Source organism: Pinus tabuliformis, chromosome J (assembly GCF_031772625.1).
Source record: "Pinus tabuliformis cultivar Carrire ecotype Pingquan chromosome J, CPIR1, whole genome shotgun sequence".
NCBI lineage: Eukaryota > Viridiplantae > Streptophyta > Pinopsida > Pinales > Pinaceae > Pinus > Pinus tabuliformis.
The window spans coordinates 291,544,361-291,616,449 of NC_142295.1; the positions used below are offsets into that span (position 1 = coordinate 291,544,361).

At 39.6% G+C, this 72,089-nt stretch overlaps 2 pseudogenes; both read right to left on the reverse strand.

Moving 5' to 3' along the window:
• Nucleotides 1-10,560: 10,560 nt before the first annotated feature.
• LOC149226919 (spermidine synthase 1 pseudogene) lies at nt 10,561-11,311 on the reverse strand (annotated as a pseudogene).
• Nucleotides 11,312-34,108: 22,797 nt separating this feature from the next.
• On the reverse strand, nt 34,109-34,841 carry LOC149226920 (spermidine synthase pseudogene; annotated as a pseudogene).
• Between the last annotated feature and the right edge of the window lie 37,248 nt (nt 34,842-72,089).

The following is a 72,089-nucleotide window of genomic DNA, read 5'->3' on the forward strand; positions in this document are numbered from 1 at the left end:
CTTTCGTGGACCATGTTTCATACTTTTCATACTGGATCCACCTGAATCAAAACATCACACCCCATAGGCCACCTTTCATCAAATTTTCAGACTAGACCCACTACCATCATTAAAGCACAATATAAATAACAAAATAAAAGTAATCATTGTATCAAATCACTAAACTGACTTAATCACCAAGTCATTGAATAAACCAATTACCAAATCTCAAACAACCAAAGAAGCTAGATCATCTCAATTCACTATATACTCTTCATCAGAATGTCAGACCACTTATTTTTCATCACAGAAACCAGATCCTATCAATAAAAACCCTATTAAATATTATGTTAGAATACACTATTATGAGACATACTTGCATATATACGTGTTTTCTCTTCAGATAACCCACGTACAGATCTCAAAATATTGAACCCTGAAACTGAATCACTGCACTATTGAAAATAATCACTAAAACACAAAATGACCTTGTCACAGACCTCTGAACCAAATACTAATCATATCATAGCATCATCATTTCTATTCAACATTTCATAACATAATCAGTTCAACCTCAATCAAAACTATCAAACACATGTCATCATGAAAGAGTTCATCGATGTACAACAACAAACACAAGAAGACTAATTATACATCATATACAACAAATCCCTAACATATGTATGCGAACCTTATAAGAGACTTCTGTGTATGTGCACACCTTTCAAGAAGCATACTTGTGTACATATTTGTCCATACTGTAGAATCGATACACGACTACCCAGAAGAAGATCCTTGTATGTACGCAATATTTCTAAATAAAACCTGCGTACATATCTATAACTACTGAATCATACCTCCGCTGCACAACATAACATCAATCAAACCCAAATATCAGAATACACTGTAAAAGACACACATCATAACATCATCATCACAAATATATCAACCCATAAGTAGATTATTCAATGTGTTGTCATTTCATATATATAAGAGTTGATCCATCATCACACTCCCGGGTGCACACCTATTTTAGATAAAACAATTCATTAATAACCCATTTGATGCACACAGAATACTTTGATCTCCATCTGCTTATATAGTTAGGCCTTAACCAATAACATGGTTCAAACCCTTAGTTATGTTTATAGTATTGTTTGACGGGATCAAATATCTGTTGTCGTGCTCATTACTATGGGACAATACCATGGTAAAGACCCTTGGTATTTAGAATACCATGGTGTGTAAATTGTACGCAACTTTTCTTCACCATATTTGCATATGTACGTGCCTTTTCTTAATAGAACCTACGTATACACGACTTTTCTTCACTATACTTGCATATGTACCCAATGTTTCTTTACAGAACTTGAGTATACTTTATTAAACTTCACCTTTATCATTACTCTGTCTTTGAACTGATATTCCTTTGTCCAATATTTCTGTCACATTTGTACTGGCCTGAATACTCATCCTGATACCCTCATGTTGCTATCTTTATTAAGTAGATTTCCATCAAGAACAACACATTTGTCATAATGCCAACAATCTCCCCATTTGGACTTTATGGGAACCACTTTGGTGTTTGGTCACCACCACCTATAGATACCTATAAACACATCTATAGATATACCAAGTTTTTCTCCCAAATCAAAAACATTCTCCAAACACCAAGCTTCTCTCACCCTTTGACATCAAGGGAAAAGAAATGGCCAATGTTGAATGTAGGATTATCTCCCTTTGCTGACATGAAAATTGTAGATCTAATCTACTGAGTATAAACATTTAATATTGATCACGTTCCCCCTGAGCACATGTTGAATCTTTTGAAGATATAAAAATAAGCACATGACTCTATGAGTCAACTAGACATGGACTTTCATATCACCAATGGCTCTTTCTTACATTGATCACCCAACATAGTGGGGTTACATATTTGGCTCAACATTACATCACATGCCCAAAATGATGGGATTACATGACTTGACCACAATAGTCCATACGATTGAATTTTACAATGATTTATAACATAGGTTTTTTCATGACCTTTACATTAAGAGACATATATGGGATTTATAACCAAGTCCAAAGACCTCAATAGTCATCAAAAATCATCATACACCATATAGGATTTGCATCATAAGAATCTGTCATAAGCAACATGAACAACAACATGCTCATTTTCATAATCAATTTGCAAGATAAGGAAATGTAGATTAAATAACATCAACCTGTGACCAAGTATGCAACATCCACAACATAAGGTATTTCATAGATTTCTACTATCAACTAATCCTCTTGACCTCATCAAGCTCAACTTTCTCTTTCCCTTAGTAGGAAGAGCCCCAATCCATGTTCATCAAAGGCATATGGATGTTTTTTAGCATAACAACATATCCTTTCATGCATCAATCAAAATATGTGAGAACCAAGCATATCAATATAGGGAAAATTAGCATCATTCCTCAACATCATCACTATGTGACTAAATATGTCATGTCTCCAAGTATCATTTAGTAGATGTAGCAGTAGTATATTAATAACCATGTCTTCATGAAAACTTGCAATAACATCATTCTCTTGGCCTATTTTCTTCATGCAACAATAACTATCACACCAATACCACTTCATCAACATGCAACATAAGTAATAATCCATAAGATCCTTATTTGTAATTCACCCATCAATGATATCCCATGACATAGATATAGTAGTAGGTATCTAGCTTCTCATCAATGAGAAAAGTCATTAACAGCAAACCATGAGCTCACCATCATATATCAAACTTTTTTACTAACCTATCTCTTTGATACCATCAAGAGAAAGAATCCTCAAACAATATACCATGTGTGGCATATCATGTACATGTGAGAACCAAGGACTATATAAATCAGAATCCATAACTATACCATATGCAACTTATGTATCTTTGAAGGCATAATGACATCAACATAAAAGTAACGAGTGACACTTATCATCATCAAATAATGAGGTTGTATAATCAAGCTATTTTTATCTCCTTGAACTTATGAAGATCAAAATGTAAGAAATATAACATATGTACCATATTCATCATCAAAAGAATCTTCTATTGTCATAATTCTGATCAGTGGCACCATAACAACTATGTGGCTCAAGTCATGATTTCATCATAGGAAACCCATGACAGTAGCATAGCATGATGCAACATATAGTCATCATTCAAAAACTTTAGCAACATGAGTATCTTCAACAACATTATTAATATAAGCATCATTATGTAACAAGAAATACTCAAGCAATCATAATGTCAACAATGCACTATTAGAAGCATAGGAAATTCTCCCCTTGAACTTGTGCCAATTGTTCACTATCATGTTTGATCACATTAACTAATCCATTAGTAAGGTCATTAAAGCAACTTCATCAATCATTAAATTCATGTCATATTGTAGCAACTCATAAACCATTAGAAGCCAATACCATTTCGAAGTAGCATCCACTGACTATAATCAACCAATTTTAGAACCAGAAAGCCAATTAATAACTGACTGAAGTATATCAGAACTTCTCCCTAGGATAGTCCTACATTTTCTTCATCATAGGTAAACATATGTGACTGTCTTCATCTAAACTCATGTATATACAAGACTGTCCTTCATAGGATCCATGTACATAAAGTAAAATGTTGAATTTTCATAACCACATCTCCTAATAGCTTATATTGTACATGTTCATTTTTACTACATCATATGTACTGTTACTAATCATGAATATTAAAATAACCATGGGAATCATCATCAACATATGTATTTCTCCCCTTGAGATCATACATAATTGATTGTGAGGACCCGATAATAATCTTATACTCCTCATGAGGTCATGTACCTCACATGACTTATGCAGTCACTATGAGAAATTTTCTTTTAAGAATAATGTATTGCAATAGAGATCATTTTCTTTTACTCTGATTTTGAATCCTCCTCATTTCCATGAGAATTTAGTTCTTTAAACACATATAATTTGTTGGGATTTTTGTATCCTTTTTCTATGACCTTTCCAGTTTCTTCATCTATAACCTTGCACTTGGTTGATGTAAACACAATTATATTTCCTTTATCTTGCATTTTACCTGCACTAAGAATATTCTTCTTTAGCCCTTGAACTAATAAAGGATTAGATGCTCCTCTATGTTTATTAATTATGGCTCTACCTTTACCCAAAACTTTTGTTGGAGCATTATTTCCAAGAATAACCTTTCCATATTGGTTTTTCTTGAGAGACTCCATCTTACTCTTATCTCCAGTCATGTGATGAGAGAATATATTGTCTATGTACCATTCATCTTCTTCTTCAAACAAGTAGAGAGAATTACCACATTTTATATGTTCTTCTTCTTTCTTATTATTATGAGAAATGTTGGTGGATCCATCATTTTCAGGTTTTCTGACATCAATATTCTTATCTCATTGTTTGCCATGTTATGTGAGCCAATCCATAGACTTGTTCCTGCATTATTTTGCTACATTCCCAAACTTGTTACAAGCATAATATCTTATGTGAGTAGAGGAATCATAATATTTATGTTTCATATTCCTTCTATTGCAATCAATAGATTTGTGACCAAATATAGTGCAAGCAAAATGATATCCCTTAAATAAGCTTGAGTACTTAGAAGCCGATGATCTTTCTGTGAAATAGTTATTTACATGTGATTGAAACATTCTCCTTTTGAAATTTATTGCAATGTGTCCATAATTATGACATATAAAACATTCAACATTATCAATCAAAGGAGAGAGTCGATTAACATTTCTATAGTTAGGAGTAAATGATTTTCTTTGAAGATTCACTTTCCTTGGTTGATCAAGTTGACTTCTTATCTCTTTGTTGACCATTTTAGGTTTTGTATTGTTGCCCTTTAAATTTCTTGCATCAACTTGTGAAGTAGATTCTCCTTCAACAGTTCATGAAAACCAAGACCATATTTTATGGCGGGAGGCCTTTGACTACTAAGAATATTATCCAAAATCATTTACTATCTTCAAATCTCAAATGTTTATCTTTTTCTTCTAATTTACCTTTTAGAATGTTTACCTCAACCTCCATTCTTTCATATTTCTTTTCATTTTCTTCTGCAACCCTTCTTCCTTATTCCACTTTCTCCTTTAATTTTAGAATCTCTTCTTTCAGCCCATTTCTTGTTCTTCAAATTCTTGAAGTAGTTCTTCATTTCACTTATCTTATTTTTCAAGATCTACTCTTAGAGAGACGATCTCAACTTCAAAACCTTCACAATATTGTGTGGATTCCAAAGCAACATTTACTGATTTAAAATGATCCTTGTTAGCACATGTCTGCAACTTATCTTTAAGATTAACAATATTTTTCAAAGCAAGATCAATTTTTTTTCTAAACTAAAAAATTTCTTCTAACCTGTCTTCTTCTTAATCAACAACTCCATTTTACATAAAAAAAAGAAGATGTTGTTTTGTTATTGTTATCACCAAAAAATTGATCATCTAGCCTAATTTACTAGATGGATCTAAGTAGATCATGTAAAGCCAATTTTACAATAGTAAAATTGCTTTCATTGTGAGAAATTACTTAATAAACCACCTTTTTTAAAGTAATTTATAGTTAAACTCATGAAGAATAATTAAATAAATCATTATTTATTTGATTTTCTTCTAGGAATAATTAATTAATCACTAATTAATTATTATTCTTTGTCAAATTTGACTAAATCCCTTAGGAATAATTAAATAAATCCATATTTTTTTATTATTCCTTAACTAATTCCTTGAGATGATAAATAAATCATTTATTTGTTTATTATTTCTAAATAAAAGTTTAATTACTATTGCCCTCCTAAACAAATATAATAAAATATTCCAAGTGGTTATTCCAAGAATGGGATCAACAATATTTTATTATTGCTCATTATTTGAGGATAACTCAATATTTTGTTATAAATAGAAGGGTTTTCGATTCATTATTCACTTTTGATTATTTTCATTGTTGCACTTATTGTTGTAACTCTGATTATTTTCACATATTTTTACTGGGTTTAAACATTATAGAGGAGAGAGACTCTGTTGAAATATGGCAACAAGAATATTCCAATTTAATTTGTCCTTGAATTAAATTGTGAATTAAAATCAAATTTAGTCTTAACAACTACTTGGAGATAATTAATTAATTTATTTTAAATTAACTAGTTGGAGAAATTCAAGTTAGAAGTCTTTTTGAAGTCATGCAAGAGTTATCCCTTAAATTAAGGAGATAAGATTGAGTTATATTTGAGTTGTAATTAGTTAAATCAGTTTACTAAGTTAAGTCCAGTTAAATTAGTTCCAAACTATTTGAGGAACTAATAGTGAGTTAACAGTCAGTTGATGCGTTAATGCACTCAACTAGTGCTACTCCAGTTATCTGAAGATTCCCTCATCAGAAACTCATGCACGTCTATTATGAGAAAGACCCAGTTGATATTAATGTTCAAGGATAGCATACTATTAGTTGCATGCATTTTCTCATGGAGAAAACTCATGCATGCAGTCAAGGATTTTTTGGCTTGTTGGGGCCTCACCCAGGTTCAGAGTTAATTAGCCAAACAAATCCCTATACTACTGGCCTTTTTGGCAATAGTCCGTGGAGCGCGGACTGATGTCTCACTCGAAGTAGTATGGGAGAGTGCTAGAACTAGGTTTCCGCACCCTTGAGATATCAGAGAGGTTCGACTGGTCCACTGTTGGTTCCTGCGCACAGGTTTCTTAGCACACTTTCCCATTCTTCATGACCTGATACATTGCCTCCACATAGTCCTAACCAGGGGTTGTGGAGCTCCCACACTAGCTCTGTGATATTACCCAAGATCTTACTTATCTTCCAGTACTAGTTAATTACCTTCGCCTTACTTGAATGTCTTAAGTTATAATTAGTTATACAAAACATTCATATAGGTTCGCACAGTTTGCAAATTATATCCAATCATGCATTAAACCAGGAAAAAATACATAGAAATATAGTAAAACTTCTCTTTATTGATTCTTCCAACAGTTACAGACTCGACCTGCCCTGTGCACTTAGCTGCAGGGATCTGCACACTCAGTTGCAGACTACTAGGCCTCTGCGCACTCAACTGCAGAGCCTTCTCCTACTCTTTGACCCACAGACACACTTTGCACTTCGACTCAATCCCTTAGACTTCTCTTCCTCTTCCGTTCCTCTATTGGTTATCTTATACACTTAGAGCCTCACTCTATTTATACAATCCCATGGTCCACAGACCATGGGTAGGTCTATCCAGTCGACATTACATTACAAAAACTATGGTGGACAACCCTGTGACTCTATTATGATTTCACACTCTGCGCCCACAATTCGCAGAGCTTTTACAAAAGGATTCGGTAAAAACTTTGGCTTTAAGCCCCAAAACATACCTTGGGGGGATTCCATGCCTAACAGGTCCCCAACACAAACATCATGACTCGCCCTCGAGTCACTTTGTTGACGCAAAGATCTTTGTGCGGAGACCTTCCAACTCTGCTTGAACTGCTGCAAGGTCGGCAATGCACTGAGCTACTGCCTGTTGGATTTGCTGGATGCATTGTTCCAAGACCGTGGTGTCAGAACTGCTTCTCTACATCTGTGCCTGTATCTCCTTCATTTGTTTATAGTCTTGCACCTTCTTCCGGATCCTTGGAGTGCGAAGATTGTGCTTCTGCTAGTTAGTCAAATAGTTGGGCCACTTGTGTAGGGCTTCAAGCGGATGCCATTCACTTTGCCTAGGAAAGGTTCTCCATTTAGTTTGACTAGCTATACCATGCCTCCATTTGTGACCTCCTTAACAACATATGGTCCTAGCCAATGCATTCTGAACTTTCCCAGGAATTTATTAAACTTACTGTCATTTAGCAGCACTAAATCATTTATCTTGAAGGTGCACAACTTAATATGGTGATCATGCCAAGCCTTCTCACGCTTCTTTTGCACCTATTGATGAAAGCCAGCCAGGAACCATTCCTTGTCAAGTTCTTCCAACTACGCAAGCCTCTCTTCCAGGGTGTCGCAGTCTGTCATACTTGTGAACGTTACTATGCATAGACTAGGTACAATATACTCCATTGTCATGACAACTTCCACACCATAAACAATCGGAAAGGTGTCTGTCCCGTTAGTTTCTTGCACGTTGTCCTATAAGACCATAGTACTACAGGTACACGTAGCTCCCAATCGCTCCACTACGCATTGCATACTTTGGTTAGCGTAGTCTCCAATATTTTGTTGAATTCTTCTACTATCCCATTGACTTGTGGGTGATACGGTGTGCTTTTCTAATGATACACCTGGAACTCTTCTGTTAGTGTACTGATGGTTTCATTCAGGAAATTTGTACCATGATCACTCATTAAGATTTTTGGAGAGGAAAATCGACTCAATAGGTGTTCAAACAAAAACTCTGTAGTTGTGGCGACTGTGCAGTCTTCGACCAGCTACACTTCCCCCCAACAAGTCAGGTACTCTGTCGTGGTGATAATGTATCGTGCGCCCATTTTTCCCTGAGGTTTGATAGCTCATAAAAAGTCAATTTCCCACTTTTCAAAGGGTTGCAACGTCATTTGTGGATTCAAAGGCACCTCATTCCACCGCGAATTTTTACATGTCCTTTGACATATATCACAATCCTTACAATGTGCTTTTGAATCTTGATGAAGGGTTAGCCACCACAACCCTGTGTGGAGAATCTTTTGCGCGGTTGCTCATCCTGCATAGTGTCCTCCTACAGTGCCCCCATACGCTTCCATGAGGATCTAACTTCGTTCAAATTTAGGTACGTACCTTCATAGTATCTCATCATTTCCCATTTTGTATAGGTGCCCTACGATGATAGAAAAATTAGTCGCGTGCACCACCAGTTCCTTCTTCTGCTGGATGGAGTATTCCTTTGGTGCAGTCCTCGTTGTCAAAAAGTGGATTATATCTTCAAAGTGCTCATCTATGATATGCACAACAAAGGGCTATGCGTCAGGTAATCCTTCCTCCAAACTATTAGGTTCCTCTCTTGTCTTAATACGTGACAAGTGATCCGGTTCTGTGTTCAGGTGTCTAGGCTTCACCACAACCTCAAAGTCATATTCTTGGAACAATAAGAACCACTTGCATATGTGCTATGCCAACACAGTCTTATTGACCAAGTATTTTAGTGCGGAATGGTCTGTATACATCTTGAAATGTCCTCCTAGCAAATAGTGCCGGTATTTTTGGAGCACATACCCCATAGCCAACCCCTCATGTTCAGTTGTGGAATAGTTCTTTTCCACTTTGGACAACCTGTGACTTGCGAACGTGATAGGGTGATCCAAGCCCTCTCCACCCTCTTGTGTTAGCACTGCTCCCAGCACTATACATGATGTGTCAACATGGACATGAAACTCCACATCCCATTTTTGGAAGAACAAGATTGGGACAGAGGCTAATTTCTCTTTTAGTACATCCAAGCTCTTCATGCAAAAATCATTCCAGTAGAACGTGACATCCTTTTTCAACAGTTTCTCCATTGGTGCGGTGATTTGGGCATAGATTTTGATGAACTTCCTGTAATAACGCATATGTCCCAAGGTAGTGCGCAACTGTTTAACACTTTGCAGAGCTTCCAAATTCAGAATTACTACAATCTTTGTGGGGTCTACCATTAGTCCCTATTTGCAGACCGCATGTCCCAACAAGTTCCCAAAGGGAATGAGGAACGTACACTTTTTGAGGTTCAGCATGATTTGGTGTCGTCGGAAAGTATCCAACATCAAGAGTAAGTTCGCTACATGGTGCTTAACCAATCCAAATACAGTCCAATCATATAGATAGAACTCCAGGAATTTGTGGATATATTCTTTGAATGCTACAACAACTATGTGTGAAAAGATGGTTGGTGCGTTCTTTAACCCAAACAGCATAACAGTGTATTGAAAGTAATCCCAATCAGTTGTGAAGGTGGTATTGCTCCTGTCTTCTGATGCGATTTTGATCTGGTGGTACCCTGAGAACCCATGAGTAAAAGAATACGCTTCTTTCCCACCAACATTTTCCAATACTTCATCTGTGAACAAAGTTGGGAATGGGTTACGCACATAGGCTTCATTCAATTTCCTAAGGTCCACACATATTCTTATCTCACCCTTCTGCTTCTTCTCCTGCACTACCATAGGGCTTACCCAGTCGGATTCTTCCACTAGCTCAATGATTCTACCTCGGACTCTTTGAATTTGAATGATGAACCTTTGTATCAAATTCTACAAGGAATGTTATAGTAGAAGATTTCTTCTCCCCTTTTTTTGAAAACTCAAGTTCTGTGGGTTTCATCGACACCAAAACTCCAGGAGGACCCATCACCTCCGCTTTATAAGTCACATATCCCTCTTCCTGTGCGTTGCGCGCATCCTATGCGCCGCGTGCTCCTTGTTTGTGCCGCGCACACTGTCAACACACTGTCGGCCTCTCCAACACTGAAATTCACTCTTCAACCTCCAAATTCGGCTTTCTCCTTTGGATTTTTGTGAATGTTTGACATGCACATAGGTTATCAAAAATAATGGATTTGCTTTACAATTTAATATAGCACTGCTCTTTAATGGGATAATCGGGATTTTTGAAATCCACTGGTGGTCCTTCATTTGAGAAAATCACAAAACCAATTGTGCCACTTGGATATGTTGGAACTGATGTTCATGTATAGTGAACAGAGCCCTTGAAAGTCTACCTACACGTTGTGACAATATCTTGAATAACATGCATATGTAACAACAAGCTTTCTGCCTGACTTATAACTACGCCTCCAGGCCTCAATGCTGTAGACACTGTTTCATAAAATGGTTTTCCAAATAGTTCCTCTGTAGGACCTACTAGATCAGTAGAGTCTACAATAATTGCATCATAAATTCCGGCTAGACATTCCCTCAAAAAAGGCAGTTCCATCACCGATATGAAGCCTTACACGAGGATCATCATAGCCTATAGCAACATTTGGGAAAAATTGTTTGGATACATTTATAACCATTTCATCAATTTCACATATATCAATTTGTTCCACCGAACTGTGTCAACATATTTCTCGAAGAACTCCTCCATCACCTCCTCCAACAACCAATACCTTTCTGAGAGATGAAATAGAACAAAGTGGAAGATGAGCTATCATCTCATGGTAGGCGCATTCATCTTTCTCTGTCAACTGAATCACCTTATCTAGAACAAGAACTTTCCCATATGTTACTGACTAAAATACCATCACATCTTGATATTCTGACTTGCCTTCAAACAATATATTTTCCACCGCAAATTCCTTCGAGTCTTTCATTTTCTTCTCTGACCTTCTTTAGCTGAAATGATGGTTCTTCTGTTTGTGCTTTTCTAGGTATAGGAGCAGCTATAGCTACTTCCATTGAAGAGTTGTACAACTTCGAAACATTTTGACAAATTACATATTTACTACAAAAACACATGTGATGATTTCTTCTTCAAAACAGGGTTTTGAAGAAGAATCAATCTCGCATTATTGACGATGACATTCCTGAAATAAAAACTTACTGAACCTCCCTCTAGCTTGCAAGCGTTATTTCACACTTCTAGAGACAAAACCTTGGACTCAAGAATTAAAATAACTCTTTTTGACCAAAATGGCATTTGATGACGGCAAATGACGAGAAATGAACCTTGGTGAATTTGGCTCTAACAGAGGACTGACAATACTGAGTCTAACATTGGCTCCAATTGGGATGGCAGTTGCCACTCCGTGGAGGTGCCAAGAACTATAGATCTTTGGGAGAGCAGAGAGTGCCTTCATCCATTGGGCTATGGAGTCCATTATTCCGAAAAACCAACATGACTCAATTTATTGACTGAAACTTGGCTGAAACTGACTCAATGCAAACTGAAATGACTGAAAAACTTGACTCTAACAAACTAACTCAAAATGGCAAAGACCTGGACTTAAAACTTAAAGCTGGGTGGTAGTACATGGCCACCTGTGTTTCTTACAAGACAATATATCCTCAAACTATATCAAAATGCCAATGCAACCAATCAAGAAGATGGCTTCTTCACTGATTCTTCCTATCAGATCTGCTAGTCAACAATAGAAACTGATCACTGGGCATCCAAATACATAGTTGACCATGATCTCCTTGATCACTGAACACTGCAATAAACACTTTCATAGCTGATTGCAACAGATTGGCCATTGGATCCTGAAAAACATGAAGATTTACCTCTTGCTGAAAGAACAAGGTGTCCTTTTCAGCTGCTTTTGATCTTTCTTCAAAATGTACTTCAGTGAAAATCTGCTCCTGGTCCCCAAAAAATTCTGAACAAATAGATGAGCAGATCTCTTCTTGGAAAAACATTTCAACACATGAAACATATGAAGAGGAATCTAAATGGAAATCCTGAATGTTTTGATCTTCTGTGGTGTGAATGTATTGCATGAAGGTCTGATCTTGTTTTTCATACACTGACTGGATTACCTCCTCATGAAGGCTGTATTCTAATGAACTGAGAACATTTGGATCCATAACTGTGTCTTCTGCATCCCAGATGATTTCAACAACATAGTTCTCTTTCATAGGATTCCGTACTAGGCATTCTTGATCATCACAATCTGAATCTGGAATTGAAATAGCTGTCGTGACATTATCACATTCTGAAATTAGAACTGAACTTACTTGCATGCGGTCTTCTTCTATTGACAGATCTGAACCGACATTTTTTCTTTCATCACCTTCAGCCATATGGAACTCTTCAACCTACTGATAAGTATCCTCTAAGATTTCTATCTGCCGCTGAAATGGATTTTCATACAGGGCTTCCATGATCTCTTCATCCATGAAATTATCATCTTCATAATATTTCTCAAGGCTTTCAATAAAACTATGAACATGGCTACAATAGTTCTGAACTAAAGTCAAGGATGGATATGATTCTTTGTACCTTTCAAAGAATACTGCATGAAAATCCTTTAAACAATAAATAGAAGTAGGTGGCAAACTTTCATACCAAGATCGGGCTTCGTCTTCCAGGGTAGCCATAAAAATTTTCATCAAACAGTCCTTAGGAAAATTGATCTTTAACCAATGCACATGAATGTTAAATTTCACCAGATGAAGAGCAGCATCATTACCTTCCACATTTCTGAACACAGGCAAATTCTTTGACCAATCTACCTTGGGCATTTTATTTGGAAAACCTTGGATGTGCTCTCGGCTCATGGGAGCGTATCTTCTTGCAATCCGATCCATCTTAAAAATGTCAAAGCTACTGACCTCTCTGTAGTGGAGTCACCATGAAGCACTGGTTGTTGGATTCTTCAGTGAAAGGAGTCACCAGGTGAATGATTTCAGCTGTCTTCTTATGTCTGGTCGTTGTTCACCATCAACAATCAGCTTTGGACTTGAGATATGTACTGGGGCAAAAAAATCTTCAAGCAAACCATTTTTGAGTCCCTAGTATGGTTGCCACTATGTTAGCGCTTGAATCTGCCTCAGGCTGAAGAAGGCAAAACTTGAGGCAACACCAAACCAAGCTCAGCCTCATAGCTAGCCCTACGAGGACAGGAGAGGGCTCTCTCCAGTCAATCTCGATAAAATGAGCAATAGGGTGCGAGATGACTTAAAATGGGAACTGATTTTAGGCTAGTAAATGAATTTGAATGAGGGATATTTGATTTAATGACTAAGTTGCTGGGCTGTATGGGACGAGGACAGCATGAACAGAGATTTAACCAAAGGCACAGGATATTTCATAAGGCGAGATAAGCATGAGATTTTAGCAATCGAATTGAAATTAAATGGGGTGAAAAGACTGTTTAAGAAAGCTGAAAAGGGCATTAATGTATGAATCCTTTCCAAGCATAAGAAAACACATAAAGACTGAACACTTCCTCAAGGCAGAGCAATGACTGAATTCTACCTTTCTCACTTGAAAGTATTCAGCTGGAAACAATCATGAATGGACTGCAAAACAACACATGATACATATGAAACAGAGAGAAAAACACATTGCCAAAACTCATACCACAAGGATCTTATAAATCAGAGCTGCACCATTTAATTATTTCTCTGTCAAAACTGTACAGTGATAGTGCTGGGTTTTTTCTTCCCACACTTTTTCTCAGAACTCAGAACCCTTTACAAATGATTTTTTATGCAATAAATAAGCTCCACTATGAGAAAACAAATCGATCCAAATGGAGAGCTGTTACAACTAAAATCCTGAGGATATGAAATGAACCGTCCATCTGTTCTATAGACAGAACAACGTTTCATTATTCCACTTGAAACTCTTTGATGACCAATAAAAAGGCGACAACTGTAGCTGTAGATCATATCTGAAGTCGAAAATAGGAAATCGGATCCTATTCCTCTGTTGTAAATATCTTTGTTTTATATTTAGGCATTTAGTTTTTTGACTTTTCACCTTCCTTCGTCCTCAACATTGATCATCCGTTGTATCTGTCATTTCATCATCTGATCCTGCAACCAATTCATCACCTTCTGACGCATCAGATTCATCCACTGAATCATCATCCTCCTCAGTCATCAAGAGTCCCTCACTCATTCCATTTTCCCAGTTTGTACAATCTGCTTCATCATCATCACTGTCAATGTTATCTGGGTCTAACCTATTCTGAAAAGCCCATCGACATGGTACAAACACATTGAAATAGTAACTGACCAGCTCCTTTTTGCTTCTTGATGGAAAGGCCACGGATAGATAATTCCAAAAATTCTTGTTTGATGATATGGGATTCATATTCACAAGATCCTAAAAGGTTTGTTCCTCGTCTTTTATCCATTTTTCTGACACACTTTCACCCATGTCATGAAATCCCCATGAATAGAATGCTTCTCCAAGCTTTAGTTTCAGCATCTCCCGTTTTGCTTCAATATGCTCTTTGACACACCTTATAGAATTTGAGTCTGGACAGTTGCAATATGTAGATCTGCCTTGTTCTACAACATCCTTGGTAATGATAACATTTGATCCCACAAAGGGCCACACTCGATTGCCAATCAAACCCTGGAAGTGTTTGTCATCATCATTTGAGTTAACATCTTGACATGGCTGGGATGACATTCTATCATAGGCATCAGATAGAAACACCCAAGATTGAGGTCTACATACAGGTAAGTCAGCTTGAAATTATGGCCCTATAGGATCTTCTTACGAGAAACATGCTCCAAAGAAAAGCAAGCCAAGACCCGCACTTGATTCATAGTGAACATAGTGTTCACCTTCACCTTCGCTACAATCAGAGTCTGCATACGTTCTGGAACAAAGGCCCCCACATTCAACAACAGAAGGTGATGACATATTTTTCCATGTTCACAGACCCTTTTCATGCTTGGTCCATTGTCTCACAATCAGCCATGTTGTTTTTGAAGCTTGGAGAAACTTCGACCAGGTAAAAATCCAGATCTTCTGGAACTCTACACTTGATGTTGCCAACATTTGATACTGATTTGCATGTTTCCATGTCCTTAGCCTGATGTCCAATGGAGACCTTCTCATGCATCTGGATGCCATATTCACACATAATGTAACCACCGATAGCTCCATTAGGTAACACTACCTTGACTACTTCTTTAGTTGGCATGTCAAATCGATAATCTGTGCATTTTTCATGTTTGAGACTGCAAACGCTAATCTGACTATCTTTCAGTTCAGCTTCTGTGGGGATATCATGTTCCAGCCTCTTTGAGAAACTATTAAAAGTTTCTTTATGAGTTGTTATAGATTGCAGACATGTGCCCAATGCAGAAACATTGTTCTCGGTCTTCACAACTTCCACTAGCTTCTCTTCTAATTCATCCTTCTCTAAAAAAGTATCGTCATTACTGTTACACTAAAAAATGTCACCATGGCTATTTGCAGTTAGTATGGCTCCATCAACTGTCATACTATCCTCCTTGGCAAGCCTCATACCTCTGCTGTCCATGTCAAACTCCAAAAAAGAGAGAAAGTCATTAAAAATCTATATATCTCTGGGTACGCAGTTTCTCTTAGCCTTACCTGCGTGTAAGCACCCCAAGTTCACAATACCTGCGTACTTGTATGCTCTGTCTGTAAAGAAATGGGTGCGTACTCCTGTAAAGGTCAAAAGGCGCAAGTTTCACTCCAAAAAAGTTACTTGTGGTCATTTCTAGAGCATTCTAGAAGCTTGTTTGACGTGTATGAAGCGCCTCCAGATGGTTCATGTATCCCTACCAAAGAGGAACTTATCCCATCAAGAGCGGAGCTAACCCATCCAAAGAGGGGCTTATCCCATTGATGGTGGACCTGAATAACTTCCTCTAGAGCACTATAAATACAAGCATTGGGCCAGAAGGAGGAGAGGTTGAAAGCTGAACATTCCTAAGGGTAGATGCTGCTGGAATTAGGACTTCCTTGTAGAAGCTTGTGAGGAGAGATTCCCATCCTTTCTTGTTTCATTTGGAAGTGGGTGAGCTTATCAAAGTAAAGGAAAACTCTTGCTGGACCCTGGGAGGGACCTGCACAACACCAAGGCTCAGGTTGTAATGGTTTCTTTTGTTTCCTATTAATACAAATAAGTCCATTCTTCTCAACAATTTGTTATTTATGAGTTGTTTCATATACTCCTTGGTCTGTATGTTAAATATGTTTTGTTTTATGAGATATTCAGGTGCTATTTAATCGTTTGATTGTTAGTGAATGCAGGTTTCGAAGAGAAGGAGGAGCTCATCAGGATCGACGAGGCTGGACTACTACAACAACGTTGGGTTACAGGTAGGATCTAAACACTTGATTTCTTGTATGATAAATGCATATTTAGAGAAGGATTGCTCTTAATTGTCTTGTTTGTCACTAGAAAGCCTTAAGCTTCTAGGGAGGTTTGTTGTGTCCGCACTATCGACTCTTTCCACATGACAAAATGGCGACTCCACTGGGGAACTCCATTGATGTGAATGATTTTTCCTTTGTATGAAACTTTGATCTGAGAAAAGTCGTTTGTTTTCTGGTTTTTGGCTGTCTGACTATGTTTTTGGGTGGGCTAGCTTAGGGTTAAATTAGATTTTAGTTTTTCTTTGTTTTGCTAGAAGTACGCAGCCTCTGAGTTGAGCACAGTGCATACCTGTACGCACTGTAGCTTTGTGCACAGAGCGTACCCGCACCTGTGCAAACAGGTCTCCTGCGTACCCTATCAAAATTAAGAAAATTTCAATTTTCTTCTTTTTGCCTTTTAGATTTTGTTTTTAATTTGTTTTTTCTACCCAGATCCACTGGTTTTCTGCCATAAATCTTCACCTAAGCTTGTTTCATCAGTGTCGAGAGTTTTAGTGAAATTCATAGAGATTTTGCCTTAGGGTTTGATTTTTAACTAGTCCTGTAGTGACTTTGGCGTTAGAGGTTGTCAAACTTTGGATCTCCCTGGTTTTGTTCAACCCTCTTAGGAGTCGAACCTATCATAGAATTCATCCTTGTGAGAGACCTACCTTTGTGTCTTCTCTTTGCGAATCTCGAAAAATTTTGTTGATTGAACTTTGAATTTTATTCTTGAGAAAAAGAACAAAAGATTTTGATTTTTGTTTTTGACTAGTTTCTGGTTCTGCATTAACTAGTCCTTAGTTGCATTTTGACTGAGTAAAACATCCAGGAATCATCTTTAGTAGGCTTTTGCCTCGTTTGATTTAGTTTTTAGGTGCATTTCTCTAGATTTTCTTTTGAGTGAAATTGAGTTGATTTGATTGCCATAGCTTTTTTAACTTTGATTTTTGTTAAAGTAAGTTTTACATGCTTTATTAATTAGGAAAAAATACAAAAATATCTTTGGAAGGAAAGTTTGCTTTGGTAGCATTTGAGTCTTTGAAAGGAAAAGGAATTTTCGTAGAATAATTAGTGGTCATGTGTTGTATGTTTCGGAAAAGATAAAGAGATTGTTTCTTTGATTGTCTTTGCCAAGAAAGTTGTCTTTTATAAATTTTGCATTCTCCAACTCTCTTAGCTAGGGAATTCATTGAAAAAGAAAATTAGTATAAGTCATCCTAAGTGCATATTTTTGGTGGATTTGAGTCGAGTCTACACACCATCAGTTTCATCTCCGCTACCTTTTGTCTTAAAGAAAATCCATAAAAATTAACGCTTAAAGTAAAATCAACGTAGTAACTTTTTATTTACTAGGGCTCTGAAACACCAATATAGATCAGGCTAGTGTCTTGGAGTAGGAGAGTAATTAACTCTCCAAGATAGCAAAACCAAACAAGTAGCTTATCTTGTGGTAGGATAAATCCAACTGTTGCATTTATACTCTGGGAAAGCTCCTCTTAAAGGAGAAGCACGAGCTCATGTCCGAACCAGTGAGGGGATCAATCCTCCCTCGTTGGGAACGACGCCAGACACGCACGTATTACAAACGGTAAACCTCAGATTAACCATTGTCGAGGAGCCAGGGGTCACTTGTCGGGAAACCTTGGATTATTGTCAAGGAGCCGGCAAGGGGATTGAGCTTGATACTCTGCCCTTGCGTGCTGTCGAAGCGTAGACTATTCCCCCAGGTGTATTTGTTGTTGTTGGTAACCTTAGTGACCATTATCTTTAGGATTCTACCCGAGGTGACGGTGGAGGGAAGATCCCACTGTACCTGGAGCAGACGTCAGCTAGACTCACTTGGATTTTCCGGGGGGTTCACTTCACTCGAGACGGTTAAAGTGGAGGAACTTGTGCCGGTCTATTCATTAAGCAGGTTGCCGGGGTAACTGTTCCACCCTCCACTTCTGTACTGAATTCGGCGATGTTGGGCTTCATCACCAACTAGTGTTTTCGGTCCGGAAGGCTACTGTTTGTGTATGGTTTGACACCCTAGATTCTTTAGGCATATGATTCAAATTTGTTTGGTTCTTTAGAGACTTTAGGTGGTTTTCTTTGAGATTTTACTTTGTTTGCGTGTGCAGTAGTTAAAAGTTTTAACTGTGGCGGAATTACCGAGACAGTCCCGTAGACTTCGGGGCAAGTCTCCTGAGATTGTTACCGTGGCCGATTTGTTGAGGAAATCCCATAGATTGTGGGGCAAACCTCCTGAAGACGTCCCGAGTCATTACGAAGGTTTGAAAGTCCTTGTAACGCCTCCTAGTGGCAGTAAAGTAGGTTCACCTGAAGAAGGAGAATCGTCGTTGGTAGTCCATCCAGATTACCAAGGTCTAGAAACAGGTTATAATCCCAAAGCAGTTGCAGTTTCCGAGCTTGCTGGTAGTTTTTCATCTACTAGTGATATAGGCGAAGAACCTGAAGTATCTGAACTTGTTACTCCAACTTCTAGTGCACCTGATTCACCTAGGGTAGAAAGAGTTATCACCGAAAATCTTCCTGCTGGTTTGATAGCTATTGAAGAACTTGCTCCAGAGGAAGAATTTGGTGTTTCTACCCTTGAAGATCAACCTACTATTGATCTAAGGGATCGTGAATCCATCTTTTACAGTCCTCCTAGAAGTACTACTTGGTACCTTTCCTTAACCAATTATTTAGACAACTCAGGGATAAGTTTTTCTCCACCTCGTACTCCTTTTCCACCTGGAGGTATTTATACTCCTGTAAATATGTCTGGTCAGTCGTCCGTGTTCACTCAATCTCCTGAATCTTTCTTGTATGGCGGTCCTTCTGTTCCCTCTGGGTATCAGTCACTTTCTGGTACTTTTGCGGGAGCATCTCCTCAACCCATTGAACATGGGTTATTAGCTGGAAACAATGGTAATAGACCGTTGGGTGTAGGAGACATTTATATGATGTCAGGTTCAGTTCCCGGTTCTCAACCTCAAGGTGGCCAATTACCGCCTGGGGGGCAGCCTCAATTAACGCCTGGGGGGCAACCTCAAGGTACACAACTTGCGTCTGGGGGGCAGCCTCAAGGACAGTATGTACCCATAGTACAATACATTCCTCAAGGTCAACCCCAGCCTCAATATGTACCCCAGGGTCAACCTCAGTATCAATATTTACCTCAAGGGTATCAACCTCAAGGTCAAGGTCAACCCCAGTATTAGTATTTACCTCAAGGGTATCAACCCCAAGGTCAGTACTCGAGTCAAGGTTATCAACCACCCCAAGGTCCATCTTATGTTCAAGGTACGGGAAATGTGCCTTTCAATTATCAATCCTACCCTCAATTCGGTTATGGATCTCAATATCCTCAACCTGTCATGGGTCAATACCCCGGAATGAACATAGTGTGGGATCCATCGCAAGTTCAACAAGTGTTGCAGCCAAGCATACAGTTGTCATCTCAAACTGGACAACCGGTGGTTTCTGGTCCACCCCAGCAACCAGTCCAGTCTAATGTTCAAACTTCTGTACCTTCGGTAGTTACTCAGTCGCCAATTGCACCTAGTACTCCATCTCAAACGACTGCTGCAACTACCGCAACATCTGTTTCTTCCACCGCACTTACTTCTGGAGTATCGACAGCTCCGGTTTCTACTGTCTCTGCCACTACTCCGCAGACATCTTTACCATTGTCTGGATCCACGATTCAAACTACGGTTCAGATGCCTGTGGGGTAGCCTGGTTTAAGTACGGTTGTCACTAGTCAACCACAATTTGTTTATCAACCGTACCAGGGACAGTATCAATACGGGCCTGCTGTCCAACAACCGGTTTACCAGTATCAACCGTATCCTGGGTACACTTATCAACAACCACAGCAACCCCAGTACGGTCCGGTTAATCCTGGCTTTCCGGGAGGATACAATATCCTGAATGCGATTCCCGTTCCAAGTTATCCTGGATATCCTCCTCTTGGGACTGGTCTTGTGACCCAGAGTTTTAGGGATCCTAATTGTCAATTGCCGTTTATCGCAACTTTGGATTTACCAGACTTGACGCGCCTAACGAACGATCCAATAAATTATCTTCCGTTCTGGCCGCCAATGCCAAATAAGTTGCCCAGTGACATACCCAAGTTCGAATGTAAGTCTGGAGAGGATCCATCAAATCACGTGATGACTTACCACCTCTGCTGTGCTTCAAATTCTATCTCAGATGATTCGATCCGTTTACGTCTTTTTCAGCGTACGCTCATTGGTCTCGCGGCCAAGTGGTACATTGAGTTACCACGGGCCTCTTTTTATAATTTTAGTCAGTTAGCTACCTCGTTCTTAACACATTTTCAGTTGCCGGTCAGGTATGATAATGGCACCGAGTTATTAACTTCATTAAAATAGTCGACGTCCACTTATATTTGCGATCATATTCATGAATGGAGACGTTGAAGGCGATTAGTGAAAGTTTTTATCCCAGACCAAATCTTAGCTGAATGGTTTGTTAAATCATTATTACCGAAGATTACTGAAGACATAGCTAAGGCCGGAGTAGTTACTGAAGAGCAAGTAATTGCTCAAGCGTAGTACCTTGACTTAGTTTATACTTAGTCGGGTACGTTACACGAAAAGATCCCAGATCTTCCAAAGTCAAATCAAATTGCTGCTGCTCCTTCGAGGTCTCATGCTGCTGATGGTATGATTGGTACGGTAAATACTAAAAGCAAGAAGAAGTCTTCAAAGAATTCTTCGCCCATTATAACCTTACCAGACTCCCCGACAGGAGAATCTTCTCCTGAAATTTCCGCTGATATTCACGCTGTAGAGTCATCTACGGCTAAATCAAAAAATGGTGGGAAAAAGAAAGGCAAGAAGAAGGATAAAGCAGACAAGGCTCCAAAGGAGAAAAAAGAGAAGTCAGAAACCAATGACGAAAAGCGCAAACCTAGATATCCTTGTCTTATTTGTGAAGAGGATCATTTTACAAGAGATTGCCCTCATCGGGCCAAGGTTGTGAAAATCGTCAAGGGTTCCCCAACTCCTACTGTTTTGAAAGATCCATTTCCAAAGTAGGAGAGTAAGATGATAGGTTCTTCCTCGAGTGCCAGTGAAGAACCCATATTGATGATGTCTCATGTACGGATTGCGACTCGATCACACGATTATGGTAGTAAAAGTCCTGTTGATGGATCGAAAGAAGCAGAATCTTCTCAATCAAATCCATCAACCTCAGCTCCTAGTTCCGATCCACTACAGATCGAGAAACCTAACCCTGACTTAGTAATCAAACCACCCGCCAAGGGTGTACTTCGAAGGTCTGCTTTCAATCCGCATGTGAGAGCGGCCCAGAATTACAACATTGTTGAGGATTTAGCTGTTTCACCCTCAGAAATGTCGGCTTTAGAAGTGCTGCAATCATGCCCAGCACAGCGAAAATTACTTTTGTCGGCTATAGGAGCTGTTGATGTTCAGGACCCGAACCTAATAATCTTTGATCTAGAAAATAGTACACCGCATTTACCTCATCAGATGGCTTTCCAGATTCCAGTGATAGTAAAAAACAGGCCTATTCATCGGACTGTAATTGATGAGGGAGCTTCCACATGTATTATGTCGATTCAGTGTTGGAGATCGCTTGGTTCTCCTTCGCTGAACCAATCCCCGACAATTCTTAAGGCCTTTGATGGCTGTGGGTTCCATCCGTTTGGCATTTTACAGGATTTGCCTATAGGGGTTGAAGGAAAAACCGTTAGTCTGGATGTGGAGGTGGTTGATGCCCCTCTAGACTACAACCTTCTCTTGGGTCAAAGTTGGTCTTACGCTATGACAGCGGTCGTCTCGTCGGTCTTCAGAGTTATAAAGTTTCCACATAATGGCAAGATCGTGACAATAGACCAGCTGGCTTTCTTTTCATCCGACCCAGCCTCTGCAGAGAGTATCCAGCATGTCGGTAAAACGACTATCCCTTATAAGGATGTTGGCGTAGGATTAGTTAAAGATTCCGGTTTACTGGGAACTTTTCCTTTTCCTCCAATCAATGCAGACCCTTCATTCACATTCATTCATATGATTACGTCAGATACTATTATTTACGATGATCCTTGGATTGTCCCATCTGAATCTGAGATAGACTCATTCGGTGATGCTATGCCTTTGAGTCCATTTGAAATTGCTTATGAAGCCGTGCAGTCTTTTACCGACCCGCGTTCAACCCAAATCGACCAAATGAATGTGGTCAGTGAGGAATCACTTTTCACATCAACCTCAGAACGGATAGCGTTTCCCAAAGTCGTGTCATCTGACGAGCAACTTCGCGAAATCCTAAGTGTAGACGATCTACCATGGGAAGATCTCCATCATAGGTCTTCATTTTTACCTGAGGATGATGGCTTTGAAAATGATTTTTCATCAATCTTTACGGCTGAATATGTCAAGGACGCTCAGAATCCCATGAAACATCCTGATTCAGAGTTGTATTTGGGAAACATTTCCCAAACTATTGCCATTGACATTTCAGTCAAAGCTGGAATTGTTGAGAACATTCATATAGGCGCCTCGTGTACAGATGACGAAATTCAAACATACAAGGCCCTATTTCAAGAATTTCGTGACGTGTTTGCCTGGTCCTATGAGGAGATGCCAGGAATTGATCCCTCCATTGTTGTTCATGAGATCAAAACTTACCCGGACGCTAAACCCGTTCGACAACGTCTGCGTCAGATACACCCTCGGAAAGCGGCTGCAATTAAAGCAGAAGTTGAGAAGCTGTTGAAAGCAGGTTTCATTTATCCGATCCCGTTAACGGATTGGGTATCGAATATTGTTCCGGTTAACAAGAAACAAGGAACAATAAGAATATGCATCGACTATAGGGATATTAATCGTGCTTGTCCAAAAGACAACTATCCCACGCCCTATATCGATCAAATAATTGATGATTGTGCCGGCAGTGAAATATTTTCCTTTATGGACGGTTTTTCCGGTTACAATCAAATCAATATTCTACCTGCCGATCAACCAAAAACGGCTTTCATTTGTCCATGGGGGACATTTGCTTATTGCAAACTACCTTTTGGACTTAAGAATGCCGGAGCCACTTTTCAAAGGGCAATGTCTTATGCGTTTCATGACATCAAACACATTGTGCAACGGTATCTCGATGATTTTCCTGCTCATTCTTTACATCGAGCTGATCACCTTGTCCATTTACGAGCAATCTTCATGAGGTGTAGGCATTATCGTATACGTTTGAACCCACACAAATGTGTCTTCTGTATAGAAGTGGGACGATTGCTGGGATTTGTAGTTTCAAAAGCCAGCATTCGTGTCGATCCCTCGAAGGTAGAAGCTATCATCAAATTGCCTCCTCCTTCGAGTCTTCGCCAACTCCAGAGTTTGCAGGGGAAAGCAAAATTTTTACGCCAGTTCATTCCTAACTACGCCGAGGTTACAAACGGTTTCACGCGGTTGTTGAAGCAGAACGCTCAATTCTCTTGGGATGAGATAGCTCAGCAATCTTTTGATGCACTTAAACACGCGTTAACCCATGCACCGTTGTTGCATCCTCCCAACTACAACCAAGATTACTTTTTTTACCTCGCCGCCTCTCATTCCACGATTGGAATGGTGTTAGTTCAGGAAGACGAAGTTGGAACGGAACATGTGATATATTATCTTAGTAGGACGTTAAATCCCACTGAGCTAAAATATTCGCATGTGGAGAAATTGGCCCTGGCAGCCGTTCAGGCTGTCCAACGTTTTCGTCATTACATTCTTCTCCGTAAAACCATAGTCATTTCGAATTGCAACCCTATGATCTACATTTTGACTAAAAAATTGCTAGGGGGCAAGTACTCTAAATGGATTGTTATCCTGCAAGAGTTCGACTTAGAATTTGAAAAATCTAAGTCTAAGAAATCTTTAGTTTTTGCAGAGTTGATGTGTGACTTCCCGCATGCTGACACGGAAACTGTGGTAGAGGAACCCATTGCGGATGAATCTTTGTTTCTCATCAGCACTTTAGATCCGTGGTATGGGGATATAATCGTCTATCTCCAAACCCAATCCTTTCGGCCCGAAGCTTCCAAGTCGGAACGTCGGAAAATTCGATTTCAGTCCCAACAATACAAAATTATTGGAGATACTCTTTATCGTCGTGGGGCGGACTTGGTTTTCCGACGTTGCTTAACTCACGAAGAGGCAGAAAGGGTTTTAAATGACTGTCACTCTGGGGCGTGTGGCGGTCATATGTCTGGGTATGCCACAGCTCAGAAGGTGTTGCGTGCTGGCTACTTCTGGCCGTCCATGTTTAAAGATTGTATCATTGCAGTCCGAAAATGCCACAACTGTCAAGTGTTTGATCGCAAGATGCGCGCACCACCAGCTCCTCTCCACCCTATAATTGCCGTTGGTCCTTTTGCCAAATGGGGTATCAACTTTATTACATGTAACCCTCACTCGGCCGGGGGGCATGCGTATATCATCCTTGCGGTTGATTATTTTACTAAGTGGGCCGAGGCGATGCCTACATTCGAGGCTGACGGCAAGACAGCTGCAATTTTCGTATTCAATCACATTATTGCTAGGTTTGGTGTCCCGCAAGCGATAATCACTGACCATGGGCGCCATTTTCGAAACATTATGATGACAGAACTTATAGGCCAGCTTGGTTTACGTCATGATAGTTCTACTCCTTATTATCCCCAAGCAAACAGTTTGGTTGAGTCCATCAACAAAGTTCTAGTTATCATGATCCAACGAATCATTGGTATTCATCGATCGAATTGGCACAACATGTTATTTTCAGCACTTTGGGCGTACCGAACCTCAGTGAAAACATCAACAGGGTTCACTCCTTTCCAACTAGTTTATGGTTTGGAAGCTGTGCTGCCTATTGAATGCGAAATCCCATCACTTCAAATGGCTGTCGAATTACTTCTAGCTACTTCCGAAGAGGAGAAGCGTTTATTATACTTAGCTCAATTAGATGAGACTCGACGCGATGCTGCACTGGCAATCGAGACTCATGCAAAACAGATGAAAGCTCAGTATGACCGTAACGTGACCCCTCGAAATTTTTCGGAAGGAGACCTAGTGCTATTATATGATCAAGCTAACAATAAATTAGGTGCTGGAAAATTCGTTCCTATGTGGCATGGACCCTACATTGTTAAGCAAAAGCTAGCAAAAGGGGCCTATGAGCTGGTAGATTTTGATGGGGACTCTTTGGGTAAGCCCAGAAATGGACTTTACCTAAAGAGGTATTATGCTTAAATGATGGGTGTGGAGATTTTAGTTAGGTTAGTTAGGTTAATTTCTCTTTATAGTTGGTGTGTTTGTTAGTTTAGACAGTGTGCTTAGCTTAGAAAGTGTGTTTTCGTCATTATTCTGGCTTATCTTGGTTTTACTCTTGATATTGCAGATGTCGATGCCTCTCCAAACGTACATTGGATTTGCTGATGGTGCTTGTCGTAGTACACGGAATATCTCTTCCACAGCCTGGGTTATCTATTCGCCCTCTGACGAGTTAGTTTCTGTGCATGGGGTGAGCCTCGGTCAAACAACAAACAACATTGCAGAATACAGTGCAGTGATTGAGTTATTATCTGAATCTATTTCGTTTGGGATTCGGAGTTTGATAGTGAGGTTAGATTCTGAACTCATTGTATTACAGCTTAATAGAGTCTATGCCATTAGAAATCCAGTGTTATTAAGGTTATTTTTGAGAGTGCGTCTTTTGGAACGTGAATTTGATTACATCGAATATCAACATATTCCAAGGTCTTTTAATACATTAGCAGATGCAATTGCTTCTCGAATGTTAGATAGACATTTGCGATAATCATACATGTAAATTTAAAAACATTTAATCACACATGTTTAACAAGATAAGCCGGTAATAATGATATATATATAGATAGGAGTGTGTCAAAAGTACATCGTCTTCGATCATAGGTTGCAAAACACCTTATGATCGGCAAAAATGATAAATACAAAAAACCAAAATGTCACATGTGTCTACAAAAAGTGACTAGCCAATCACTTGTGGCGCTCTCTATACGAGACCACTGCTCGCGCTACCCTACACAGGAACCTCCTAAAAGGTCCTAGGACTGCGACCACATAGCGCTGAAGTCAGATAGGAATATCGTCTATAGTCGTCTCTGGTATGTCCGCCGTAAGACGCTCTAGGTCCTGTTCCAACTCGGCTAAGGTCTCTGCGGCCGCATCCTGTGGGGCCGGTGCTGGTGCAACTGGTACTCTTCTCTCGAATGGCCGAAGATTGGCCGGACACTGTGGACCTACATCTGCATTTTGAAAATTGTCACTGTCAATTTTGAGACGATATAAAAAACAAAAAAATATAGATAATTTAAAAACTTGTGAAAAATGAAGTACCTCTGTCATCCCATTGTTCTCCCTGTGGAAGAACCATGTCCGGATCACCGCGAAAATCCACTCCGGCATAAGGAAAATCCTGGATCGCAAAGACCTGGTCCTCCAACTGGTGAAAATAACCCGCAGGAAATTGGACAACTCCCGCTCCCTCATCAGGATGCCGGGCCATCACCGCAACCCATCGCATCAACTTTGGCTCCCGAGGAGGCCCAACTGCAACAGTGAGATGTTGTGGGATCAGCATCGGAACCCTCTCTACGGCAAAGCTTACAACTAGAGGCCCATACCCAAAGGTCTTTAATTGCCCATTCTTTGCCCTAGTCAGTTGGCCCTTCATATTGGCCAACACAGCGTCACACCAGTTGAAAATGGTGCCTCGGTAGCAATCAATCGCCATCCGCATTTGGGACCCGGTGGCAATATGCAAAGCGGCTGCGCCGCAGAGTCTGGTAACTGTAAAGGCAATTACCATAAGTTCAGGCAGGGATATGTATTTGATCTCTATCCCTTTCTCCTGGTGCTGATTATTGCACCACTCTAGCCGGAGACTAGCAAGGGATTGGCCACCTGGCCTAGTCCCGGACAGAGTCAGTTGCTCGCCCCTGTTAGGCAAACCAGTGAGAAAGTATATGTCTGAGGGCTCTATCTTGAGCTGGTGCCCTCCGATGTAAAAACATTGATCCTGAACGTTCCACCTTTCAACCAGCCATTCTAAGAATCGCACCTAGGCCCTCATGCCAGGTATGGCCCAATATTTGTAGAGACCACATGCTTTCAAAGCATCAATGGAAGGTTGATGATCTATTGCGGCCAAATCGACATCTTCGTGTTCTCTTTCACGCCAATCAAGCATGGTGGCCAATCTACACACCAGAAAACATTCATTAGAATTCATTAAATCAAGAATTGATGGTTAGGTTTTGAGTTTGGGGTTTTGAAAATCGCTTTGCGCAGAGTACGCACCCCACGTTCAGAAAATAGAGCGTGGGTACGCAGCTGTTCTGAAGGTGGGCTGTGTACCCCGACCATTTTTCGAATGGAGAAAATGTCGGGGTACGCAGGTCACCCATGGGGCACCTGCGTACCCCGAAAAGCGCATCTTGAAACCCCAAAGCCCCCAAAAAATTAAACTAGGGCTTAAAATGAAATTCTAAACAGATGAAAACAAAGAGGAGGATGTTGTGAAATACCTGAAAGAGACGGCGCTCGATTCCGACAGTTGGATTCTCTGCAAAGTCCAGGGGAAGTTTCTTGTCAAAAGCCCTTTTCTCTCCCTCAACAGTAAAATGGTAAAAATGACATGGTAAAAAGTCTTTTTATAGGTTTTTTGGATAAATGAATGCTAAGTTTGTTTATTTTTCACCGTGAAAGGATATGTTTCAATGTATTTTTGCCTATCTTAAACAGGTATGAGTAATGTGTTGTTTTTGTGCAGGACAAAGGGACTTTAGGGTAAATTATCATTTTTCACGAACCAAAACATCAAAGTCATCTTTTAAGCCCTTTTCTGACTCCTAAAACATGAAAAGATTGCCAAGTGTTTCTTTTACACTCGTTAAAACGGAATTAAAAGACGGTCCCCTTATAGCCCTTTTCTGACCGTAAAAAACAGGAAAAGATGGCCGGGTTTTTGTCGTTTCAAACTCGATACTGGAAATAAAACGATGTGTCCTTGATCGCTTTTTACTTTTCAGGTTAAAGGCACTAATCATGAAAGTACTCCTTGGTTGCAAGATCAAGCGGTTCTCTCAGGTATTATTTTATACTTTTTCAGGCTTGGGAGACACAAATTTACGAAAATGTTCAACTTGGAGTCTTCTTTAGTTTTTTCAGACTCTCTAAAATTGAAAAACGCCGAGTTTCTCCTATACTGGACTCATTAAAATTTCACAGTAAAGGACCTGTTCGATTACAAACAGGAACGGACCACTCCTTCTTAGGGTTCGAATCAAAACTAAGTTGGACTCATCCAAAGGATGGGCTTATAATCAAGCATATGTTATCCTCCTCAAGCTTGTAAAAAATAAAGAGGTACTTGCCAGAAATGGTGGGGGAAAAGAGGGAAGAATGAGCCTATTTGTTATCCTTTGTCACAAAGAAAACCTTATTACCACTCTTGAACACGACACTTTTCATTCACCTGGGTTGGGAAATCCTTTGTCTTAAAGTTGATTAAACCGCTTTGAAAGTCTTCAACCGCTTCTGGGTATTAACTTTGGGTCAATCGTCGCCAAGCCATCTATCGTGTCGTTATGTGTTCAAGAGGTCTCTGCAAATAAACCATTCATATGCAAAATACTTGTCATCCATTTTGACCATCCCTGAGTCAGTCCTTACAGCAACATTTCTTCAACTTGAACTATGATTTTGTGTTGTGGGCTTGCCTGCAACGGGTCGCTTTCTATCGACATCAGCACATTATCTAGAGAGATGACTTAGAAATCGTCAGTACCTTGAAGTCTGCATGCATCAATGGCAGGTTTTTCGCCTTCGACGACAGTTTACATCATTAACTTTCGATCGAAGGATTCCGTGACATGTTCGACATCAACCCATTCATTCACATCTCATGGATTGTACTGGGTACTTTGAGAACCATTGACATCACTGGTGGTCTCTCTCACACTTGTTAACAGTTTACATCATTGACTGGTAATCAAGTGGTTTCTACCATGTTCGACATCAACTCATTTATTCGCATGGATAGAATCGTACCAATTCGAGAAGTAGAAATGAAGACCCTGGATCTAGTTTCCACCATCCAGGCTGCGAGGAGTTTTGTATTCATTATATAGTAGACTAATCATAAACAGATGGCTGCGTCCATACTGTGTCTACATGAGTCTATGATTGTGATGTACTGCAAAATCATTCCTGTATCAGAGTAGTAGTTAGAGTGTTAGTTAAAGTTTTCAATCTGAGTATGGGAATGCCTACCTCAGCGATGATAACATCTTATATATGTATTTTGTGTTGAATATTTGCAGGTTCCGACTGGGCTCTCCACAAGATAATCCTTGAAATGATAAAGTACTTCACCCTTCCTAGATGATATAAAACCCTAATCTACTACAGGCTTCGCACTTTAGGGGGCAATCTGTTACACTAAAAAATGTCACCATGGCTATTTGCAGTTAGTATGGCTCCATCAACTGTCATACTATCCTCCTTGGCAAGCCTCATACCTCTGCTCTCCATGTCAAACTCCAAAAAAGAGAGAAAGTCATTAAAAATCTATATATCTCTGGGTACGCAGTTTCTCTTAGCCTTACCTGCGTGTACGCACCCCAAGTTCACAATACCTGCGTACTTGTACGCTTTGTCTGTAAAGCAATGGGTGCGTACTTCTGTAAAGGTCAAAAGGCGCAAGTTTCACTCCAAAAAAGTTACTTGTGGTCATTTCTAGAGCATTCTAGAAGCTTGTTTGACGTGTATGAAGCGCCTCCAGATGGTTCATGTATCCCTACCAAAGAGGAACTTATCCCATCAAGAGGGGAGCTAATCCATCCAAAGAGGGGCTTATCCCATTGATGGTGGACCTGAATAACTTCCTCGAGAGCACTATAAATACAGGCATTGGGCCAGAAGGAGGAGAGGTTGAAAGCTGAACATTCCTAAGGGTAGATGCTGCTGGAATTAGGACTTCCTTGTAGAAGCTTGTGAGGAGAGATTCCCATCCTTTCTTGTTTCATTTGGAAGTGGGTGAGCTTATCAAAGTAAAGGAAAACTCTTGTTGGACCCTGGGAGGGACCTGCACAACACCAAGGCTCAGGTTGTAATGGTTTCTTTTGTTTCCTATTAATACAAATAAGTCCATTCTTCTCAACAATTTGTTATTTATGAGTTCTTTCATATACTCCTTGGTCTGTATGTTAAATATGTTTTGTTTTATGAGATATTCAGGTGCTATTTAATCGTTTGATTGTTAGTGAATGCAGGTTTCGAAGAGAAGGAGGAGCTCATCTGGATCGACGAGGCTGGACTACTACAACAGCGTTGGGTTATAGGTAGGATCTAAACACTTGATTTCTTGTATGATAAATGCATATTTAGAGAAGGATTGCTCTTAATTGTCTTGTTTGTCACTAGAAAGCCTTAAGCTTCTAGGGAGGTTGGTTGTGTCTGCACTATCGACTCTTTCCGCATGACAATTACAACTGTTATTATTAGCAATTCTTGTAAAACCAGAAGAACTCAGTGATTCATCCACACACAATTTTTGCAAGTTGTCTGGTTGTACACGTTCTTGTAGACATGTTTTGCTAGAAAATTTACATGGAAGGAACTCAAGTCCAACTGTTTGGTCGAGATCATATTCCAATGGCTTTTGGTATTTAGCAGTTTGATGAACTTTTCCATTTTCAAGAACTCATTTGTTTGGTTTGAGAACCATGGTTGGACCTGCACAGTGAACCCAAACTACAGGGTACTTAAGAATTTTTTGCAGCTGAATTATGCTTGTAGCAACACATTCTTTCCACTAAGGCACACATCGGAAGTTGTTTGACTTGTCTCTTTAAAATCAAACTGCTGCAGAAAATTGTCTTCAAATAGCACGAGGAATCTTGGATTTCGTTTTTGGTTTGATAATTTGGAAGTGCACCATGTCGTTGGTAACCACATTCCAAAAGATTACTGCGAGCAAAAATGCCTTTGTTTGTGGTATGTCATTATGGAATCGATTTTTGAATAATGCATTGTCACCTGTATAGTGAGCCAGCTATAGTTACCCCATCACTGCCTCCAGCATTTGATAACTGCCCAAATTCCTTGGTATACTGCCCATTAAATTACTCATCGTCTGTTTTATATATCTGAGATTATTACGTTTCCCAAGGCTCTAGGGGATTCTCCTTTCCAGATGATTGCCAAATAAGAAACAATAAAAGGCCTGAAACTTCAAGAAGCAACACCTGTAATGTAGATCCCATAACTAAAGATAACCATAAGCAATCGAATCATATTTTCTTTTTTTCTGCCACGGTGGATATCAATGTTTACATTTGGGCATTCGGTGCTTTGACCGTTTCAGCTCCCTTTTCTTTCTGTTTGCCAAAAATACACCTGGTTGAGTAAAAACCATCATGAGGGATTCAAATCCCTATTTCCATATATTCGCTCCATTTATCCACCTGGCGATTAACAAATCAGGTGCATCGGATAACTGTTGTGCATGATCAAGTGTGAAAAAGGTTTATGAATCTAGCAGACTTGTTTCAAATGCCACTGTATCGCATGTAATCTTCATGGGCGGTCTGATTTCTGATGATTTCACCACGAATACCACTAGAACCTTGCCAGGTCTCTTTGTGTTGTTGAAAATTGCAAAAAATAGAAGCAGTTTCGATAACGATTTTTGGAAATGTCGTTATGTTTTTTGAATGCCTGGATTTGTACATGAAAATTGCCATTTGGAGCTATATGGAGCACCATAAAATTCTTGTCCCAATCCTCTCAGGATTTGACAATCTGCAGATTCCCTTTTGCTGGGATTTGGTGACCACACAAAGCAGCTACACGTTCATTGCTAACACAATTTGGAAGCATTTCTTCCAAATAACCATTCCATTTTCTCTCAACATGGATCATGGAAAAAGCTTGCAAGGCTTTTTCTAAGCAACGTTGTGCTATTCTTTCACGCATTTCAATTTCAGTGGCCTGCTTTCTCTGCCCAGATCTTTGCATAGCAATACAAATTCTTAGTTTGTTTGTAGTAGTCCAAATTGCTCCAACATTCATCACCGACTATGGCGAGTGGGTCTCTGTGAGGATCCATGTAAACCGCACCAATAGAAGATGCAACTACCACGCGTTTCACTCCCATTTCTGCACATGCCTCCAGAATGTTCCTGGTTCCGCTCACTGCTGGCTCTATAACTCGCTCAGGGTCATTACTTATAAGACAAGCTGTGTGGAAAACATCGTGGCAGCCTCGGATAACTGTGACCAAAGCCTGGTAATCGAGAATATCAGCTTTAACAATCTCAGGCCTCTCTTCTGCTCCTTCCAGCTCTCTTAAATGTTTCATACTTATGCCCATCATCCGCTGGGTTGCTGTGAACTGCTCCTCTTACAATATAGCCTTTGGCAAGGAGCAGCTTGACGAGCCATGAGGCAATGAATCCTCCTGCTCAAACACATCTCCTGTAGCATAAGTCATTTATCTGCCTCCAGAATCTATAGCAAATCCAGAATCTTAGGAATCAGGCTAGAAAGTATAACTTCTGTATCGAGTTGTTTGGATTTATGGGACAAATGCCAATTTTTTGCGTGTGTCAGCTCTGTGCACTGTGCAGGCTGCCCAATGTGCCACGCCATGTGGGTGCACCATGCCAGTGTAAAATTACACTGCAGATTTGCACCCAATGCACCGCACGGCCTATGTGCGCCATGCCTTCTTCCAGTGCGCCGCGCTAAGCAAACTTCATCCATCTTCACCCAATTTCACTCTTACACACTAAACTCGCTTTGAATTGTTTCCTCTTTGCTTTCTTGGCCTGCAAATGAATGGAAAATCTCTCATCTAGCCATGGATTTAGATTCTTCTCTTCTCAAATCCGTTTTTGTAATGTTTCCTCGGACTTTTTGAATTTGAATGATGAAGCTTTGTATCAAATTCTACAGGGAATGTTATAGTAGAAGATTTCTTCTCCCCTTTTTTGGAAAACTCAAGTTTTATGGGTTTCACCGACACCAAAACTCCAGGAGGACCCGTCACCTCCGCTTTATAAGTCACATGTCCCTCTGCCTGTGCGCCGCGTGCATCCTATGCGTCGTGCGCTCCTTGTTTGCACCGCGCGCACTGTCGGCCTCTCCAACACTGAAATTCACTCTTCAACCTCCAAATTCAGCTTTCTCCTTTGGATTTTTGTGAATGTTTGACATGCACATAGGTTGTCAAAAAAAATGGATTTGCTTTACAATTTAATATAGCACTACTCTTTAATGGGATAATCAGGATTTTTGAAATCCACTGGTGGTCCTTCATTTGAGCAAATCACAAAACCAATTGTGCCACTTGGATATGTTGGAACTGATGTTCATGTATAGTGAATAGAGCCCTTGAAAGTCTGCCTGCACGTTGTGACAATATCTTGAATAACATGCATATGTAACCACAAGCTTTTTGCCTAACTTATAACTACACCTCCTGGCCTCAATGCTCTGAACATTGTTTCATAAAATGGTTTTCCAAATAGTTCCTCTGCAGGACCTACTGGATCAGTAGAGTCTACAATAATTGCATCATAAATTCCCGCCAGACATTCCCTCAAAAAAGGCAGTTCCATCACCGATATGAAGCCTTACACGAGGATCATCATAGCCTACAGCAACATTTGGGAAAAATTGTTTGGATACATTTATAACCATTTCATCAATTTCACATATATCAATTTGTTCCACCAAACTGTGTCGACATATTTCTCGAAGAACTCCCCCATCACCTCCTCCAACAACCAATACCTTTCTGGGAGATGAAATAGAACAAAGTGGAAGATGAGCTATCATCTCATGGTAGGCGCATTCATCTTTCTCTGTCAACTGAATCACCTTATCCAGAACAAGCACTTTCCCATATGTTACTGACTGAAATACCATCACATCTTGATATTCTGACTTGCCTTCAAACAATATATTTTCCACCGCAAATTCCTTCGAGTCTTTCATTTTCTTCTCTGACCTTCTTTAGCTGAAATGATGGTTCTTCTGTTTGTGCTTTTGTAGGGATAGGAGCAGCTATAGCTGCTACCATTGAAGAGCTGTACAACTTCGAAACATTTTGACAAATTACATATTTACTACAAAAACACATTTGATGATTTCTTCTTCAAAACAGGGTTTTGAAGAAGAATCAATCTTGCATTATTGACGATGACATTCCTGAAATAAAAACTTACTGAACCTCCCTTTGGCCTGCAAGCATTATTTCACACTTCTGGAGACAAAACCTTGGACTCAAGAATTAAAATAACTCTTTTTGACCAAAATGGCATTTGATGACGACAAATGACGAGAAATGAACCTTGGTGAATTTGGCTCTGACAGAGGACTGACAAGACTGAGTCTAACATAGTGCATCATCAACAATATCCCACCAATGATCCTAAACTGTGAAGGCTAACCAGAATCCTTCACGTAAGATATCCCATTCATTCGTGCCATGGCAAAGCTCCATTTCTATATACCAATTCATGGGTATAATATCCAGGGTATGACAGAATAGGTGCACCCACTTAGGTTGTGGCTCTTCCCCATAGACCTTTGTCCATTTTGTGAGGTGTACACGTGGATCATCTCGTCGATCATATTTGTCTTTTAACCACATCTTAGGCTTTCAAAACTGCATGCGCCTCATCCTTTTGCATTCACACCAGTCGTCAAAACTTCTTTGGTGCCTACCCCACCATCTTGTGGGTGTAGCTCGCAGTACCCATTTCAGAGCGTCGAAACGCTGTTGTTCCGGTAATTCTCTTTCAAATTCATTTGGGAAGTCATCCACCTCACTTAACCCATCTACGTAGAAATATATCTTACTTCTGTTGCTACGCAGCACAACAATCTTTTCATCATGTTACAGTTGAGCGTGGTTACCTCGTGTAACCGGTTCTACCATCATTCTATCTCTTCGTCAGAATTTGAGGTGCAAGAGCTTTCACACTCCCATGAGATTCGGCCATCGGTGGTTGGATTTACCCAATCTTGATCCTGCACAGTTATCTTATAGATGCAGTCTAGATCATCATCAATGTTGTAGTTGCGCACTGGTTCCATGTAGCATGATCCTTCTGTAGGGTCTAAAGGTACCACTATGCGCAGAGACTTTTTCTAAAAAATCATCTTCTACTTCTTCAAATTTATCACTCCATTCATGTCAGTGGCCCAATCTATTCCCAATAGTGCGGGGTAAGGATTATTGTCATCAACAATCTCTATCACTGCGAAATTTTCTAGCGTCCTTGCTCCTTCAATATCTACTGTGATTCCCTACAATCTCCCCATAGGTAGGATCTTTGCTGGTTCACCATTCATAACTGGATAGGAGACCATTGCAACACAGTCCTGTCCATGTGCTCCCATGTCTACTTTGGCATGACATTCGCATCCGACCCTAGATCCAGAATCACTTGGTCGATCTCAGATTCCTCTTCATATGTTTCATGTACTGAGCATCGATGGGTCCATTTCTGGCTCCAGTCTGTCTTTACTTCCTGAAGTGGAGGTATCAATGAAGCTCCTCTTAATGGAGGTATCAACAAAGCTCCTCTTAACATCCATGAAGGTCTCCTTAGCGCTCTCCAAATCAAATTTTGGTTCCTTCATTGGAGCCTTGCAAACCCAAGTACTTTCTTCAGGTTTCTTGCCTTTGTCATCTCCTGTTGTAATTCCACTCCAGAGCACGATATTTACATTAGGGTCTTCCTCATGCAGCTCAGACCTCATCATTTGTAGGTTCTGAGTTGGGGGAGGTTGGAGTGCTCCTTTATCACACAACCTCGCTATCAGTGTGGGACAATCCTCTGTCTCATGGTCAAACAATGTACAATACAAGAATGATGGTCACATTGGATTCATACAATTGTGGGCATAATGCCTTGGCCCTCCACAATTATAACATATCAGTTGTCTGCAACCTCTTCTTGGTCCCCCTCCACCTCGGCCTCGTCCACGTCCTTGAAATCTGGTGCGCACCATTCTTGTGTTTTGATCGAGGGCCCATGTTTTAGCCTAAACTCTGTAGGTAGGAGTTTGATCCATCATCAGTTCATAACTTCTACAGGTGTGCTCATCATGTCCTTCTGACCTATAGAACTTACAGAACAATTGTTGTAAATTTTGTGTATATTTCTGTAATAGATGGTAGTTATCTGTAGCATGCTTTCCTCCTATTTGACAAATCGTGCACCATAGTTCAGGCACCGCGCTTGGTCCTGCTTATGCCTCTGGTCTTAGTGTCATTGGCCCTCCTCCTGCAAGGTAATTTGCAAATACCAGGCAGTGGTCCTTGTTGTGACCTTGGCCCTTGTATTTTATGCACCATACCTCATCACACAACTTTGGGCGGGTTGTCCTATCTTGTTTCAAACTTTGCATCTCTAGGCACAAGTTTTTCAATTGCATGTGAATCTGCTGAACTCCCAAGTTAGGATCTTGTATTGGAGTCTCGTGCAATCTCATTGTGACCTCCAAAGCCTCAACCTGAGTGGTTAGCCTTTGTTGTGATAGCTTGTTTCATAGATGTAGCATTAAGAATGTAACAAACCATTCACGGTGTTTCCAATCTGTTAATGTCATGTTCGCTTCGCGAATTGTGTACTTCAATATTTGATACAACTCTTATGAGGTCTTACCTGGTAGCATTGTCATTTCCTTGAATCCAATGATCGACTGTGCCTCTAACTTTGGCTTGTTAAATTCTTTGTTTAGCATAGCTTGTATATCCACGATCCTCGCATTCAAATTGTCATTGGAATGCTTAATGTACCAGGTTAGCACATGATCCTGCAAAGCACTGACCAACGTTTCCTTCTTTATATTGTCATCCGTGACACCCTGTGCTTCCCATAAATCTTTTATCATGAACCAAAACTGGTCCAGATCTTCATTCCCTACTCCCTTGAACATTGGTAGCCTTATCGCGCTTGCCATATTGCTTTGTGGTGGTGGCGGAGGTGGTATGGGTGAAGATGGGGGTGAAGACGGTGAAACTGGTGGTGGTGTGGGTGTAGGTGGTATGCGCGGAATTCTCTGTCTTGTCAGATTGATCGCATCTTGGCAAGACCTTCACAAGCTCTTCCTCACCCCCTCATGGAGGTGAAATCAAGGGGCTAGTCTCTAGTTCTATGCTACCTTTGCTTCTGTAGACTCTCCCACTTCGTGTAGCACTAAACATCAATTTATTCGCATAACCCATTTTTTACACGGAAGCATTTTAATCCAAATGTTCAAAGATTTAATGTACTTACCTCACTGTCCTTTTAGGAAGCGTCATTCTGCCTCGCTATAACTAACTAAAGTATCTACCAAAATTCAGTGATGAATCCTCCTATGATTCAATCGAGCTAGTGATCAATAACGCACATGATCTTATGTTCTGATGCTTCCAGTCTGCGCACCAATTCTGGAGTCCACACAATAGGTTTATCAAGTTTACACCTTCTTTGGCTATCTGCTAGATTTGCAATCCACTTGTACAACTTAGTGGGGAAGGATGCAAAGAAACTTTCATGGATCTCTATATATAAGTAGCAGCCTAACCACTCTTCCTTTGATAATCATGGATTCGTATTTTCCTGCGCCGCGAACTCGTGAATCTTTCTGTCCAACCAATCTTCAATTCCTTTCTTTGTCATATTCCAGTTATATGACATTAGACATATCTATGCAGATCCCAGTTTTGGTAGTGGAACCATTTGTTGGCTTTTTGGGGCCCCACCCAGGTTCAGAGTTAATTAGCCAAACAAATCCCTATATGACTGGCCCGTTCGGTAACTGTCCGCAGAGCGTGGATTGATGTCTCATTTGAAGTAGTATGGGAGGGTGCTAGAACTAGGTTTCCACACTCGTGAGATGTCTGAGAGGTTCGACTAGTCCACTGTTGGTTCCTGCACACAGGTTGATTCATGCACTTTCCCATTCCTCGCGGCCTAATACACTACCTTCACGCAGCCCTAAGCAGGGGCTGTAGAGCTCCCATGCCACGCTCTGTGCTATTACCCGAGATCTTACTTATCTTCTAGTACTAGTTAATTACCTTTGCCTTACTTGAATGTCTTAAGTTATAATTAGTTATACAAAACATTCATATAGGTTCGCGCAGTGAATAAACATTATACTTACAAATTATATCCAATCATCATTAAACCAGGAAGAGATACATAGAAATATAGTAAAACTTCTCTTTATTGATTCTTCTAATGGCTACAAACTCGACTTGCCCTGCACACTCAAATGCAGAGGTCCACACACTCATATGCAGACTACTAAGCCTCTGTGCACTCAGCTACAGATCCTTCTCCTACTCTATGACCCACAAACACACTTTACCCTTCGACTCAATCCCTTAGACTTCTCTTCCTCTTTTGTTCCTCTATTGATTATCTTATACACTTAGAGCCTCACTCTATTTATACAATCCCATGGTCCGCAGACCATGGGTAGGTTTATCTAGCCAACATTACATTACAAAAACTACGGCGGACAAGCCTGTGACTCTATTATGATTTTGCGCTCCACGCCCACAATTTGCAGAGCTTTTAAAAAAGGATTTGGTCAAAAATTTTGGCTTTAAGCCCTAAAACATGCCTTGGGGGGATTCCATGCCCAACAGGATTCATCCTTGAGGATAACGCAGTTTTGAAGGCTTGTTTTTGTCCACAAGGAACAACGCAAGGACATAGGAGCTTGAAGGGTAGAAAGGAGGCTGGAGAGAAGCCAAGATTTCCTATGAGCATCTGTGAGGATTGTACTGAGAGTTGGCTAGCTGTGAGAGCTAAGGCTTTGTATAATTCATATGTATTTCCACCATGTATGATAATACAATAGTGTGGGGTTTTTATCTGAGACTTTCCCCAAAGTATTTTCATGTGTATTGTGTCATTGATTCTTCTTCTTTTGGTTATATTGTTCAGCTCAATCTTTAAGCTTCCGCAAATTGATGGTAGCAGTAGGTTATAGTATTCTACTTTGATTTATATTGCATTATCGGGTTAACCTATCATAGATTTTCTACAAGGTATCAGAGCTGTGAACAGTGTACTGAGAAGAGAATTTGAAGTTTGAAGTTCAGGGTTGTAGATGCAAATCAAATTTATATCATACTTCAAGGTTGGCCAATGGCGTTCTATGGCTTGAGACTCGAGTATGCCTTGAAAGGTAGCTCGAATTACCTAGCATGGAAAGGTAGAATGGAGGCTGTATTAGAAGACAATGGCTTGAAGGAATTCATTGATCAAGAAATCCCAAAGCCAGCTTCAACTAATGCACAAGAGATGGTTGAGTGGAAGAAGTGTCTGGCGAAGGCAAGACACATCATCCTTGAGGGACTTTTAGACCATATTGTCTCAAGTCTCCATGGGAAGGATACACCATTTTCAATGTAGAAGACATTGAAGGACCTCTACCAGAACAATAGCAACTAGAGGAAATTGGTGATCAAGGTTAAGCTTCAAAGAATCAAGATGGAGAAGGGCGATACTATTTCCACATATCTGAACAAGCTCACCACCTACAGAGATGAGCTTGGCAGTGTGGGAATAACTACTGTTGATGATGATATGGTGAGCCTCGCTCTCCTTGGCCTTCCAAAGAGTTGGAATAACTACCAGGACTCTGTGAATGGAAGCGAGAAACTACCAGATTGGGAACGAATGTGGATGGATCTTATGCAAGAGGAGATCAAGAGGAGCACATGAAATGGTTCTTCATCCAAGAATGATGATGAAGAAAATCTGGCCTTAGCATCTAAGGCAAGGAAATGGAAAGGGAAGGCTTTCCATTTCAAAATGAATTCTTCTCATGGAGGGAAGAAGGGTGACATGTCTAAAGTAAAATGCTTTAATTGTCACAAGATGGGACATTATGCGACTAATTTTCCATCGAAGAATCCAAAAATGGATCCTCAGAAGGATCGAAAGGTGAGGCATTAGCCTCTCAGTTCGAAATGGACTTTACCCTCATCGCATGCATGGTGTCATTGATGATGGGTTGTGTTTGGTATCTTGACAGTGGAGCCTCATTCCACATGACCAGTGATAAAAATTTAGTCAGTGCCTTGAGGAGAAAGACCTCAATATGCGCATAGAGATGGGTGACAACGGAAGGTATAGTGTTTCAGGAGTGGGCACGATTGCTTTTTAGAGGGAGCATGGAGCTCCTCTCACCTTGACAGATGTGATGTATGTTCCTAGACTGAATAAGAATTTGGTATCAATTGCAATGTTGGAGGACAAAGGCTACGATGTTGTCTTTAGTAAAGGAAATGCGTTCCTAAGACACATAGCTGCGGGTCAGACCAAGAGGATAGGGATTCGGGTGAAGAATCTCTATAAACTAGAGGTATATGGTTGTGCAACATTGAGTACGAAAGTAGAATTGGTGCAAAGCCAAGACATTGGCGAGTTGTGGCACAAGCAGTTGGGCCATTTGCATCATGGGCTTTGAAGATAATGTAGCAGATATCTACAGGACTTCCCAAAGATAAACTTGAGAAATTTGACACATGAAAAGGTTGTACCTTGGGAAAGTACACCAATTCTTCCTTTCATGATCGAGACAGCCGAGCAGAGGCTATCTTAGAGCAAGCTCATACTGATTTGTGAGGACCATTCTCGATGGCATCCACAGTGAAGCAAAGGTATTATGTTATTTTCATTGATGACTATTCTCGTAAATGTTGGATTTATTTCATGCAAAGGAAGGACCAAACTTTCACAAAGTTTTGTGAGTTCAAAGCTTTTGTCAAGAAAGAGTCAGGGAAGAATATCAAGGCCTTGAGAAGCGACAACAGTGGAAAATATGTCTCTCAAGAGTTTAAGGACTTCTGTGCAGTGGAAGGAATTAAACGAGAGTTGACGGTACCTCATAACCCACAGTAGAATGGGGTGGCTGAGAGGAATAACAGAAATATTGTAGGGGAAACAAAGGAAATGCTGCATGTTCAAGGCCTACCACTTCACTTGTGGGCTGAGGCATGAAACACAATAGTCTATTTGTAGAATAGAAGCTCGCATCACATACTTGGGATGAAGACACTAGGGGAAGCTTTCTCCGGTAAGAGACCACATGTGGGTCAATTCAGGATATTTGGCTCATCGGTATATTTCCATGTGACAAAGGATGCATGGAAGAAGCTTGAGCCAATAGAAGAGTTGGTGATATTTGTGGGGTACATTGATACACCACACAACTATTGGGTGTACTTTCCTACCAGTTGGAGGACAGTGGTTCACAGAGATCTCAAGTTTGATGAGCAGAAGGCCATGTGAGTTTCCCTTAAGAGGGAGCTCCAACTATAGGCTATGGAGGAACTATTGGTTCCTAAGGAAGAGGAGCCTCAGACTGATGTGGAGCAGCTGCATGCAGAGGTTCCAGGAGTGGAGACATCCACTCAAGCAGAGTCTTCCAGAGATGGACGAAAGCACACAAGAGAAGCTGAGAGATTGTTGGAGGATGTAAGAGAGAATGTGGGAGCACCATCTTCTCAGTGCAGAAAGAGGAGGTCACCTGAGAGGTACACTGGATACATGGACCTTACTAGGGAATGTGTTGAGACATAGCCATCTTCCTTTGAGGAAGCAGTGCAGCAACCGATTTGGGTTGATGTTGTAGTGGAGGAGTATGACTCCATAGTTTGTAACAGTGTTTGGGACGTGGTTCTGAGATGGGAGAAAAAGTCAGTTGTGATTTCCCGTTGGCTTTACAAGGTAAAGCAAGCTACTGATGGTAGTGTGGAGAAGCATAAGGCAAGATTTGTTGCCTGTGGCTTTTCACAGGTTGAGGGGATTGACTATGATGAGACTTTTGCTCCTGTCACAAGGTACTCATCTATAAAATCTATATTGGCAATATCAACACAGATGGGTTGGAAGATCCATCAGATGGATGTGAAGACTGCATTCCTCAATGGCTAGATTGAGGAAGAGGTGTACATAGAGAATCCGGAAGGTTTTGAGACCTTCGATCATGAGTTGCATGTGTGCTGACTCAAGAGAGCGTTGTATGGGCTGAAGCAGGCAGCTCATGCTTGGTACACCAGGATAGACGACTACTTCACTGTGTTAGGTTTCACAAAGAGTGAAGCAGATGAAAACCTGTACCAAATCGTGGTGAAAGGTAAGTTGTTGATCATCGTAATTTATGTTCATGATCTCATATTGACCAGTGATGATCAGTTGATTGTGTCTTGCAAGGAGGACCTTGCAAGAGAATTCAAGATGAAAGACATGGGTCTCATGCATTACCTCCTTGGCATGGAATTGTGGTAGAAGGATGGGGAGTTGTTTGTATCTCAGGGTAAGTATGCCAACGAGATACTCAGGAGATTCCACATGAAGAAGTGCAAGCCCATGCAGACTCCTCTAGCAGGTAACTGGAGGAAGGAGGTTGCTGCTTCAAGAGAAGTGGTAGAGGCTATTGTGTATAGGTAGTTTTTGGGTTCACTGATGTACTTAATGAACACATGACCAGATTTGTCTATGCGGTGAACCAACTAAGTCAAGCGATGGTTCAACATACCAAGATGTTTTGGAAGGTGTTAAAGCATGTATTGAGATACCTCAGAGACACATCTTAGTATGTATTATGGTACAAACAGATAGAGGGAGTGAAGCTACAGGGCTTCACTGATGTAGATTGAGCAAGGAGTCCATCAGATTGGAAGAGAACATTAGGAGCGATTTTCAACGTTGTGTTAGTAGCAGTTTCTTGCTATAATAGGAAACATAGGTCAGTTAAACTCAGCTCAGCAGAGGCAGAAGACATGGCTGCAAGTCAAACCACATGTGAGGCCATATGGATGCAGAAAATCCTAGTTGGTTTGTTTGATGAGAGGATGGATCCAACTGTGATCTATTGTGATAATCAGAGTTATATCAAACTCTCTGAGAATCCAGTATTTCATGATAGGTCCAAGCACATCGACATCTGGTATCATCATCTCAGAGATTGTGTAGCGAGGAGGATCATGTTGATGTAGTATATTTCGATAGAGGAGCAAGATGCTGACATTTTGACAAAAGCATTCTCAAAGTGTAAATTCAAGTTCCATAGAGACAGGACCAGGGTGGCAGATAATCCCTTTCCTGTTGAGAGGGAGTGTTGAAATATGGCAACAAGAATATTCCAATTTAATTTGTCCTTGAATTAAAGTGTGAATTAAAATCAAATTTAGTCTTAACATCTACTTGGAAATAATTAATTAATTTATTTTAAATTAATTAGTTGGAGAAATTCAAGTTAGAAGTCTTTCTGAAGTCATGCAAGAGTTATCCTTTAAATTAAGGAGATAAGATTGAATTATATTTGAGTTGTAATTAGTTAACTCAGTTTACTGAGTTAAGTCCAGTTAAATTAGTTCCAAATTGTTTGAGGAACTAATAGTGAGTTAACAGTTAGTTGATGCTTTAATGCACTCAACTAGTGCTACTCCAGTTAACTGAAGATTCCCTCATCAGAAACTCATGCATGTCTATTCTGAGAAAGACCCAGTTGAAATTAATGTTCAAGGATAGTGTACTATTAGTTTCATGTGTTTTCTCATGGAGAAAACTCATGCATGTAGTCAAGTATTCATCCTTGAGGATTGCACAGTTTTGAAGTCTTGTTTTTCCACTTGGTAATCGGAAAATCATCCACAAGGAATAGTGCAAGGAAATAGGAGCTTAGAGGGCAGAGAGGAAGGCTGGAGAGAAGCCAATATTTCCTGTGAGCATCTGTGAGGATTGTACTTAGAGTTGGCTAGTTATGAGAGCTAAGGGTTTGTATAATTCCTATGTATTTCCACCATGTATGCTAAGACAATAGTGTGGGGTTTTTATATGAGACTTTCCCCAAAGTATTTTCATGTGTATTGTGCCATTGATTCTTCTTCTTATGGTTATATTGTTCAGCTCGATATTTAAGCTTTCGCAAATTGATAGTAGAAGTAGGTTATAGTATTCTGCTTTGATTTATATTGCATTACAAGGTTAACTTATCATAGATTTTCTACAGACTCTACGCAAGCTGAAGACGTTTGAGGATAGACAAGAACCCATCCCATAGAGGGGGAGTGGTAACATCTATTTGTTCCCTTCAAAGGTGTTATAATAAAATTATTCTTTACATATCTGGTTTCCATTGGATGATTGGAGTTATTACTCTTTCTTTTTGTCGTTTAACTATGATTGTGGCATAGATCTAGAATTTGGCAAGTTTTGTTTCTATCAATTGCTGCAGATCTATAATGTTTAGCATCCATTTATATTTTTAACATTGTTTTTCATCCACAATCTTAGGTGGGTTCTTTTCGTACATCTTTGAGAAGAAAACATTGTAACAAAATTGGCGACTCCACTGGGTTTTATACTTCAGATCGAGAAAATTGGGTGACCTTTAGTTTTCAACTTAGGGTTTCTTCTTTTTTCAATTCTCTTAATGTTCTTAATTTTTTAACCCTAGATCTGATAAATTTCTAACTTCCGCAAGATTTTTGGTCGTTTCTGCAGCTCACAGGAACCAGAGACGACAAAGGAAAGATTTTTTTCCAAGATTTGCTGACCAGGATCCACGGAGTAGAAATGGCACTTTTTGGCCCAAAAAGTGTGATCTGGAGGCTAGAACGCACTTATTAGCCCAAAAAGTGCGATCCCTACAGAGAAATAGGTTAGTACCTGTGATTTCTAGGTTTTAGGGTTTTTCTTAGATCTGTTTATGGGTTTTGCAGAGAGCTATTTGTTGGGTTGTCTAACCTTTCTCTCATCCCTCTTAGGCCTTTATTGACTCTAATTTAATTTTCAAAGTTGAATTTAGCCTCCCCTAGGGCTTCTAGTACACTCCCACCTTTCTAGGAGGAGTTTATCTAAGTGAGAAGTCTAAGTTTCTGTAGCGCTTTTAGCCACATTTTCCATATATGTACCCTTATGTTTTAATTTTTTAAGATAGGTTGTTACCATCCATAGGTTCAAATTTAAACTTGTTTGGTCATTTTCCTTAGGGTCCCATCAGTTTCCCTAGGTGTTTCACCCATCTCCCTATCCTTTTGCAGCGATCCTCCCCTCTGTTTTTTTGTTGTTGTTGCACCACTTTCTAGCAGCTTAGTGTCACTTGATCCCAATCACACCAAAATTTAGATCTCTTGACCGTTTCAGTGTATTTTACATCATTTTAGCCACCAACCAGCGCAGTTTTTGCAAACCCAATTTGGGTGGGGTTTAGTTAATTGTTTTATTGTTCATTTTCTGTTATTAATTCCATTTTATTTTTAGCAAGATTTTTTATTTTTTACAAACACGATCTGGGCTTAATCAATTAATACAAATTTGCACAGACAAGAACACCTTAAGCGAAGGGCACTTGGTTTACACCACCAAGCCAAGACTTGACATAATACATTTATCTCCCCTCATTGAGACAAATGCATATTGTTGATCTCCCTTCACCATTTCTGTGTCACGTGTGTCCTACCACCATTACACCACCAAGGTATTTGTCGTGGAGACTATTACACCTTCACCCCCAGTTTCTACTTGGGCATATTACCCCTCCCCGTCAGGTTCGAGTTCATAGCCCTTTGAGTCACCATACCAACTCTTCTCTTGATTCTGCTAATTCCTCATCTGATTTCGAGCCTCCTTCACCATTTATCGTTACCATATCTGGACCCACAACTGGTACAAGAACCCAACCTAGTGTTGGTTCTAGTTCCATCCTAGTGGTCACATCAAGTGAAACCATCTCAAGAACCATTCCGGTAGCTACCATGCTCCCCTTTATGGCTACGTTAAGTATATCAATTTTAACTAGTTGATAAATGACCCTATACACCACGATGTTGGTTGGCCTGCTCTGTCAACTAAGCTTCCCTCAGACATCATGAATTTTGATGGTAATTCTGGAGAGGATCCTACCAACCATATCTGATCCTTCCACATGTGGTGTTCGTCGAACTCCATAATCGATGACTCCATTTGTCTTCAAATCTTCCAATGCACGATCACTAGAGACATTTTTAAATGGTATGTAGACCATCCCTCCTCTTCTCATTCCATTTTCATGACGCTTGCTAAAGCATTTGTTTCATATTTTCAGCTACCTCTCTGGTACGACACTGGTCTGGAGCTATTGACCACATTCCATTAGTCCTCTGCCACTCGCCTTTCTGACCATGTTCAAGAGTGGCATCAAAGGAGGAGCACATGTCGTGCTCCATCTTTAGAAGATCGTGTCAATCTAGATTGGTTCCTTAGGAGCCTTTTATCTCCCATTGGAAAAGATGTCACGTCCCATTTTCCTCAGACTAAGGAAGAAGCTCTCCAAACCATTCTAAGATATGATATGATTTATGCACAATATGCTTATGTCTCTACAATCATCCCAAAACTCCCTCATCCTAGAAGTGCCAATTCACTGGGGGCATCTAAAGTTGTTGATGGTATCGTTGGATCTCTTTCACACTCTTCACCATATACTCAGGAAAGTTATGCCTACCCATAGGGGGGCACCAGTTCCTCCAACACTTATACCCCTCCTACTAGCAACATGTTTCTAGGGCCCCAACCCGTATACCAAAATATTGATCCTCTTTATGCATATCCTAGCACTCCAGCCCCTCAATCATTAGTGTCATAGCCTCCCACACATCATCAGCCCCAGCAACCACTACACCCTGAAGGTTAAGTGTTTGTGTAGCAGAGTGTGACCAATCCCCAAAATTTGAAGAAAAAGAATAAGGGGAAAGGTAACAAGGGTAACCAGGGTAACCAAGGTAACCAGCCTAGTGAACCCCAGGGGAACTAGCCTAACACCAACAACCAGCAATAGGGTAGCTAGCCCAAGTAGAACAAGGTTATTCATATGAACAAGCCTTATGCATGTTGTGGTGTACATGGCCATTATGTTGAAATGTGGCAACAAGAATATTCCAATTTAATTTGTCCTTGAATTAAATTGTGAATTAAAATTGAATTTAGTCTTAACAGCTACTTGGAAATAATTAATTAAGTTATTTTGACTTAATTAGTTGGAGAAATTCATGTTAGAAGTCTTTTTGAAGTCATGCAAGAGTTATCCCTTAAATTAAGGATATAATATTGAGTTATATTTGAGTTGTAATTAGTTAACTCATTTTACTGAGTTAAGTCCAGTTAAATTAGTTCCACATTGTTTGAGGAACTAATAGAGAGTTAACAGTCAGTTGATGCATGCATGCACTCAACTACTGTACTCCAGTTAACGAAAGTTTCCCTCATCAGAAACTCATGCATGTCTACTCTGAGAAAGTCTCAGTTGAGATTAAATACAAGGAAATTGTACTATCAATTGCATGTATTTTCTTATAAAGAAAACTCATGAATGTAGTCAAGGAATCATTCCTTGAGGATTGCGCAGTTCTGACAGTGTGTGAGATTAGAGTGTTCCACTTGGTTGAAGGAGAACCATCCCAAAGGAACAACATAAGGAAATGGGATTTTGGAGGGTATAGAGGAAGGCTGGAGAGTAGTCAAGATTCACTGTGAGCATATGTGAGGATTGTACTGAGAGCTGGCTAGTTGTGAGAGCTAAGGCTTTGTATAATTCCTATGTATTTCCACCTTGTATGATAATACAGATAGTGGGTTATTTAGCTGAGGCTTTGCCCAAAGTATTTTCATGTGTATTGTGTGATTAATTCTTCTTCTTTTGGTTATATTATTCAGCTCGATCTTTAACCTTCCGCAAATTGATAGTAGAAGTAGGTTATATTATTCTGTTTTGATTTATATTCTATTATCGGGTGAACCTACATGCAGATTTTCTACATGGTATCAAAGCTAGATTTGTAGCTGGATTTGTAGAAATTTTCTACATGGTATCGGAGCTATGAACAGTATACTGAGAAGAGACTTTGAAGTTTGAATTTCGGGATTGCAGGTGAAAATCGAATTCATATCACACTTCAAGGTTGGCTAATGGCATTCTATGGCTTGATACTTGAGTATGCCTTGGAAAGTAGCTTGAATTACATAGCATGGAAGATAGAATGGATGTTGTATTAGAAGAAAATGGCTTGAAGGATTTCATTGATTAAGAAATCCCAAAGCCAACTTCAACTAATGCATAAGAGTTGGCTGAGTGGAAGAAGTGTGTGGCAAAGGCGAGATGGATCATCTTTGAGGGAGTTTAAGAGCATATTGTCTTGAGTATCCATGGGAAGGATACTCCATTTTCAATGTGGAAGACATTGAAGGACCTCTACCAGAACAGTAGCAACTAGAGAAAATTTGCGCTCAAGGATAAGCTTCGAAGAATCAAGATGGAGAACGGTGATACTATTTCCACATATCTAAACGAGCTCACCACCAACAGAGATGAGCTTGGCAGTGTGGGAATAACTACTGCCAATGATGATATGGTGAGCCTCACTCTCCTTGGCCTTCCAAAGAGTTGGAATAACTACCAAGACTCTATGAATGGAAGGAAGAAACTTCCAAGTTGGGAACGACTATGGTCAGATCTTGTGCAGGAGGAGATCAGGAGAAGCATACGAGATTGTTCTTCATCTAAGGATGATGATGAAGAAAATATGGCCTTAGAAAATAAGGCAAGGAAAGGGTAGGGGAAGGCTTCCCATTTCAAAACAAATTCTTCTTATGGAGGGAAGAAGGGTGACATGTCTAAAGTGAGATGCTTTAATTGTCATGAGATGGGACATTATGTGATTAACTGCCCATCGAAGAAGTTCAAGAAGGGATCCTCAGAAGGATTGGAAGGTGAGGCATTAGCCTCTTAGTTCGAAATGGACTTTACCCTCATCTCATGCATGGTGTCATCAATGATGGGTTGTGTCTGGTATCTTGACAGTGGAGCATCATTCCACATGACCGGTGATAAAAGTTTATTCAATGCCTTAGAGGAGAAAGACCTCAAGATGCGAATAGAGATGGGTGACGATGGAAGGTATAGTGTTTCAAGAGTGGGCATGGATGCCTTTCAGAGGGAACATGGGCCTCCTATCACCTTGACAGATGTGATGTATGTGCCTGGATTGAAGAAGAACTTGGTATCGGTCGTGATGTTGGAGGAAAAAGGCTACGATGTTATCTTCAGTAAAGGAAAGGTGTTCCTAAGACACATAGCCATGATTCAGACCAAGAGGATAGGGATTCGGACGAAGAATCTCTATAAACTAGGGGTAGATGATTGTGTGGCATTGAGTACGAAAGCAGAATTGGTGCAAAGCCAAGACATTGGCGAGTTGTGGCACAGGTGGTTGGGCCATTTACATCATGGGGATTGGAAGGTAATGCAATAGATATCTACAAGACTTCCCAAAGGTAAACTTGAGAAAGTTGACACATGAAAAGGTTGTACCTTGGGAAGTACACCAAGTCTTCCTTTCATGATCGAGATAGTTGAGCAAAGGCTATATTAGAGTGAGTTCATATTGATGTGTGTGGACCATTCTCGATGGCATCCACAATGAAGCAAAGGTATTATGTGATTTCCATTGATCACTATTCTCATAAATGCTGGATTTATTTCATGTAGAAGAAGGACCAAGCCTTCACAAAGTTTTGTGAGTTTAAAGCTTTGGTCGAGAAAGAGACAGGGAAGAAGATCAAGGCCTTGAGAAGCAACGATGTTGGAGAATATGTCTCTAAAGAGTTTAAGGACTTTTGTGCAGGAGAAGGAATTAAATGAGAGTTGACGACACCTCATAACCCACAGCAGAATGGGGTGGACAAGAGGAAGAACATAACTATTGTAGGGGTAGCACTAGCAGTGTTGCATGACCAAGGCCTACCACTTAAGTTATGGGTTGAGGCATGCAACATAGCGGTCTATTTGCATAATAGAAGCTTGCATCGCATACTTGGGATGAAGACACCAAAGGAAGATTTCTCCGATAAGAGACTAGGTGTGGGTCACTTCAGGATCTTTGGCTCATTAGCATATTGGCATGTGACAAAGGATGCACAGAAGAAGCTTGAGCCGACAGTAGAGTTGTGGGGTACACTGATACACCTCACAACTATCAGGTGTACTTTCCTACCAGTCGGAGGACAGTAGTTCGCAGATATCTCAAGTTTGATGAGCAGAAGGCCATGTGAGTTTCCCTTGAGAGGGAGCTCCAACTGCAGGCTATGGAGGAACTGTTGGTTCCTATGGAGGAGGATCCTCAGACTGATGTGGAGTAGCTGCATGCAGAGGTTCTAGGAGTGGAGACATCCACTCAAGCAGAGTCTTCCAGAGATGGACAAAAGTGCATAAGAGAAGCTAGCAGGTTGTTGGAGGATGCGAGAGAGAATATGGGAGCACCATATTCTCAACGTAGACAGAGGAGGTCACTTGAGAGGTAAATTGGATACATGGCCCTTGCTGGGGAATGTGTTGAGACCGAGACATCTTCCTTTGAGGAAACGGTGCAGTAGTTGATTTGGGTTGATGCTATGGTGGAGGAGTATGACTCCATAGTTCGTAACAGTGTTTGTGACGTGGTTCCGAAACTAGAGAACAAGTCAATTGTGAGTTCTTGTTGAATTTACAAGGTAGAGCAAGCTTCTGATTATGGGAGGATCATGTTGCTCCAGTATATTTCGACAGAGGAGCAAGATGCTGACATTTTGACAAAGGCATTGTCAAAGTGTAAATTCGAGTTCCCTAGAGACAGTTTCAGGGTGACAGATAATCCCTTTCTTTTTGAGAGGGAGTGTTGAAATGTGGCAACAAGAATATTCCAATTTAATTTGTCCTTGAATTAAATTGTGAATTAAAATTGAATTTAGTCTTAACAGCTACTTGGAAATAATTAATTAAGTTATTTTGACTTAATTAGTTGGAGAAATTCAAGTTAGAAGTCTTTCTGAAGTCATGTAAGAGTTCTCCCTTAAATTAAGGAGATAAGATTGAGTTATATTTGAGTTGTAATTAGTTAACTTAGTTTACTGAGTTAAGTCCAGTTAAATTAGTTCCAAATTGTTTGAGGGACTAATAAAGAGTTAATAGTCAGTTGATGCATGCATGCACTCAACTAGTGTACTACAGTTAACTGAAGATTCCCTCATCAGAAACTCATGCATGTCTACTCTAAGAAAGACCTAGTTGAGATTAAAGACAAGGACAGTGAACTATCAGTTGCATGTGTTTTCTTATAAAGAAAACTCATGCATGCAATCAAGGCATCATTCCTTGAGGATTGCATAGTTCTAACAGTGTGTGAGATCAGAGTGTTCCACTTGGTAGAAGGAGAATCCTCCCAGAGGAACAATGCAAGGAAATATGGGCTTGGAGGATAGAGAGGAAGGCTGGAGAGAAGCCAAGATTACCTTTGAGCATCTGTGAGGATTGTACTGAGAGCTGGCTAGGTATGAGAGCTAAGGCTTTGTATAATTCCTATGTATTTCCACCTTGTATGATAATATAGATAGTGGGTTTTTTAGCTGAGGCTTTCCCCAAAGTATTTTCATGTGTTTTGATTGATTCTTCTTCTTCTGGTTATATTATTTAGCTTAATCTTTAAGCTTCTGCAAATTGATAGTAGAAGTAGGTAATAGTATTCTAATTTGATTTATATTGCATTATCCCCAGATGCGCTAAATTTGGGAAGCTCAAGTAACTTCTAGAGGTCAATAATTGCCTATGAATCCTGCCCCATATCAACTGACAGTGCTCACAAATCCTTTCCCTTAGCAAGGATTTGTTGTTGCTCAACCTCATCTAGGTCAACTAGCCCATCCGCCCCAACCTTCTAGTCATGGTGACTACCAGATCCTTATGATATAATCTGATGAGGTTAACCCCTCCAATATCAACTTGCAAACTTGGTTGCATCAATATGACAAGCCCTCGACTTCATCTGCTACCAAGTCCAAAACCAAAGTATCTGTTGAGCCTCTTATAAAACCAAATGGTCCTTTATAGATCCCTCAACCTAATGTTGAGGCCATTCCTAGGATTCCAAAGGGACCATTACACTATAATGCAGCTTCTAACAGAGCTTCTCATACATACAGTATAGTAGATGACTTGGCGCAATCACCTGTTGCCATGTCTATGCTAGAAGTCCTCCAGTCATGCCCATCTCAAAAGAAAGATCTACTAAATTCCTTGGGTGCAGTGGATCCTTCTGATGATCGCTTGATTGCCTTCCCAGTTGATGCATCAGAGCATCCCCCATTGCCTTCATCTATTGCTTTCCAAATACTAGTTAGAGTCTGTAATGCCATCATCTCCTAATGCATTTTTTACAAAGGTGCATTGACCTGTGTGATGTTTGCTACTATTTGGAAACAACTCAAGTCACCTAAGTTGTCCCCCTCCACCATCACCTTGCGTGCTTAGGATGGACACTCCTCCCAGCCCCTTGGTATGTACTGCAACTATCTAGTTACCCTTGCGGGCAAGACTATCCATGTTAACATTGAAGTCATTGATGCCCCTCTAGATTACAACATTCTCTTAAGTTGTAGTTACACATATTCCATGTCAGTTGTCACGTCTGTTGTGTTTCGCAAGATGTGCTTCCCCCATGAAGTGAAGATTGTTACCATTGATTAGTTGACTTACTACGAACCAGAATCTATGACCTCCCCTGAGTCCATTATCTCATTAATGTCTGACAAACAGTATTCAACTCCTTCCACCAGTGTTTCACTCGAAGTCTATAAAGATTCCTCATTCTTTGTTTCTTTGTCTAGTCCTCCCCTCCCATCTCAGACCCTAGCTCTATGAATTTTTGCATGTTACAAGTGTCACAGGCTGCCCTTAAGCAGTCTAGTACAACTAATCAACAACTAGCTCCTCAACACCCTATTGTTGGTCTTCCAGTTGATCCATTTGGACTAACCCCCCTAGGACCTCCTCCATTTGTGGGTGCCTCTCCTATGTTTCCACTAGGAATTTTTCCTCCTGGTCTCAACCATCCAGGAGCTATTCCTTCAAGACATTACCCTGCAGGCCAGATACCTTTCTTATTCCCCCCTCTGGGAGATTTTTTTGTCCCTATCATGGCTTTGTTGGTCCTTCCTGACATGACTTTGGGGACCCTAGTATGGCACATTGATCCCCCAGCGAAGATTTTGCTTGGTCATCCAAGACCTTATCATGCTTTGAACCCGGTACAACTAGTCCCTATGGCCCCTACCACTGCTTCAGTTCCATCACAACCTCAATAAGCACTAACTCCTGTTGTGAAAGCATCTAGCTAGGGGGGCAAAGCTAAATGGAAAGAATTGAAATACAGGGCTCTCCAAGCCCCTCAAGTCCCTAAGGCCCCAAAGTCGTCACCTCTATGTGTTTTGTGTAAAGTTATTACGCATGCCACCAATTATTGTCCCAAGCTTCCTCAACTTAAACATTTGGTTCATGAAGCATTACCTGAGTCAAATATCATAGAAGTCCATGTTAACTTACCATTCCCACCTAAGAAACTCAAAAAACTGTGCACAAACCACCCTTTTTCCCTCTGTGATCATCATGGCCACTATTCCCATTATTTTCATCATCTCGATGAATTTCGCGATTGCCTTGGGGAAATTCAAAAATATCAGGCCACTCGTAGTATATCATCTACTCCTATACCTATGGATTTTGGTACCACTATTCAACCAGAACAAGGAGACTCTGGCCCCACTATTATGATCCCTCCCCATAATGTCAAGATGACGGACACCACGGGCCACATCCTTTACCTGTCATCATTCTTGAGTTCCTCGCAGGAAAACCTTTTAGAGGTTTCTATGTGTTCTTCTATCAAACCTCTCTTAACAGAATCCTGGGTCTCAACATTTGTAGATCCTCCATCTACTAGCTCATCGTCTACCATTCCAAATGATGCGAATGTGAACCTTCTTTCTCAAGTTGATATACCAGGTAATTCCGCCACATCATCTAGTCAGTCTTCCTCCTATTTACCCATCTTCCATTCTAATGAGGACACCATGCAAGCTATATCTACCCCTAATTACCCCTGTACTTAAGCAAGGGGGCATTACTTCAGCAGGATTTCGAAGGCCATTTCCTTCCTAATTCTTCCAATGTGCTCTACCTCAAGAAAGTTCACTCATAGCACATCCCTTTGATTTGGTGTCTTTATTTCTGCCATGAATTTAGGTATATTGCATCATCTCATCTGTTGTCTTTTTCACCTTTTAGATGGATCCATCATCCACACCGTATATTGATCATGCCGATGGTGCGAGTCGCTTCTCCTAGAATCTAGCCTCAGCAGCCTAGGCCATTTTTACCCCATTGCATAAATTAGTCCTTAGAAACGACACATGCATTGGATCTACCACCAATAATCAGGATGAATATGATGCAGTGATAGGTTTGTTAGTCGATTCCCTCACTCATCGCATCCTTCATCTTCATGTTCATTTAGATTCCTTGCTACTTGTCATGCAATTGAATGGTGTGTATCATGTGCATAACCAAGTCCTATTTAGAAAATATCTATGAGTTAAGCTATTGGTACATGAATTTGAAACCATTACATTCAGTCTTGTGCCTAGACCCCAAAATCACTATGTAGATACCATCACAAATAGCATTCTAGATTGGCATTTATCACATGTATACCATAGAAGATAACCATACGAAAAACAAATGGTGAACCATCATCTTCACATAAAATGCATAATCATATTATGTATCATTAAAGTATTTCGAGCCATATCTCTAAATACATTTGACATGCCCACAACATATTACAAAAATCATAGGCAATGGGACCCACATGTCCCTACATCTAGTCATTGTCTAACAGATATCACGCCAAAGGCTCTACTCCACCTGCACGTATATCATGTACTACTTGACTAGCCATCGCCACGAACCACACAATACCTTGCCACTCTGAGGGAAGACCTGTGTAGTCATCTGTGTACTGATTCTCTAAGTCATGCCATCCATCCTATGAAACCCCGGTCAAGAGTACATCAAACCTATGATGCAAATCAACAAGCAGTGTGGTATCCTCTAGACCCTGCTATGATGATGATGTCCCCTGATCTACAACCCTGGGCATTGCAACTTGGCCTGCATACCCTGTTGGATTTACTAGTTCTATGTTTGCATACAACATGTTTCACACTTAGTACCATATAAATGTGATAGAAATATAAAATGCACCATAAAACATAGCAACTTAATACTTACTGTTTGGTCCCCATGCTTGCCCAGGCAGAAGTGGAAAGTCGGGATCCCCCTGATAGTTCACCCTGCTATAAGGGTAATTGTCAATGTTAAGGGGCATCTGATCCCAATGTGCAAAAAGCTCAGGTCAGAACACCCATCTGACTCCCCCTCCTCCTCCTCTCCATAATAACTGCCCCCATGAGCACATCCTGGGCTCTTGTGGGCCCCCATCCTAGATTTGCACATGATGAGGGATAGTGGGTATCTTCTCAAAGAAGAACACACAGTACTGTACCAAAAGCATAGTCACAGTTCAACCGCCTCTTGCAAAGACTCAAATGTCATTTCACCGATGACAACATCATCTGGGCCCACCCATAGTAGGTCTCGATCAAAACACTCTCAACGAACATCATCTACCCACTACTGATGTGGTGGACCACATGGCTACCCAATATCCATAACATAGATGTGACAATAGCTTGTGTCTCTAGCCTCTCTAGATCAACAAGAAGGATGGTCGTGCCCTTCAAATGAACACCCCGTCGAAAATGGCGCTCCACAAACTCAGTAATATTCCTCCCATAAGGTAACACCAGATGAATATCCCCCACCACTCCAAGGGGAGGTAGTCCAGTCAAGAAGTAAATATCCTGTAATGTGAGCTCAATCTTGTGCCCCTACATGACAAAGATCTCCTGGTCTAGATCACAATAGCTCACAATTCTCGATAGAAAGGGCTCACCTGCCCTCATCAGTGGATTCTCTACCAACATTGGAACCCCATAATGAGCCAATGCCCCTTGAACCACCTGATCCACCTAGATCTCAGATCGAAGAGTATCCAAGTCTCATTCATGCTAGTTGATTTTTAGCTCTACCATGCCTGCAAAACACCACATGACTTATCAGTTCATAGAAGAAAACAATGTGCTACACTGATCAACCTAGAACACCCACCAGTCTAGCAGACCAACCCTCTCTCCAGCCCCAAATCGTAGTTTTCGGCCCAAAAAGTGCAAGCTCCTAGGTTTCTAGCTATTTCTTGCAAGCTAGATCACACTTATTAGCCCATATAGTGCAATGTGACCATAAGCATGAGAAGGGGTCTCTCAAGGAGATGCCAGGTGCAAAAAATCAGGAAATAAACCATTGAAATTGAAGAGATAAGTAAGGCCACTTGCCTGAAAGTCACAGATCCCAATTTCGATGGTCGGTTTGTCTGCTACGATCTACATAAGATTTAGGGCCTTTTCCTCCTCACTTAGCAAATGAATCCAAATTGGAGGGAAAACGTCCTTTCATAGAAAAATCCCCAATTTTTTGTCACTCATTGCGACCAAACCGTAGCTCATTTTGATGAACCATAAACACCAATGGAAAGATCTCATCAAGCTCTATAATGGGTCTTCCTTAGTTTTTGATGATTTGACACTTCACCAGGAAGCCATTTTTCCATGAAAGGTCACTTCATTGCCTCTCAAAATCGAATTTCGTCATAAAGTGACAGTTTTACTTTGAGGTCCACCTCCTCTTAATACTTGCCATACCATATGTCGATTTTGTCATGAGTAACAATCACTTACTCACGTTTTGATGGTCCCCACTGGCCCTAGTCTGTGTGGCAGTGTCATCGAGTCACCCTTGTTCAAATCATCCGCAATGAGTAACCATTGCATTCTTGGAGTCTATTTCATGTTCCATCATATCATGTCATAGTATTCCACCCATATTTGCATATCGTTCATCCTGTGTTGGCCATTTTGGCCTCCAGCCATACTGTCCCCATCCCCTCCGGAGATGAGTCAGTCACTGCTAGGTTAACCATGCACTTTATGCTCTAACAAGGGTAGTTGTTTGTTTGTCCCTCAGTCCCATTTTTTCCCCATTATCCTTGGTGTCAGTCCATCAATCACATTACTATTTTCCCTCGCACTTTAGTTGAGGATCCTCATTGCCTCATCTATCGCGGGCCCTATTATGTTGACATCAGCTCATTTATTATAGAATAATGGCCTAGAGGGCAGTGTATCTTGGTTCCAGCTTCCATTCTTTATCGACACCTTGGATCGAGTAGAGGGTCTCACTATTTCCCTTTGAATTAGTCATTTCATGTTCATGATTCATACACTTGATGGTCCAGTGATGCAGCAGATTGTGATGCGATGCTTGGGTGTGTGTGAGATGTTTTAGACCTCATGAGGGGGTGGCCTTTCAGGTAGCCCCCCACATTCCTGGATGCATACCTACTATGCTACGTCCTTAGATGAAGTTCTACAGAGTTGAACAGTTCGGTTCCTACCGATCACAGTGTTCATAGCATGAATGTCTCCTCCAAATGATTCATTTAGTTTTGCAGAGACCTTCCTTGTTCAACAAGACTTCTCCAGTTGTTCTACCTACCCTCCCACCCATTTTTTGAGGGAAGGGCCTTTGTATCTCATGTACTAAGATATTATTGTATTCAGTCATGCTTCATGTTTTTTGTAGGTGCACTATGTACATGGGACACATTGTTTTATTTTCTGGCTTTGTTATGCTAGCATGTCATGTACCATTTAGCATGTACTTCATTGCTTAGTTTTATATTTCTGGGCAAACCATTATTTTTTTATTAAGTTATCTTAGTGGGTACGTGTATGCCTCCCCTGCCTCATTGAGGTCTGGTACGACAACATAAAAGGAGACTTGCATTAGTCTCACCCCATCTGTCCCTATCCTCTTTCAAATTCAACTTCATTAGTCTCTCTCTCTCTCTCTCTCTCTCTCTCTCTCTCTCTTTGACTCCCCTGTGTTGTCTAGTGATTGTGTCTTTACAACATACTTTGGTCATACGTTTTGCTCCTAACACTTGTACATTGGGGGCAATCTGTTATCACCAAAAGATAGATCATCTAGAATAATTTACTAGATGGATCAAAGTACACCATGTAAAACCAATTTTACCATAGTAAAATTTCTTTCACTGTGCGAAATTACTTAATAAACCACCTTTGTTAAGTAATTTATAGTTAAACCCATGAAGAATAATTAATAAATAACTATTTATTTGATTTTCTTCTAGGAATAATTAATTAAAGCATTGTTTAATTATTATTCCTTGTCATATTTGACCCAATCATGAAAAATAAACAGATCAATCATTAATTATCTTATTTTTCTCCAAGAATAATTAATTAATCACTAATTAATTATTATTCTTTGTCAAATTTGACTAAATCCCCTAGGAATAATTAAATAAATCCTTATTTTTTTATTATTCCTTAACTAATTCCTTGAGATGATAAATAAATCATTTATTTATTTATTATTTCTAAATAGAAGTTTAAATACTTTTTCCCTCCTAAGCAAATATAATAAATATTCCATGTGGTTATTCCAAGAATGGGATCAATAATATTTTATTATTGCTCATTATTCTAGGATGGCTCAATATTTTTTTATAAATAGAAGGGATTTCCATTCATTATTCACTTTTGATTATTTTCATTGTTGCACTCATTGTTGTAACTCTATTTATTTTCATTGTCACACACCATATTTTTACTGGGTTTATACATTATAGAGGAGAGAGACTCTACATAAGCTGAAGACATTTGAGGATAGCCAAGAACCCATCTCATAGAGGGGGGGATGGTAACATCTATTTGTTCCCTTCACAGGTGTTATAATAAAAGTATTCTTTACATATGTTGTTTCCATTGGATGATTGTAGTTATTACTATTTCTTTTTGTTGTTTAACTATGATTGTGGCATAGATCCAAACTTTGGTAGGTTTTGTTTCTATCAGTTGCTACAAAACTACAATGTTTAGAAGCCATTTATATTGTTGAGATTGTTTTTCATCCACAATCTTAAGTGGGTTATTTTCGTACATCTTTGAGAAGAAAACACTACAACAGCTATCATGCTAATTTTTTGACACATTGTTAGGGATAGGATTACCTGGTAGCTCCCCTGGTTAGCAACCTTCATGGATTGCTTGTAGATTATCCCATACTTTCTTTTCCATTGCAAAATGCTAACACTATTTAATGTTGAATCCGGTATGCTATTAATGATGTCACTTAATGCCTTACTGTTATTTTCCACTTCCTCTTCTGATGGAGGATTTTTATTGTAGCTAGTGCATACTAAACACCAAACATCATGGTTCATTTGATTAGAATTCATCATTTATTTCCTTTGGTGATAATTGTCATTACTTAGCATAGGTATGCCTTCATTTTCCATTGTTTTTGAATTTCTTTGATCTTCTACTTCTAGGGCCAACATTTTTTAATATATTTTTTCTTTGGAGTGGTTACTTTCACTTTTACCCATGATTGCAAGCACATTTGTTTCACTGTCATCGTCACTATCATTATTGCATAGATGAGGAAATGGACCAAAGTTATAAAAAAATCCCATACCTGATAGTTTTTTGTGACCGTCTTCTTCATTCTTGATCAATAGAAAGTGGGGTGCTCCCAAACTTGAATATTTGATAAAATATGTGACTATTACTACATCTGATATATCACTATCACATTTTTCTGAATCCCTCCTTCGAGTTATCTTCTTCTTCTGAAGGAATTGCTTTAAAACCAATGGTTGGGAAAAAAAAATACTCAAAGAGGGGAGGGAGTGAATCAATATTTTAAAAACTCACCTAAATGTTTCTTTCCAAGTATAATTTTTGTACACAACTATCATGGAGTAAAATTTCGTATGTACGCAATTTCTATGCAGACAAGTAGCATATGTCCAGTTAACTAACTTTCCATTTAATTTATCATTTGTTTAAATTGAACCAGTGTATCAATATTTCATTAGGAATTAATTAAATAGTAACCATGTGCAATAAGAATAGAGTAAACCATCACACATAAACAACACATAAACACACATGAGCACCAAGATTTTTAGGTGGAAACCCAATGTGGGAGAAAACCATTTATGTTTTCATCTTTGTCTACATCTTTTATTACAATGAAAAATGTCTTACAATCTTTTACTGGCACAATCTCATAGCAGCATGCAGGCACCCACCTGCAAAATGCTAAAACCTTCTCTCATTCTCCATCACCCACTCGAAGGGAGCTCCAACCCCCTAAACATGTTTAGAGGCACCCACTGGAAGGGAGCTCCTACCTCCTAATATGATTTACCAACTACCACTAGAAGGAAGCTTCGACTCCCTTATTGGAAGCTCCAACCCTCAGCACTTATGTGGACCATGTTTCATAATTTTAGATTGGATCCACTTGACTCAAAACATCACAACTTGTAGGAAACCTTTCATCAAATTTTTAGATTAGACCCACTACCACAATTTAAGCCAAATATCAAATAAAAAACTAAAACCAATCATTGTATCAAATCACTGAATCGACTTAATCACCAAATCATTGAATAAAACAATAACCAAATATCAAACAACCAAAGAAGTTAGATAATCTCAATTCACTATATACTCTTCATCGAAATATCAGACCACTTATTGTTCATCATAGAAACCAGATCCTGTCACTGCAAATCCTGGTCAATCTTATGTCATAATATATATGCTACTATTATGAGACATACCCACGTATATACAAGCTTTCTCTTCAGTTAACTTGCATCAGATATCAAAACGATAAACCCCGGAACTGTATCACTACACTACTAAAATTAATCATTGAAACACATACTGACCTTGTCACAATCTCTAAACCAAATATAAATTAGCTCATAGAAACATCATTGTTATTCAACATTTCATAGCATAATAAGTTCACCCTCAATCAACATTGTCAAACACAAATCATCATGAAATACTTCAACGAAAGACAACAACAAACAAAACAAGGTTGATTAGACATCATATACAACAAAAACCTATCATATGTATGTGACCCTTATAAGATACTTCTGCGTATGTACGTATCTTTCAAGAAACATACTTGTGTACAGATCTATCCATACTATAGAATCAATACGCGACTACCTAGAAGCAGATCCCTGTATGTACGCAATATTTCTAAAGAAAGCCTGCGTACAGATCTGTAACTACTAAGTCATACCTTTATTGCACAACATAATATCAATCAAACCCAAATCTTGCCATATACTATAAAAGACACGCATCATAAAATCAATATCATAGACCTATTAACCCATAAGTAGATTATTCAATGTGTAGTCATTTCTTTTCATATCTATAAGATGTGATCCATCATCAGACTCCTGGATGCACACCTATTTTAGATCAAACAATTCATTAATAACCCATATCATGCACACACAAAATAGGTTGATCTCCATCACCTTATATAGCTTAGGCCTTAGCTAATACCATGGGTTAAACCGTTAGTTATGCCGATAGTATTCTTTGACGAGATCAAACATCCATTGTCGCACTCATTACTATGGGCCAATACCATGTGTTGGGATAGAGTCCCTAGGGTCTATTTTGGGGTTAGTTAACCCATGTTTTGTATAAATTTTTGTAAAATATGTAAAGTTTCTGCAAAATGTACATGTAGAGCATGTAGGTAGATAGGAGTCAAAGGGGTCTTAGCCCATTGTTTGGATAAGTAAATAGATCAGTTTTGAGACTCACCCATGGTCCACGGACCATGGTTTTATATTGAGAATGCTATAAATATTTGAGTCATAGTGAGTTTAGATGAGGTAAATAAGTAAGCTAAGGAAGGATAGAGACTATTTGGACGAGAGCTAAGGCAAGAAGGGTTTGCTTCCTTTTACTTAGGAAAGAAGGGGAAGGCTCCTGCATCTAAGTGCACAGGAGGCCTTGGTAAGTCCACAGCTAAGTGTGCGGACCCCTGCAACTGAGTGCACAGGGTATAAGAGTCTGTAATATGAAAATTAAAGATGAATAAAGACTGATTTTGAAGAATCACTGTGCATTTATGTTGATTCTATTTATGCTATATTTTGTCGCTCAATGATATGTTTTCAAGAAATAATGTATGAATACTGCGAGAAACTACTGAATCTATCTTATTTTTGCATGCTTTAAGTAATTATCTATGTTCGTGAAGTTAAGGGTTGATTCTTTTATGTTTTCTAATGAATTGGATAGATTTTCATGAAATTGGATCTAGGGTTATCAATTGATGCATGGAAGTAGGTAAACTGCATGTTTAAGGTCCGCAAAGACTAATTGCAGACCTTCGTAAAGGTCTTGAAGCTAGTTTGACCGAGTTATGGTAACGATCCCTAGAAGGATACTGGTCTACGTGAAGGAAGATATTAGATATAGGAGCCTAAGAACCACTTATGAAATGTCCTTGGATGCAGAAACCTAGTTCCAGCATCCCCTAATACTACTTTGGGTGAGACTACAACCTGCGCTATGCAGGTTGCTACCAAAAGCGCCAGTAGTTATGGTTTTGTTGGTTGGCATGAACAACTCTGAGCCGGAGTCAAGTCCCCTTAAGCCAACACCATGGTAAAAACCCCTAGTATTTAAAATACTATGGTGTGGAAACTGTATGTGACTTTTCTTCACCATACTTGCGTATGTACATGGATTTTCTTAAAGAAACCTACATATACATGACTTTTCTTCACTATACCTACGTATGTGCTCAACTTTGCTTCACAGAACCTGCATATACCTCCTCAACATTCATATTTATCATTCTTATATCTCTTAACTAATATTCTTTTGTCCAATGTTTGTGTCACATTTGTACAAGATAAATAATCATCCTACTACCATCATGTTTCTATCTTTATTAGGTAGGTTTCCATAAAGGACAACACATTTTTCATAATGCCAACAATCTTGTGTATGTATTGTCTCCACCATTTGCAATACTTTGTTTCTTCATGCTTTTTCACTGACAACAAATAAACTTATTTTTTTTCATTGCAGGGAACGACCTAATGCTAAGAAGGTGTCTTTTGGTACACCATTGCTACAAAAACACTACAACAAGATTGGCAATTCCACTAGTTTCTTTTATTTAATCTAAATGGTTGTGTTTATAGGACCTTCTCTCTATATGATCAACTTACAAGGCATTCAAAATCTCTTTGGAATTTTCACAAGACCTTTTGGACCTGTTGTTGGATGAGAAGCTTGCTAGTTCACAGTTTCTTGTCAACCACGCGACTTTTTCACAGGAAAACACACAGCTAATTCTATGCATAACAAATCCCACATGGTTTCTAGAAATCTAAAAACACCTTGTAATTTCACGTTTTTCATAATGGCAACAATCTTGTGTATGTATTGTCTCCACCATTTGCAATACTTTGTTTCTTCATGCTTTTCCATTGACAACAACTAAACTTCTTGTTTTTCATTGTAGGGAACAACCTAATGCTAATAAGGTGTCTTTTGGTACACCATTGCTACAAAAACACTACAACAAGATTGGCAATTCCACTAGTTTCTTTTATTTAATCTAAACAGCTTTGTTTACAGGACCTTCTCTCTGCATGATCAAATTACAAGGCATTCAACATCTTTGAAATTTTCACAGGACCTTTTGGAACTATTGTTGGATGAGAAGCTTGCTAGTTCATAGTTTCTTGTTGACCGCACAACTTTTTCACACACAAATGCACAACTAATTCTATGCATAACAAATCCCACGTGGTTTCCAGAAATCTAAAAACACCTTGTAATTTCATGTTTTTCAGATGATTGGAAGCCTTTAATGAATTTCCTTCATCTCTGCAAATTTTTTCTGAACAATGTAGATTACTTAATTTGTCTACTAATCATAATTAGTTGGGTAATTAGATTATCTTTAATTTTATTTGCAATTCTCATATAGCTTAATTAGGGGGAAAAGTAAGTGGCCAAATTCCACAAACTTTTTTCAATCTATTTTGCTAGTTTTTGCAAATCACATAGCTTAATTAGTAAAGGAGTAAGTTTCCTATCATCCAAAAATCTTGTTACTAACCAAAGCATTTTTTCATTTCATTAGTTTTGGGACCATGACCAAGTATCATTACAAAAAGTAAGAAATATTTACGTCCCTTGCGTCTTTTAGGTGCACCTAGGCTAGCATATGAATACATTCTTAATGCACTTGTGCTTTCCATCTCCCTTTAGTCACACATAGTGTAATAGGAGAAAGAATAAGTGGCCCATTATCTGCATATCATTTCTTTTTCATGCAAGGAACAACTGAAATCTAGTGTAATTAGGAGGATATTGTAACATATCACCAAAAATCAACATCTTCTCACACTTTGCCTGCTCACTTGCACACAATTACACTTCACACACTAAGCTTCTATAAGCTTCGTATTAGAAGGAATCCACCTTCTAGATTTTTTGATAGTTATTTTATTTTAGCTTACATCTCACACCCTAAAGAAAAGTAAGACACTTAAAAGAAACCATAACTTGAACCAACTAAATTCCCCATAAGGGCTACCAAAGAATTTAGAGTTTAGGTTAGGACCATTGGGGTTAGGCATCCCATAATCTGCCATGGCCATGTTACATCTTTGAGACATAGCAATTGAATTTTCAGGAAACTTAAAATCCTTCAATCATCCCATGGAAAAGAATACCCAAGCATGGAAAAGACCTGGTTCATAGCGGGTTCAACACAGGTCTAGTGTTTGTAATACTATTTGGGGCTACCTGACCCGTCTAGTGCTCAGTACTGGTAACTGACTACCAAGAATCTAAAGACTCAAATGCTCATGTGGGATGAAGGTACTTTAGTGGGAAAAATATAGGCATCCATCCATATAGGTGGAGGTGCAGGAAGTACCAAATCCTCATTTGTTACCTTGGTCAATTCTTTGACTACTAGAAGGTATCACCATTTCTTTCGGGGCATTGCCCCAGTACCCATTAGAGGGTATCTTCGCAAGGCCCAGCTACTTTGAGAGAGACAAGGAATAATAGGTTGTCATAGGATATTTTAACATATGCAAAATAAATGAAAACCATTTTTTGTTTTATTGGTCACATAATCCAAAGTTAAAATGAAAGTAATCATTTTATTTTCACTTTGTTTTATGTATGTGATATATTTTCTTTAAGAATCATCTCCTTCCCTCAGTCACACAAAGTAGCACACACTCTATTGGACACTATAGGGGATCCCATGGCTCCCCATTTCTCTAGACATTTTCTAAACCTTCCTCCATTACCAAGAGGATTACTATTTCAACATACCCTTAATGGGCCAATAATGCTTGTGACCAACTATGATACTAACAGTGTGAGGCCTAGAAAATGGACTTCGATGACAAGGGTCTTGTGTGGTTAACCCATAACCTTGATGTTGACTATTCATGAAGTAGAAAGTGCCTACATAACCTAGGGTGGGAGGTAATGTCTCCAAAGAACCCAAGCCAGATGTTGTTATGCTGAAACTAATGAATGTGAAACAGGTGTCTACTAAAGCAGTGTGGGAGGGCACATCTCTAAACATAACTCGCTTTGAATGCTGCTTTAGAAATAAAAACTCATGGATTCTAGGTGGGGTACAAAACCATACCACACTAGAGATGTGCCTAAACTATAAATGTGTTGTAGAATTGTAACAAAAGTGGCCATGGGTGGTAGATTCTCCTATCCAGTGAGATGCAATAAAAACTTCTTTCACATTATAAACCTATTTCTACAACTTTTCTGCTAACTTCTGCTACAGACGATGAAATCAAATTTATTCAAAGATCCATTTGAGGTATTAAAGATATATTTATTATAATATAAGCACTTGAAATTTCATGACCTGTGGAGTGAAAAAATGATTGTAGAAACTCATGGTACGTGTGGTCGTGCAACATTCCAGACATGTGTAACTTCAACTTCTCATATCTCTCAAATCGGGAAACGAAATCAAAATCCGTAAAAAACCCATTTGAGCTAACTGAAAATAATTTCAAATGATATATTTTTCACCTTATGGAATGATATGCGGATTTCGTAGCACTTATATGATTTTTTCTAAAGATTTTTGTAAAATTTTGAAACTCAAATATGCTTCAAACCCTAATTCCTATGGAGTCATAACCTAAATTTTATACCACTAATCTAGATATTGCGGGGAGGCCCCCATGATCTAAAAAAAAAAAAATTCTAGAAGAAAAGAGGAGAACACACAATAAGAAAAAAAAACACAAAGAAAGTTTTCATTAAAATAGAGAATAACTGTAAAAGCTACATTGTGGTGGACAATCTGCCATTTTACAAAATGTGACTTGTTACTTATAGCCTTTTTTTGTTACAATACCATAGGTAAATTACATCGGTGGGTAAATACCATGGGTGAATTAATACCATGGGTGGATGTCACTTACAATACCATGGGTAAATTCCATGAATGGATAAATAACTTGGGAGGATGAATACCAAGGGTGGATGCCACTTACAATACCATGGGAAAATACCATGGGTGAATGAATATTATGGATGGATGCTACTTACAATACCATGGGTGGATGAATACCATGGGTGGATGCCACTTACAATACCATGGTTAAATATCATGGTGGATGAACACCATGGGTGGGTGGATATCATGGTTGGATGCCATTTTCCATTCGGATCAACCTGCTACACATATATTGGATCATATCCATGAATGGAGGAAATGCCATAGCTTGTGTAAAGAACAGTTTGAAGACAAAGTCCTCCTCAGCTTATTTTTGAGATCCCTCAAATAGGAAATTTCAAAATACATGGAAAATTCATCCCCATATAATGAGGCAGAGGCCATTAGGAAAGCTCAACAATTAGATATTATATACACCCAATTTGGATATATCTACCATGTTCTTACATATTCCCCATGCTTGTAGACTTATAAAAAGACACCAATGTTGTTGATGGGTTGGTTTGGATCATAGCCCAAAATCACTCTGACAACACTTTCTAGTACCTGGATACAATTACAATGGCCAACCATTTGGTGTCACAACACCACCACACCACACATCATATTACTTTGGACAACCTATGCCTATGTAGAAACCTGTTATGTAGCTTAACCAATACCAACTCGCACATGGTGGCCAATACCTTCCCACACAAGGTGGCCCATACCCCCTAGGAATGTGGAACCAATTCCTTCTTCCCAAAACTCATACGCCAGTCAGGGAAAAGGGAACCAATATTTCTCTTTCCCTGCACCTCAACAGAATAACCTACCAATGCAACCTAAAGTAGGTGTTAATCTAGTACAACCTTCTCTCTATCAACAAAAGAAATCAGAGGAACAAATCAACTCACCTAACCCACCTAATGTTGCTAAGAAAAAACCAAAGAGAAAGCCAAAAGGAGAGCCTGGCCAAGGGGGAAATCAACAACAACCTCCATGGGCACTGAATGGGGGAAACCCTAGCTAGAACCCAAACCATGGATCAACTAGTAACCACCCTCAAATGAAAAAAAAGAATATGAGTCTACGAACTAACCACACTTGTGCTATTTGTGGTGAGTATGATCATTACACCATCACTATCCTCAATTAATTGAGTTGAAAATGTTGAAAGATAGTGGGGGAAAGGGGGAAAAAACCAACAGAAATTAGTGATGCATTATTCCTTCCCCAACTAGGGAGTGGTAAATACCCAGCATGAACACTCTTAGAACCTTTTTGGAGGAAGTTACCAAAGTGCTTCAAACCATGAAATTTACATGGAAGGAGAAGATGTTCTACTGTAGACGTGCAACCAAGAGTATGGAACTCCACGAGAGACCAATCTTTCCACCTCAACTACTGCAGCACCTAAAACACCTTTAATAATCCCTTGATACACCTTCAAGCCCATCCAAAAGATGGTTAAAGCTACTTTACAATGAATAGGAAAAAAATCAAAGGTTTCTCACAGCTACATCATAGTCGGTGACTTAGCCCAAACACATTTAGATATGCCAGAATTGGAAGTTTTTCAATCATGCCCAACCCAATGGAAATCCTTACTTTCTACATTAAGCAGAATTGATCCTGTCAATTCTCACCTAATGGTATTTGACTTAGATAAAGCTAGCCAACGTCTACCATCATTCGTCGCTCGATCCTTCCAATTCTCACCTAATGGTATTTGACTTAGATAAATCTACCCAACGTTTGCCATCATCCTTCGCTTTTAAAATCCCAATCTTAGTCCATAATATCACCATCCATCATTGCATAGTCAACGAAGGGGAATCCACATGTATAATGTCCAAATTAGTTTGGAAAAAAAATTGGATCCCCTAAAGTCAAACTTTCTGACATCACTCTCTGAGCATATGATGGGTGTCCTTCAGTTCCCATAGGCCTATACAAAGGCGTTGTAGTACAACTGGCTAGAAAAGTTGTGCTAATAGACATCAAAGTATTGGACACACAGTTGGATTACAATATCCTACTAGGCTGAAGTTATATGTACGAAATGTTAATAGTAGCATATTCTGTATTTAGGATAATGATGTTCCCCCATGGGGAAAGAATTACTACAATATAAAAAATCACATACTATGAGAAGAAGACATTAAATGCACCTGATGGTGTGCTACCTTTCATTGCATCTTCTCTGGAATTGATAACCACGTACACTGAATTTGGCCCCAACCAATTTAAGATATCAACACTCCTAGGGACATTCCTAGGATACCCACCTGTGATAGAGGATATTTCTCCAGCCACAGGAGCATCGATGTGCATGATGAGTTCATCAAACACCCCTCAAGATCAAGAACTAGTTTCGGATACCAACAACAATGTTGTTCCTGATCCTGCTATCACCCAAACACCCTTCTTATTCCCCCCACCTAGTTTTTTCTCGCACCAAGTTATTACAACACTCTCATTACACAATATGGATAAGGAGATACCAGTTCCATATCTAGCCCCTCAGGACATGTCAGGAAGCTTAGACATCACTACAACAATCATCATTCCTATACCTCCTTAGGATAACACCCTACAACAACAACGCCTACACCAACACTAGCTAGTTCTAGAAAAAGGGGTAAGAAAAAAGGCAATAAGGTGGAAGCTTCAAACACTCCCTCCTCTAGGGTACCTCCACCTTGTGATTTGTGTGACGTAGTAGGGCACCCCACCAATATGTGCCTTGAGTTAGATGAGATCAAATCTCTTCTCCATGCCCCAAAAGTGCTAGTGAACCATCCTCCCCCTATTGGGGAAAAAAGCACACCCACACATTATAAGGAATTGTGTACCAAACATGCATGCACCATATCTGTCAAATATGAGCATTACACTCATAATTTCTCCTAAATCCCTTGATATTGAGATGTGTTAGGTGCACTCACCTAAGACAATACCCCATTACTAATTGCAGATGATGGGTCTAAAACCATTTTTTATGTCATGAGGGAAGAAACTTCTTGCTCCTATCCCTCTTTTGGTCCCTCAACCTCTCGCTAAGCTTGGATGAAACTAGAATCAGTGACACCCAAAAATACCTCTGTGTCTGCTTTATGCAATGATCCATAGCATTTGATAAACCAATGTCCCAAATTACATGCATTCAACCTATTTTATCCAGTTACCCATGTTGCCCAAAGCAACAAACCTAGGCATAGATGTCACACTTGCAAGATTTGTCTAAGAAATCATCACATGCGACACTATCCCCATCTCCCTCATTTCTGCTCTATGTTGGGATTCATATATGATTCATCACTTAGAATTTTGATTTAGTCAGATCAAATAACGAATCATCAGATCACACCACACCACAAGGGAATGAAGCATCTAGGTACATCTTATGTGTGTTTGAGGGAAAAAGGTCGCCAGTAGTTCAACTAGGCCCCCATTAGCAAATATCCTCTCACCATCATCAGTCTAGGTTGGGTAAAAAGTCCAAAAAATCTCTAGCCACTTGGATAAAAATATCACCCCTCACATGTGCCTTGTGCGATAGACCCAATCACATGGTAAATCAATGTTGGGAATTGGGAAAGATAAGAGACGTATTTTGCTTGTTAGTGAACATCCCAAAAATCCATCTCTCAAACCAGATAGAATCACATGTTGTTATTGTCACATCTTCTTTTAAGAACATCATATGTGGAATTGATAGTACCTTCCACGTTTTAGAGAAGAAAGAGAAGAACTGAGACCAACCCACACTAAGAATTCACCTCATGTTGATACTAAGATCAGAGATTACCGACACCTAAGATTTACCCACCTTATGACACCAATCAAGCATCATCATCTCACACTATGGATGGTACTTATACTCACACCATCTTTAGTTTTAGTACTAGTCCTGTGTGCAGTATTTGCACCAGTACCTCTCATAGTGTCGAGACATGTCATATGTTACAAACATTTTGATAGCTTAGGATTCCGTGTCAAACTCCTCATGAGGAAGAAAACTTTTCCCCTTGGATACCACCAAGAGTAAATAACTTCCTCCCATTCATTTTTAACTTGCCATTATGGAAATTCTACCACTCTAACGCTGATGACACACAACATCACATGTAATTTATTTCCTCGTCCGTAGGAACCATGATTTGTGTTGTATTTTCATCATTTTTTGGTGTCAAGACTGCTAAAACCACCATACTATTGGTACCTTCACTGATGGTTCATCCCCATCCAATATTTATAGTGTCAAATTCTCTAGGTTCTATGACATCAACCATCCAACCCTATTCTTTCTTGTCGAATAGCATAGGTAGGTCTGCACCCCAACCACAAGGCTTGATACAACCTAATTCAATGCTAGATAATATTTTTCATTTAGATGAAGATATTATAGAATCCATGAAAAAACCTGAATGTCCATGGGATTACATGCACCATCGCTCGTATTTTCTCCCTAAAAAAGCATTTGTACCTACTAATGCACCTAGCCTTTATATTTGTGTCATATAATCAAAGGATTTCCTGCCTCTAGGACAGGTAGATTGGTTTAAGAATCTCATCCTGGCACTATATGCATTTGAGGAAGAGAACATGGAAAATATTTCACCTACCATTAAGGTCAATATTTCAAAAATTCCTGACATAGTTGAAGAGATCTCACTGGGGGCATATTTCTCCCAGAACATGGTAGCTACACTATCCTATTCCAATAATATAGGAATATATTTGCATGGGCTTACTCTAAAATGTTAGGCATCAGTCCTACCATTTTGGAACATCATATTGACACCTAGC